This window comes from Xiphophorus maculatus, chromosome 22, assembly GCF_002775205.1.
Source record: "Xiphophorus maculatus strain JP 163 A chromosome 22, X_maculatus-5.0-male, whole genome shotgun sequence".
NCBI classification, from domain to species: Eukaryota; Metazoa; Chordata; class Actinopteri; order Cyprinodontiformes; family Poeciliidae; genus Xiphophorus; species Xiphophorus maculatus.
In genome coordinates this window covers 11,176,082-11,234,129 of record NC_036464.1, presented here as the reverse complement: position 1 = coordinate 11,234,129, position 58,048 = coordinate 11,176,082, and the positions used below count along the sequence as shown (strand labels likewise).

At 38.1% G+C, this 58,048-nt stretch overlaps 3 protein-coding genes across 8 annotated transcripts; 1 reads left to right on the top strand and 2 right to left on the bottom strand.

Moving 5' to 3' along the window:
- Positions 1-4,598: 4,598 nt before the first annotated feature.
- Positions 4,599-11,850, bottom strand: kcnk1 (potassium two pore domain channel subfamily K member 1). The gene is made up of 3 exons (XM_005807632.2): positions 11,351-11,850; positions 8,294-8,689; positions 4,599-4,932 (listed from the first exon to the last, which is right to left on the bottom strand). Exons 1-3 carry the CDS (start codon positions 11,703-11,705, stop codon positions 4,676-4,678), a joined length of 1,008 nt encoding a protein of 335 aa, XP_005807689.1. The 5' UTR covers positions 11,706-11,850; the 3' UTR covers positions 4,599-4,675.
- Positions 11,851-16,755: 4,905 nt separating this feature from the next.
- On the top strand, positions 16,756-44,015 carry map3k4 (mitogen-activated protein kinase kinase kinase 4). 4 transcript variants are annotated; one of them, XM_023327303.1, is made up of 26 exons: positions 16,756-16,979; positions 26,212-26,399; positions 26,483-27,864; positions 30,041-30,454; positions 30,613-30,770; positions 31,915-32,031; positions 32,139-32,238; positions 32,360-32,443; positions 32,534-32,803; positions 32,892-33,041; positions 33,383-33,544; positions 33,654-33,787; positions 34,810-34,888; positions 34,988-35,066; positions 36,254-36,356; positions 36,620-36,739; positions 38,580-38,680; positions 38,769-38,849; positions 38,933-39,118; positions 39,202-39,272; positions 39,358-39,474; positions 39,557-39,716; positions 39,841-39,963; positions 41,581-41,687; positions 42,113-42,292; positions 43,149-44,015. In XM_023327303.1, the coding sequence occupies exons 1-26, from the start codon at positions 16,948-16,950 to the stop codon at positions 43,167-43,169; spliced, it is 4,719 nt and encodes a 1,572-aa protein (XP_023183071.1). In that variant the 5' UTR covers positions 16,756-16,947; the 3' UTR covers positions 43,170-44,015. The 4 variants fall into 4 exon arrangements, with proteins under 4 accessions (XP_023183071.1, XP_014327444.1, XP_023183072.1 ...); XM_014471958.2 differs by having other exon boundaries at positions 26,480-27,864; XM_023327305.1 differs by lacking the exon at positions 16,756-16,979 and adding an exon at positions 17,109-17,246 and having other exon boundaries at positions 26,480-27,864.
- A 3,212-nt stretch (positions 44,016-47,227) lies between these two features.
- agpat4 (1-acylglycerol-3-phosphate O-acyltransferase 4) lies at positions 47,228-54,152 on the bottom strand. Of its 3 annotated transcripts, none has more exons than XM_005807633.3 (9): positions 53,934-54,152; positions 52,165-52,346; positions 51,504-51,673; positions 51,254-51,415; positions 50,987-51,140; positions 50,722-50,824; positions 50,549-50,624; positions 48,981-49,179; positions 47,228-47,920 (listed from the first exon to the last, which is right to left on the bottom strand). In XM_005807633.3, the coding sequence occupies exons 2-9, from the start codon at positions 52,340-52,342 to the stop codon at positions 47,829-47,831; spliced, it is 1,134 nt and encodes a 377-aa protein (XP_005807690.1). In that variant the 5' UTR covers positions 52,343-52,346; positions 53,934-54,152; the 3' UTR covers positions 47,228-47,828. The 3 variants fall into 3 exon arrangements, with proteins under 3 accessions (XP_005807690.1, XP_023183074.1, XP_023183075.1); XM_023327306.1 differs by having other exon boundaries at positions 52,165-52,349; positions 53,934-54,151; XM_023327307.1 differs by having other exon boundaries at positions 52,165-52,246; positions 53,934-54,149.
- Positions 54,153-58,048: the final 3,896 nt, after the last annotated feature.

Here is a 58,048-nt window from a genome sequence, read left to right as displayed (position 1 = left end):
TGAATCAGTCTAGTCTGTAACATTTCAGACCAACAGCTTAGTCGTAACTGTGCAGATTGTGTTTGTGTTGGAATACTGTAAAACTGCAAGCATAAAAAGAAGTTTTGACTTCAACCGTGAGTATTTGAGCTATACAGATCATCGGGAAAATATTCATTCCCCTTGAACCTTTTCTCATTTTGTCAAATTATAACAACAAACTGCTATGTTCCTTACATACACACGGGAACATAATCACAGATTAGTTTGGAGTTGTACCTAGGAAAGCCTGTAAGTAATGAATATAGAAAATAGCAAGAAATTATTTTTGCTCTGATCATATTGTTATTTGTTGCTGGAAATAAACAAACATGGCAACCCTTGCACTGGTTCTGAACATTGTCCATTTGTACGTTAATGACCTGGCCAAGTTTCTGACAGTTATTTCCAATTACTGGTAGTTGTTGTTTCACTACATGCATCCAATAAAATTACTTGCTGCTAGCAAGCGCCTGAGCTGCTTCACCCCATAAAGCCTGACAATATGGATGTATGCTCAGTGGCTCTGCAGGGAGAAGTGCCTGCATGTCAGAGGTAATTACAGTTCTCTGCGATAAGAAATACAGCTGCTGAATAAAACAAAAGCGCTGCACTATTAAATTTACTTCCCTGAGTTTGACACTGTGTGCCCCTGGAGCTGCAAAATAACAATAAATTGTGTTTAGTTGAATGATGGGCATGACTTGAAATCCAAATCTATGATTTTTTTATATATTAAGTTTAATTGTGTTTCCGGTTTATGCTAGTTTGTCTTGATATTGTCCTATAGTGCCAATTTAGTTCTTCCTCGACTATTTTTGAACAGCCTTATCAAGAACTGTGTCTGATCTTCTTTTAATGCTGTAGGTAAAAAAAATATCCTCTAGTTAATTACTGACTGCGATGTTTGAGCTCTCCAACTTCAATTACCGCACAAAGATATTCTGAATCTAGACCTTCTTTTCGGAAATCAAAGAGATGAGAGGCTTAAGCAATTCATCTAAGTAGCATGGTATTTTCTCAGCAAGTCTCTGCAGATACTTTCATTATCATTATTCATGCGTTTTTCTTTCATTTCAGTTGGTGCTTGTGTGTAGATTAGATTGTGTTTTAGCCTTCTTCACCTTTCATACATTTTCTGGTAAATTCAGTTTATGTAATCTCACGTGTTTCTACGAGCTGACACTGCAATCAGACCACATTTCCACTGAGTTAACACATGATCAGCCAGTGTCTCCATCCTCTTACCATGTGGTAGAAGCCTGGGAGAGAAGACAAATAAATATTAGAGAATCTCAAGGCACTTGAATGTGTTGAAAAGTTAATTTATACCAGTAATTCAATTCTGAAAAATTAAACTCATAATTCACAAATTTGTTAGACACAGTGACATATTTTATCTATATTTGAGGTGTTTATTTCACTCTTTGTCAGTTTTGATGATTGTGACTTATATGTAGTGAAATCTCAAAAGTATATGTCAACCCCCCACCCCCACCCCCAAAAAAACAACTTTACATATGACTAATAAAAACTGACTTTTAGTTCTGTTTATGTGAAAGCATCACTGTGTAGCGTATAATAAAAGCACTTGATTTGGGGTTTATTTTCATTATCTGTTGGCTGTGCTACCCTCTCTTCTAAATTTTTCCCTCCCACTCAACTTTCCAATATTGTGCAAGCAGACAGAATTTAGTGATCATCCAGCTTATATTTTAATCATTCTTTGGTGTAATAATAATTTGTTATGGATGTCAATGGTGTTCTTCGTGATTGTGCAGTTCATAACATCATCAAAAATATGATTTGTCATATGTAAAGTTGTTCTCAGAAACTGAACATTTGGTTATATTAGCTGTAAGTGATTACCACTAAAATTCACCGAAGCACTTGAAGTATTATTCTGTATAATGAGTCTTTATATGTCTTGCACTTTTTAGACTTAATTACATTTTTGAAGGAAATACTAATTTATCGAGATTTACTGATTCAAGAAATACTCTGGTTATTTTAATCCAACATTTTATTTCAGACACATGAACAATTTTTTTTTACATTTTACAGTGTATTTTCTTATGCTGAAATGATTCTCTGGTACCCAGTGACAGTCTTGTTTTGAATGATTAATATTGTAACAGTAAAATACTTAACTGTGCATTTGAATATACAGTATCACTGACATCGACTGAAAAGATATGTACAATAGCTCATGATTGCAAATATTCCAAACATGTCAGTTTTGTCAGCATAAATAAAAACTCGGTGTTTCCATCTGGAATCACTCGCATGATGTTTAATCCCTGATAGAAACTTAAATCCCCCCCCCCCCCTTTTTTTGCCTTCTTGTCAAAGTATATGCCAACAACAACTTTGCAAGATCAAAGACATTAACAAACAATGAGCTATAAATGCAGCTACAAGCAGACATTATACAGTAAAAGAGACTAGAGTTACAAAATGTACGTTTTTTCTACTGAGCAGACAACCAATCTTTTCACAGTAGTTCACAAAGGCCCAGAATGGTAGGAGAAAAAAATTAAACCATCAGAAAAACATTAAATGGAATGAATGGAGTTCAGAAAAAGCCAGGCACATTTTCAAACTAACAGAAAACAAAACATATTGACTCAAAAAGTAGTTATTGCAAAGACAACTGAAACTTCATGGGAACATTTTCAACCTTAATATGATTTACAACAGAAAAGTTACCAGAGTCCCTCAGGTTGTTTCTTCTTTACCCGAAAAAGCAATGCAAGAAGTTCATCACTCCTCAAGCAAGAAAGTAAACTCCATGTGTTGCAAAAGCGTGCTTTTACACACCTGACAGCAAGCGCCGATACAGCATTACATCATAATGAGAATGTCGATTCCTACTGATGCAATCTGTGAGAAACAGTAACTAATCCGTATAGCAATTACAGTCATAAAGGCAATATTATTCCTTTAAACACTGCAGTCAAAACTCAGAAAGAAACTCAAATAATAACATTTTGAAGATTAAATTTAGAAAACATCTAAAAATAAATTCCACTTTCATCAAGCAATCTGAACTGACAATTCTTCACATAGAAAAAAAAAATACATTACATTCAAGAGCTTAAAACCAGGGAGTGATGTGAGATGAAACAAAACTGCTCACCAGGGCAAAAATAGCATTGAAACTCTGTAAATGCATTTTTCTCTGCTAATGTCAGGACAGGTGCATGAAGAGACTAACTCTGTCAACAAGCTAAAAATCTGAGGATGGATGACGAGGTGCCAGAATTGTTTTTGAGTCAAACAAAGGCCTTTGTTATGTGAAGCATTGAAGCAAAACTGCTGAGGCGAGTAATTAGAGCTGCTGCCCGCGACGGATTTCAAGTTTTCAAAGGTGCCATTTCTGGTACAGTATTTCTGCCTTTCAAAGCAATTTGTAAACGTTTCTCAAGTCATAGCAAAAAGCAAGCATTTCTACATTCAAATGTTACAAATACAGTAAAATCTACAGTTCAAATCCCTTTTATTAAACAGAATCTTTCAAAGTGTGTGAATTCTGTCTGAATCTTGCTCATGTGCAAACCCTAACTCCCTTCAGAATAAAAAAGCAACTCCCTCAGCAAGCTCGACGAACCTCGGTTTCCTTTTTTACTCACAGTCAAGCATGCATTAAAGCGTTCAGATGGATCAATGACTTGCACCACTTTACACACGAGCAACTTTGAGAACAGAGCTGCAATGAGGTTGCACAAATGTAAGCAAGTTTTTTCCCCTTACAATGACACGTGTAGTGCAACCAAAACACTTAACACCACTGTAAGGAAGACCCAGAAATGCCTCGAAATATGAACAATATTCTTACATAGCAGCTCCCTAAGTTACATTTTTAAACATATTCCGCTACCTTTTGATCAATAGTAAATTTATGGTAAATAAAACTGATAAACCAGACCTTATGTAAATCTTTCAATCAATGGTGCAACCCACATTTTCATTTTAAAAATCAATAATTAAATAAATACTGACATCAATAAAGGGTGTGTAAAGCTCTCTTTTCTAGCAGTTTACAATCAGAGAAATAAAAAAATGCCCCAAAATCAAAAAGAACCGAAACAGGCCACAATACAGCATCAGCATTTTTTTTTAGATATCAGGTAAAGTTCTGCTTTAACTTCATACCCTACATTTAAAACATTCTCCCAATTATACACAAAGACCTGTCTAAAAACTCTATTTAAAAGATACATACATACTTATGTCCTAATTTGTGGCGGAAGGTTTCCCGTCTTCAAGCTAGTCGTAAGAGACGAATTACTTCATCAAATATTCCTAAGTGTGCCATAAATAATGTAGCTTTTAAAGGCGCTTAGCTTTTGTGAGTCATAAATACAGCAGAGGACTTTACTTTTATCACTGACTTTGTATTTATAGCTGCTGTTAAAATATTAATTTCACTTTTATTATGTAGATAAACTCTCTGCTGCATAACACTATCTCTACTGTCAGTTTTGTGGTTTAGTAGTAGGTATTGTTTGCTTGATCTGTGCAGACCTAACTGATTTTAGCTTTGACTACAATTTGCCTAAAGCCGTGATTGGTTTTTACTCATGCTGTTTTCTACTATGAGTTAATCCCTTATTTTTTATTCCTCTGGTTATCCTTTTTGGTCTTTTTTTTTTTTTTACTGGATCATTGGGTCATCATTGGGAGAGACCAGAGTTGGGACACTGAGAAACGTCTTGGCTTTGTCCTCATTCTTGCCACTTGTGTTGTCAGACACGGTGGTGAAGGAGAGATGGTCGTGCTCCAAAATGGCGAGGCGGTCCTGGGGCTTCTCCTTCTTCAGGTAGAACATCTTCCTGAGCTGCTTCAGCTGCTGCAGCTCACAGAAGGTCTCCAACACCACCAGCATGACTATCAGACCCAGAATGAGGTAGACTGGGGAGAGAAACACAAGAAATAATTACAACAAGTAATTAGAGTAAGAAGCATCAAAGCAAGATCTGCGTGTTTCAACATTTCCAAAATCTGTTACTTTTTACACTACCACAAGAGGGCAGTAGTTAGCTATCCATGACATTAGGAAGCGAGGGTGTGCCTCTCTTGAAACTATGCCCTAAGTCTATTTTCAGGTGTGTTTAGACATTGAATACATCTGTATTAACATTACTAAAACTTAAAGTTTGAAAAATCTGTTGTTTCATCAACAATCAATTACCGGTATATTCTTGTGAGAGTTTCTTGTTGGCCTGATCTCTGTATCTCACTGAGAAGGCACTGACTGCTTGTCAGCACAGACAGTAACAAAACAAAATCGTTTTAATTCAAGGTCACATAATGCTTATGCAAATACTGGTGATGTCACTTCCTACACTCGTTTTGCATAAAGGAAGTTGTACAGCTGATGTTATTTTTTGCAAACAAGTGCGTTCTGTTGGAGACTTTTCCTCCTCCTACAGACTGACACATTGTTCCTGACTGACGTCACCTCTCTGGCTGCTGCGCGCCACACACCCACGTCACAAATGTCGGAGACTGTTCACTACAGCAGCTCTTGGCATTCGTACACACCCACAGCTTGTCAAGACTCTGTGCTCTCAAACTGAGTTTTATTCAAGACACTATTAGCCCCTAACAGGGCCGCCGACAGCAAGCTGTGCAAGTCACCCGGAAAATGCAGTCCATGCCTCAATGCCTCCAGGAGGCCATGGCCCAGTTTGAGCTCAGCACCATCTTGTTATGGTTTGAAACACACAGGGAAATGTCAGATGCTGCTTTCTCAGCAACTACTCGCCACTTTTAATGAGCTATGTACTGTATTTTGTTTAGAAATCTGCAGTTGTGTGGGTCCAGCAGGAGTTTTCATCAGCTGTCATGGAAAAATGTGAGAATAACCACACATTCCAGCTACTACACCTAAATTATTAATGTAAATTAAACTGTGGGGTTTTATTCAACCCCTAATTAGTAAAAGGTGCAACAAGCAAACATGCAAAAAAAAAAGTGCAGTAGCAATTAAATTTAGTTTTGCTCAATTGCAGGGTATTGTGATATTTATGCAAATATTTTAAATATCTAACTGCTCTTATTTGAAACAAAAAGTAGCAATTATTCCTACAGCTGCAAAAAATATAAATATTATAGAGACATGGTATCTAAAATACATTTAAGATCATTTTGATGTGGGATGCCAGTAAGCTTTAGCTTACTGTTCTCTTTACAGAGTAACAAGTTGATGTTAAGTGATTAATTTATCAGGTTTTTGGATGGTGTTTAAAACTGACCTCTTTTGCCCTGCCAAGCACAGTATTTAAAACAGTGATACACTAAGAGCTGGTTTCCATGACTGTGTTTTCAAGGACCAGAAATATTTCTGTTCGCTAATCAATGCATCTTCCGCAAAAGTAACTTCTTAGAACATTGGTTTATCTTAATATCAGTAACACATGGCTTGCATGAGACTGTGACAGCTCTACTTATCAACATTATTTAATTGTTATAATAATTGCTTTTAAGTACTTTTTTTATGTTCAATTGTATCAGTCTTTTTTTATGACATCTGAAAAACGTTGTAGCACTGACAGAACAAATAAGCATTTCAGGGATTACAGCAATTTACCTATTTCACCAACAGAAAACACACTCTTTGTAGGTGACAGTTTCAAGACTAATGAAAAGTCAGTTTGGTACCTCTCTTCTATACACACGCTTTAGTAATGAGAATTTGGTCCTGTATTAAATGTGAAATGTACTTTTTGTTTGCTCTGATTTGATTGTTTTTTTGATAACTCGTTTTGTACCGCTGTTTTTCGTACTTGCTGCATGTTTATGGTGATATAACAAAGAAAGAACGTCATTAATGCGGCTTTCACACACAGGTCAAGAAGATGACCTAGTTGATTGTTTTCCACGTATGCAGGTCGAAGCTCGCCATCATAAAATCTAGATGTCATAGAATAGATCAGAACTTTTCATCCTGCATGCCTAATCTGAGAAAATGAAAGTACTTCACTCTAGATATTTTACGTAAAATGACTCAATTTGAATGGGATTTTAGTGGATTTATATTCACCCAATGCAAGCAAAGAAGCAATCAGTAAATCACTGGAGGTAAAAGGTTTAACATTATGGGTTCTGAGGATTCTGGGATGCATTTATAGCATAACCAGACTTTGCATTTATTAATATTAATTCACCTTTCCACAATTTACCATTAAGATGAATTTATCTTACCAGTTCATAATTGAAAAGATGTTAAAAAAAACAAGGACTTCATTTTACTTTACCTGAACTTTAGAGCACAATTCCTAACTAAGTTCGACACAAACAGAACACTGAACATAACCAAAAGAATGCCATAGCCACAGTGAACCTGGCAGTGGGTGCATCATGATCTGGCATTTCTTTTCTCCATTTAGAGTTTGTATCAGCATGGATGAAAGCATGAACACTTCCAAATCACAACCAGTTTCAACCACAGACGTTCAGGTGTTTACCAAAAAGTTAAATGTTAAGGTAGATTACATTTTCCAGCATCTCTGTAAGTCCAAGTTAGGGAAAATAAATTGCAATTATATCATCATCACAACATCAGCGTGCAATATTCACATCGCAATGGACTGCTTGGAGTGCAATAGTTGTTGAGTAATATATTCCAACTATTCTGAACTTGCATTTTACATGCTAAAGTAATATTTAGCTGGTTGGACAGAGTCTCACATTGGACATTAATTGCATTACACAAAAGGCTAAAAGTCAGAGAAGGAATGAAAAGAATAAAATAAACAGATGTTGTATCAGATGTCATCATTGCAATATTTACTAATATTATCACCTTTGCAAGATTTTCTAATACCGTGCATCCTTACTCTAAGTATACATCAAAATAGTATCTTTTCCCATTTCTTTTTTGATCAGCTAAATTGATGGGCACCACACTAGGTTAGACATGCCCAAGGACTGGATTTTTCTATTTAAAAGGATCTTCTGAGTGATTTCTAATGCAATAATTATGTTTATTTTGTTGTAAAGTATGCTAATAACACAACAAAACTATCTTTTTTGTAAAAAATGAAATTCAAATTGCTTGTATAGTGCATCTTCTCTTCTATAAAAAGCCTTAGAGGTAAATCAAAGTATTTATGTGGTTTAAAAGTAATAGTAAAAAAACTAGTTATCAGTCAGATTAACATAATAATCAAGGCAGCATCATGACTCTACATTTTACCACTGATACAAATATAGAGGACTAAGAGTTTCTACCACCACCCTCAAATGGTAGCATCTCATCAGCACTCACCAGTGATGCCCACTTTATACAGCTCCCTGAACTTCTGATTGGCTGCTTCTCCTGGTACGTAGTCTCCGAGGCCAATGGTGCTGAGTGAAATAAAGCAGAAATAAAAGGACTCCAGGAAGTTCCAGTTCTCCTCCAGAGCAGAGAAGATGGCCGCCGGGATGAGGAAGAAGCACGAGACGGCCAACATGCCCAGTAGGGTGGCGTGAACGATGGCCACAAGCTGCTTGGACAGACCCCATCGTGTGTGGATGTACGTAACGGGCCTCCGAGTGCTGAAGACCATGATCCTTTGTACAACGGCAGTGAGGAAGAGGAGGGTAAACGGGATGCCAATCACGGAGTAAATAATGCAGAAGGCCTTGCCGCCATCTGATAGAGGTGCTGTGTGACCGTAACCTGTTGAAAAAACAAAGAAAATTAATCAGCATAAAAGTTTGCTTCAGCAATTTTAACACAAGACAGCACAGTTTATTTTCAGTGTGTAGTAATTGTGTGCTGATACATAGTTTTGGTAAAAAGTATTCAGTTCCTTCAAGATTTCTAGAAGCAATATAAAGAAGGGAGGGAGATAATACATTTACATATGTATTCAATGAGCACTTAATAAAATCAGCAATGCAACACCTCAGGTTTTCACAGGTGTGAGTCTGCAAGTTTCACAAACCCTTTCTATGACCAGTTCTCTAATTCTCAAAAAAAAGGAACAAACCTCAGACAGGTGGGATGGAAAGTTTCAGCAGCGGGGTTGGAATGAAGAACCACAGAAAATTTCAGTTACCTTAAAAACAATTCACTTCAGGTTTGACTTCTTCTTTACTTATGGTACTTTTCACAGTACAGTACTTATTTTCTAAGTCGAACTATTTGAAATCCTGCCTTGTAAAAAATGTTAACCTTTGCTCTGGTAGTCTATATTTCTGAGAGCTGTGGAAAAGGCTGCACTCTCCACCATCTTATTTAAACTTAAGGCCCTTTCATAGAACATCTGTTTACCTACTTTTTTTGTTTACCTGTAAGGATAGTATTAATAGTATTTCACATGTGAGAAGGAAACTCGTGTACTAAACCGAATCAAGTCTTCTTTTAGAACCCCGAGAGTGATTTGGGTGTTTTTTGAAAATCTCCCCGTGGGTTATCGTCTTCCTTTAAGAGAAGAATTACTTCCACTTACTTTTCTGGTTTCAAAGGTCAGACTGGCGCACAGCTGCACCAATGTTTATTCTTCTGTAAGATTATACCATATCCATAAAGGAACCAGAACCAGGACGTTACCAGGTAGTCATAACTGCTACACTTCAGAGAGATATATTGAGCCTGTTAGGACACATTTAATGGCACCCTTATAATTTGTATTGCATTGTGACTTTCTACTTTAACATTGGATTTTACTTTTCACTTGTTAAGAATATATTTCTCTAAGGCAGTTTTTTCCTCTTTATGTGCAACTCACTTTTTACAATTTTATTTGGATATTCATTGAACTTGGTCCAACTTTTTATCATAAGAATTCCAAAGTCCCTACTATTACAACGGAGAAAATGAAAGGATTTTATTTTTGCTGCCAGAAGAAATAGTTGTAATGCAAAACCAGCCCCTCCCCCTCATGTTGCTGTGCACTGCCTATCAACTGGATTTTTTCTGTTCTGATTCTAAATGAAAGGTAAAATTTCTGCCTAGAAATATTTCTACTATACCGAAAAGTACCCTCTCTCCCTTGTGCTCTTGGACGTTTATGAGTCAAATAAAAACAGGTAGTAGATAATACATATTATTTACATATGTATTCAGTGAGCAATGGGCACCTCAGGTATCCATGGGTGTGACTCTGCGAGTTTCACAAACCTTTTCTCTGACCAGTTTTTTAATTCTCAACAGAAATATTTCACCACAGGCAGGTCGGATAGGAGGTTTCAGCCACAGCATTGGAATGAAAGTACCAGGAGAAAGTGAACAGTTTTTATTCTGCCTGCCAGAAGCAATCAACTAATATGTTATTGTAGTAGTGGTAAGGCGTATTGCTGTTTTTGTTTGTTTGTTTTAAATAAAAGCAGTTGGAATATTACATATTTTTTGTTTTAAATGTGTGTGTAAATGGCATCTGACTGTTAAAATGTGATAGTTTTGCTCAAGGTTTTGCTGTGAATAGTGAAGGTCAACTAAAAAAATACCAAAAATACATGAGCAGTGACAGGTTTAAGTCGCACTGTTATTTGAGAAAATTAGTAGTTGCGGAATGAAGTTGAGGTTTAGACAGGATTAGGTTGATGTTCTTTTGAGATCAAATTTGAAGCCATGTTGTAATGTGGGTGCAAAAGTACGACATCGTAAGCTTTACATGCTTTTCTAAGGTGTAGCTTTTAAAATATCCTAACTTACTGAAGTGAGGTGCATTTTGTAATAAAACTGTAGTGCACACATTAAGTGCCAAACAGTAGCAAAGTGTCTGATTTCCAGTAACAAAAGCTAAAAATTATTTATCAATATAACAATGGAAGAATTTAGACTGAGTTCTGCATTAGACATAAGTCTATAAAATCGCAATGTTATGAACCCAGTTAACTATTACCACAGGAGATATCATTAGGATTGTATGTTGCAACCTCAGATAACTGCAGCCATGTGGTTCTAGCAGATTTCCCGAAATTCTTTGTCACTTAAGAGTATGGCAGAGTACATTTCCTGTTCTAAATTGGAGGACACGTCTTTAAAAATGTTATTAATCTACATTTAAAATGCAATTACCAAGTATTTGGTAAAGAAGATGACAAAAACAAATCTTAAAATTGTAATATAGGCCAGATTCTCTTATATTCGCGTTCTGTTTTGTGAAATAGATGCAAAAGATGACTGAAGATTAATAATTAATTGACATTGAATGCATTTTACTATAGGGCCTATTTATGAATTATTATTATTATTACCAACATGGCAACAGTTAGGGGTTCTGTATGATGTACTTGAAGTCAAACAGACATATTACGTGAGGATGACTCCGTAGATTCTGCTGCGCACCTGGAGGACAGCGACTACAGCAAGCATCATACAACAGTGACCTACCTGTGGTGGACAGCACCGTGCTGGCGAAAAACAGCGAAGAGGTGAAGTCCCAGTTCCAGTTAGCCGAGGCATTATTGAGAATAGAAACCCCATAATTACTGGCATCTAGGGCTTTCTTTAAAAACCGCTCCAGTCGCTCCTCGGACAGACACTCATTTTCCAAGAGGAACTGCTTTTTGACCGCCCTCAGCTCCTGACGCAGTTGGTCTTCGTACGGTAGTTCGACCGACGAGAAGACGACGGCGCCGAATATGAGATAAAGGAGATAACCCAATATTAAAGACACGAAATACCACGTCGATTTATGATTCTGTATCAAACGCACACACGAATTGCTGGCTAGAGACTGGAGCATTTTTACCCGGGTTCCTAAATCACCTCGGAAATAATTTATTACAACAAAGTAAGTCTACCCTACTGTACACACAGTGATGTTGTTAGGAGACAAAGCTCAAATGAATATCCTCTCCTCCCCTTCACGGAACCTGCTTTGGTTGTTGATACTTTTATGTACCATCGTAAATCTCATGCGTCTCTGTCGTCACCAGCGCCAGTTCTCACGTATATGTAGCACATGGAGAAAAGTTATAACGCAAACCGCTAGTTTGCCTCTAAAATTGATGTTGGCATTTCGCAACTTTTAAAGGCATGTTGTTAAATGCGCCAATGTCAATAGTTTGTCGTATTTCCGAGCTTCAATTTGGCCGTGAAGGCAGCAACACGTGTGAGACCCTTTGTGACGTCCGCGCTTTTCTTCCTCCTTTCTCGTCGAAGAAATAAACGTCAAAGCCACGCAAGTTACCATAAATGTCATTGTAGACTTAAAGATAATAACCAAACGAGGGTTCGCAGAATAAAAATACACGTGGGAAAAAGGAAACTGGGTATATAGATATACCGTTTAGAACACAGTAAAATACTTTGGTACAGTCTTATGGCCTAGTTGTGTGTCTATTATTATTATGGCCTGTAGGTACATTATATAAGGAAATAAATAGTCGACATTTGAACAGCAGGGGGAAACATTTTTCTATTCTGTTGTAAGTACTTCCTGTTGCCAAAACTGGTTTACAGAAATAGAAAGCATGCAAAATCGCACTGGATGCAGACATTAGAAAGAACATACAACCATTAAAAATAGATGAAGATTATAAGAGTCAGGAGGAAAAGGAAATGGAGTGTGTTGTAAATCTTTGTGATTCACATAACACCCTAATCTTCAGCTCTCTCCCCAGGACTCAATTTAATTTAAGAGACTAATATATTGTTGGCACCTACTTCAATTTAGCATGGTTCCCATTTATTAAAACCAATTATGCAACATATAGTTGCACTATGTTCCCTCTATTGTCTGCACCCAGTGCAATTTACTGAGTGTGAAAGAAGTCTTTACTCCAATTCACAGTTTGCAATTACTGGTACACTCACAAATAAAGACTTTTTAAAATACATGTTCTGATCTTATAAAACATAAACTGAAGTGCAATTATAACAGTTCCATTTAGACAAAAGGGGAAGACGTTTGCAAGCCTGAGAATACCATCCTATGAAGAACAGCGATCATGTTCTAGGGGTATCTTGCAGTAGGAGGGACTGGTGCAACAGGTTATTTCTATTAACCCTGATAGTATAATATTTTTGCCCTGGCCTCAACCAGAATTTATTTATTGCTAACTGCATTAGAACATATAGCTTTCATCTTGTATTTCTATTCCAGTTTATTAAAGGGAAGATAGTAGATGTCATGTGACAAGTCAAAACCTATATTACCATGCTGACTTCAAGGGTTTGAGCAGATACATAACCAGTTGTCCATAAACCTGTTCGGTCAGAGAATGAGTACAACAAAGTAAAGAATGCTAAAAGGCTCCAAAGATATTTCAGCCCTTAGCTGGGAATTTGTAGAGCTACCCAGTTTAACACAATAAAGTCCCAGCACACAAAATGAATGCAGTTAACAACAAGTCACCACATAGCAAATTGTTCTTTATTCCATTTATTGTCTATTAAATCATATTAGTTTTATCATTAGTAATCTATTTTACAAACTTAGATTTTGCTCCTTATGTTTTTTATGCTGTTTTAAGACAGCATAAAAACAAAGACAGTTTTTATACTGTCTTGTTTGTTTTCTTGTTTTGTCCATATTTTTCATCCCCATCTAAGACATTCTAATAATAGTAACATCAGTAACTGAGTTTAAAAAAATAGTCATTGATTTGATTGAGTTTTTTTTTTAAGATTTTCTGTCACAGACACTGCTATTAAGACTACTGCCACCTTGTTACTCTTACTTCTGACTTGCTTCTGCTACAGTGTGTTTCTCAGGTTTCCATTCTACTTTTTTCACTGACTAAGATCCCTTTTAGGTAAATTCCTAGCATTGCATAACACTTCACATTTCAATGTTATGTGGATACAGGTCAGTGATAACACTGAGTACCACTAACAAGTGACCAGAGGTGGGCATGTTAGCTATTCCAGCTTCAATAAGTCTTCACATTTGATTCTTGTAGTATTTCTGAATAATGTGCTGTTTTAGCAACAGCTTCTGCAGCTGATTTAACAGTGATAAGCATGATAACAAACTACATTTATACTCCTCCAAGCTTAATTCGCAAATCTTTTTGAATTTTATCAATTAAACCAGTAGAATAAATATTGTGCAATGCAAATCAGAACCAGACAGTTTTGTTCTCCTGCCGACATACCTTGACACATTCTATCGTAATATGCCTAAATTAAGCCGTTTTAGAAAGCATTGTCTGACTCCGCACTAACATTTTCTGCCATTTGTTTTTATGATATTAATTTTTAAAAAATGACATCAGTCAGTCATGGAATTTGGAGGCGCAGTTTGGATGTGCTTTCAATCAAATGCTGGCATGTCAGAGCATCGTTTTTACTATTTTCATCTTTTACTCTGTCCTCTGTCTTCTTTGTCATCTGAGCAATGTTTCATCTCCTAATATTTATTGAGGAATTGTCAGCTTATTTATTTGCTGTTCTCCTGGTTAAACCATAGCTGGTCTTGGTGGCCTGGTGCCTGTGTCCAGCAGTGAACAGGTGAGAAGCATTGTTTAACATAGTCGCCTATCTGTCACAGACACCTGCAGTCATGAGCACACTCACAACCTAAGAGTGTCTAATCAACCTAACATGCATGTTTTTGGAGCATGAACATGGTTCATTATGTTTCTTCCTGACACCACATTAAACATATGTGTATCAGTATTACTTTTACATATGCAGTAAACAGTTACAGACTACTTTTGCTGATTCACAAAGTCTGCTAACCCTGGCTGAACTTCAATATTTTTAAGGGAGGTAACCTGCTCATACTCTGCATGGTTTAGGCCTTTACCATATTGCAAGACAATGCAGAAAGTCTGGATTATTTATTTTTTTTGCAAGAATTATGCCTATTTCCACAAAACCTGTCAGTCCTGCCTGCAAGGGTGCTGGACTAAATGAGATACCTTAAGTGTCTATTCTCCCTTTAGCAGTGAAAGACAACTTAGTACCCAGCCTTTCATTTATCCGTACCATTATGCACCTGAATTTGTTAAAGTCTAACAATCTGCAGAGTATTAAGGTGTAAATTAGTTTATTATAATAGATAGCCGAAAGTTTGAAAAAAGTAGAGAGGTCGGGCAAATGGCTTTTTGAGATACTAATGTAATTAGTAACCACCTAAACACTATCTCTGTCGCATCTAAAGTGATGAGTTGCAGATTATTAACAATTAATTTTATGTAAAGTTTTGCAAATTAAAAACTGTCCTTTAATTTACATAAGGTTGCCCTAGAAACCATAAAAATGCAACATTTGTGTTTTTGAACATTTCACATGTATCTGGCAGGCTGCATTAAAAGTACAGGACTTGCCACAAATAGCTTTTTTTTTATACCAAAATGGGTGAGTTTAGTTCTTATTGCTCTTCAAAAAAACTCACAAATGTCATATTATGAAGCTTCATATTTGCATTAGTGTGTCCCATCTTTCTCCAGAGGAATATGTGCAGAGCTACAAGAACAACAGATTAGACTGCAGTTTAGAGTTTTGTCTGACTGCTTCTATTTCTTAACAGGGTTTAAATAAATAAATATATGCATTTATATATTTTTTGTTCAGAGTGTTCAGTGTCTTACCTGAACTTGTTATAATTTGTTTATAACTTGTCTTTGATACTGTAATTTTTTCCCAAGCATTTCCTCGAAGTGAGGAAATGAACTTTGGCCAGATTGTTTTTTTAAGCAAAGTTGAACACAATTCAACACATGAGATGTGAGTCACTAAAATTTAATAATCTGAAAGGTTAAAATGTAAGACATTTTGAGTAATTAAGCAAGGTTTGAATTTCACTTTGGACCTAAAGACTCTATTGTAGGTCTTAGCTGTATATTTATGGTAACAGTTCTGTTGGAAGTTGAACCTATGTTCCAGTCTCAAGTCTTTTGTGCTCTCTAACAAGTTGTCTTCCAGGATTGATCTGCATTTAGCATCATCATTTTGTCATCCACTATTTGTCCAGTCCAAAACCAAAAAGGCATCTCCACAGAATGATGCTGACACAACAAGTTTTGTAATGAGGATTATATATTCAGCATGTTTGTTTTTAGGCAACTAGCATTTTGCATTTAGGCCAAAGGTTTCAATATTTGTCCCCTCTGACCAGAACAACTTAGTTTTGTTTATTGTGCCCCCTACATGTCTTGCAGTAAACTGCAGAGGGGAATTTTTCTGTGTTTCTTTCCACAATTCTCCCACTTTTTATAAGGGCCAGATTAATCAAGTGCACAGTTATTGTTTTGTCAGAACATTATCACCCCCTTTCTAGGGAGAGGCATTTCCATTTTGGCTCTCCATAGAAATGGGACTTTTCATATGTCCCTGGTTCTTCATGATGCTTGTTGTTCAGAAAAGTTCTCTAACAAACATCTGAGTCCTGCACGGAACACATTCGTTGATATTGAGATTGAAATTACACTGGCGGATTACCAATTTACTGGATTTTGTACGGGTATCAAGGCATCCGCATGACATTTGTCTGATTTTTATTTTTTTCGATAACGTGTACTAAGTAATATATAATTTTCCTTAGAATTATGCGTTAATTTGTTTTTGTTATGTTTCAAAATGTGAAAAGTTCAGGAGCATTTCAATTTCGTTTATTCGTGTACCGCCAAATTCACAAAAAAATCTCAGCTCCAATTCATGTAGAGAAATTAGGAAATACTCAACAAATCATCCGAAGTATGACTACTCATCTTTACTGGTCAAGTAGTGACCAAACAACAACTGATTCACACTGACGATAATAACAAGTTCCCCTTCTCAGTTGATATGACAGCAGAAATGACCTATCCGGGTTGCCGTAGTCATGAAAGGCTGTGGCACTCCTCCTCAATGAACGTTGGAAAGATGGCGACAGCATACGCACAAGCGAGAGTCTACCGTGCCGGCGGATAGAAAGTGATTTAAAGAGACCAAAATCCACCTCCAGTGCAAAGATCGATCGGTGCAAAGTGTGTCAAATACCAATCAGAGATGGTGTGGCCCATGCACGGGTAGGAGCAAGAAGCCACTTGTTTGCTATGGAGCCTCCGGATCGCAACAAACCGAGCAGGTATGTTGGATTTGTTGAACAGACTCTTCACCAGCAGTAGCTCGCCTTGCCAAATAGGGATCCGCGTTTAAGCTCTATGGGAGCGCTCGCGTACACCACCAGAAATCGACTTCCTGTCAAATAGTGTGCAAGTTATTGCATTTGCAACAGTGGAGTTGTAAACTTTTTTTTAGGGGGTGGGGGCTTGCTACATTTATGCGGATTTCCGAACCTCTGCGGATAATTGGTGTCCACAGCGAAGAGGGGGATGCTCTGCGTGCGATGAAGGTAACACCGGGAGGGATTGTGAAGCGACATGTCAGGGAGCAGCTAGCTAACATCTTCATGTAGCCTGACAGTTTATTGTTCACCCGCTAGTTGATCTGCACACATAGACAGAACTCGGGTTGTAAGATTTGGTTAAAATATGTTCGTAATGTGGATTTTGAGGCGCTTTAGTTGTTACTCTAGCTTTCCAGACTTTGTAATTCATCATAACCGCGACCCACAAACTTTGCTGACTTCAGCTAGCATGTTGCTCCCACTGTTGTTGTTAATCCAGACTTTTCGCACCTTTCCTGCACGGTTTGTGCACATATACCTTTTGGACTGTGTCACATTTATTCGCATAGTTTATGCAATTGTTATTAATATTTGCAGATACAAATGTTGTTGTTTTTTTTGTTTCATTTTTTATCACCCTGCATGATTCCTATCAACATTTCTGCATGCTCGCAGGTGAACGAATTCAGTTATTTTTAAACGTTTGCCATGAATGCAAGTCTCCTTAAGCAAATGCTGCTGCGTGTTTTCCCCCGACAGATACTCAGGAATCCGCTGTTATGTCTTCCCCTCTCCTCCCTTCTCCTTACAAGCAGTCGCTTGTTTGCACAGAAAGCAACTTTGAGGATATTTGTCATGGAGAATCAAGCCTTGTCATTTGCCACAATCTCAGTTTTGAGTAAATAAACAGAGCATTTTTAGTGATCTATTTCACTAATGATTGAGCACAGGCCAGTTGTTATTGCCTCCTGCGGCCACTTAGTCGAAGTGAATACACAAACAGCTTCAGTGATTGCGCAATGCTGGCCATGTTGATGTTTTTGCTGTCCAGTACAGTTGCACGAATAATAATAGCTATAAGTATGACCCACTCTCAATGCATTTGCTTTTACGTCACAATCAGGTTTAGTTTGTGCACCATTTGATACCCCGTTCCCATTAGAGATCAGGATTTTTGACTCCTACTTCAGTTTTTGAGATCTGACACGGTGATTCTTTTTTTTTTCTCGCTTTTGTGCTATGTGCTTTGATAGCGGGAGCATGTTTTACTTACGCTAAAATGAATGAAAAACAAAATGCATTTCCATTCATGCACAGAAGGATATATCCTTAAACACGTTATTTTTCCATTAAAGTCTTAACAGCACAATAAAAAAAGAGATGCGCATATCAATGGGAAGAAAGGAAGATGCCATTTCACGTTTAAAGTAGTTTATTTGCTGGTCTCTGCAGTCAAAGTAAATCCAATTGGAGCTAACATTGCTTTCCTGCAGCTGCAACTTTGCATTGTCCTTTTTCTAATTACTTTGAAATTGAAACAAACAGTAGAGATGCACCAATCCACCAACCGGAGATTGAAAACGACTATTTTCCCTTGATTAATTCAGATTAGTGGTTGGGTCATCCTATACTGAACAATTATATATATTTTTTCATGTTTATTAAATGCTCAAATGATTATTAAAAGCAGCTCCCACTATTTTTGGTTATAAATGCCATAGACAAACATTAAACATGTTTTCTTCAATTCATGACTGGGAACAATGTTGTAATCTTTTCGTTTTAAGCCTTATTCAAAACTACCACTCTTATAAAATGACTTGCATTTTTTTGCTCTCATATGTTAGTCCTTAGAATACCAAATCAGAAGATTGGCATCTACACAGAGAAAGCTAATCAGTGCATCTCTAATCAAAGGGGATGACTTCAGTTAGTTTCACTGAAATTGTTTAGTTTTGATGCTTTCAATGACCACGAATAATAAAAATAAAAAATATCAGTGTTTTTAGCATTTGGCCTGACAATTAGAAGAAAATTGGCGGATTCAGAACCCCTGGACGATCGATTGGTGCATGTTTATCGTCCACTTTTATTGGAAAGTGTAGACCCACAGTCTTTGCAATGAACTAACACTCCTACTCTTTTGCATGGAGCGCAGAGTTCCGCAAATAAACTGCATTTTAAGGCTGAAATGGTGCCCCTGCATGCACTGACGCAAAACTAAATTTTATTTTGCGCCACTTGTCAAGCGTGGCAGCTCAGTTCAAACTCACAGCTATATTGAGAAAGATATGTGCTCACTTTGCAATTGAAGGCTATCTCTATCTCTGCAAGTACAGAGGTCCTTTGTCAATAATGCCTCATCCTCAGTACGTCTGAAGACATTGTGGCTCACAGGCATTCCAGAGATTTCAGGATGTGGTGCACTGTGTGCTGCAGTTTGCTGCCTGGAGTCCCAGAGCCTCTCTATTTGGGTAGAACTCAATGTCTACATTTGCTGTTGGTGCAGGCTGCAGAATGCAGATGGATGCCCTTCTAATGCTTCCTAACTGCATCTTATCTTTGCCCACACCTGCTTTTTTAGAGAAAAAAAACCTCATTTTCTCACCTTCTGTCTCTATAATCTGTCATTTCCTTTGTGACAATAGTATCTCTGTGTTTAAAAACTTGGTCAGCTGATACAGAGATGCAAATCATAGACACATCTTGGATTTTTCTTCTTGATTATTTTTTTTTGCAACACACATGCCTGCAAATGAAAGTGAAAGCTGTACATGCTGCCCATGATGGCACAGTCTCATAATGAGTTTAAAAGGTAGAGGAGACAGCTGCATTGTCTGATGCAAGTTGCAGAAGATGGATAGAAATCACTGACTAATTCTGTTAACAACACAGTTTGCAAAAAGTCTCCTTATTTATGCCATGGGACGTGGAGTTATTAGTCTTGGCCTCCACTGTGGCATTACAACAGTTTAGTTTCTACTTTAGTTGCTCTGTAATTTTACTATGCATTAGACATGATATGGTGCAGAAAAAAGAGATCTCTGCTGTTGCATGTAAACAGCATACTTTGCAGAGTTGCATGTTGGAGAGGCTGGGAGGTCCAATCCTGGCAGTGTCGCTCTGTTCCAGCAAATGGGTGTGGTCAAGTACGTTGTGCTCATTGTTTGTGAATTCTGACGAACTCTGATCCGAGGACTGATCCGTGCTTCTCTCTGCCCTCTAATCACAGTATGTACAAATGGGATCAGTGATTCATGCTGCAGAATGCATGAGGTACACCTCCATATGGAAGAGATTACGAGTGCACACACTTTTTCTTTCTTATTATTTTTTGGCACAACACCAGCAGTTAACCGGGGCTGAAAGCAGTAGCTAGTGGACGCATGCTTTTTTGCAGTGGGGGGTAATCAAAGTTTGTGCTCAGCCTGCAGAGCTTCAGCTATGCCTGCTTGACCTAATTAGAGCAACGTGTGCTCTTACAAAACTCCAGCCACCTTTTCCTCCTCTTCCTCTCCCTGAAAAAAAAAAAAATCCCCTTTAGTTTGGTCATTGTAAGCAAGTGTGCTCACTAACCAGCTGTGTGGCATTCAACTGTGGGCCTCTCGGGCCACGTGTCACATCAACACAATAGAGTCCCCCTGCTTCTACAATAGGGTGGATGGTTGGTGTCAAAGGTCAGCCCCCCGCCCCCGACTCTGGCAGCCTTCAGTATCGGCGCTTCTGTCGCTATTCAGAAGAGACTTTCGATTTTGTGCTGTTTATTATTCACTTAGTGCTTCTGCTCGGGGGCACGAGCATTCCTCTGGCCTTTATTGGACTCCCAATGAGGCATCAGATGAGCCATTGAGAGCAGCCAGACACCATCTGCAGTGATAATTCACTAGTGGCAGCCAGCAGGGAGCAGCTTGAGGACCATAGTGTGGTTGTGGTGAACTGCAGGACACAAAGGCCCTGGAACTTTCTCTGTGCAGTCTGTGCGTGGGTTTAGAGAAATATTTCTTTTAAAAAATATCTGAAAAATTTTTTCTCGTCCTTTGATGAAACTGCACACTGTGTGCTTGAAATGTCCCATGGTAACCTGACAAACAACCAGCCGTGATGGCGTCAATGGTTCTTATTTCATTCCTGAGTGATTTAGTCATGCTCTTCTGCGACAAGCATCTCTTTTTAAAACTTGGTTTAATTCTCTCTTGTATTCATGGGCTATTTTTATCTTCAGACTGAGCAGTGTTGAATATCTATTCAATGTTTACATTGCCTAATCATTATTGTGACATCACTGTGACAGACACAGCAAATGTTTACTTGCTCAACCGGTTTGTAAAATACGTAGTTGCAGTATTACAGGGCGACGGTTCTATCCAGGTTTTTGTCTAAGGTGATTGTTTTAAGTGGGATTTGCTCTGACACAAGATGGATTACTTGATCTACTTGTGTCTTTCCTTATGGCACATACATTTTGGGAGGCAGATGCTCAAGTGGAACAAAGGACACCTTGTGTTGCACATGAAACCAGAGTGTGAGATTTTTTTTCACATACAGCTTGAACATCATATGTATATATCCCTATTTCAAATCAAGACACCATCTGCTGTCTTGGGCCACACACAATACACTATGTATAAAAAAGACAGATTTCAGAAGGGCACTTTTTGTCCACTGGAAAAAAGGCTGGTGGCATAAAGGCATGTACAACATCTCAGATTTTGGAGAAGGTATATGCAGTTACAGCAAATATAAACTTCATGACTACCATATGGATGATAGTCCATATGACATATACATATGATTATATATGAATTATTTAGCTATGTATATATCTAGCTAAATAAAGCTAGTAAATATATTTCCAGAATATATTTGTATCTATATATTACATCATTTAATACTTGATAACTGCGAAAAAACAATTATAAGATAAACATTATATTAACATGGCAGAAAATATCATACTTGTGTTTTGTTCCTGTTCATTGACATTTCTTATTCAAAATTTAAAAAAATATGTTTAGTTTGGCATAACAGCTTGGGGCTTGAAAGTAGGTAAATCATGAGGAAAAATTGTATTTTATTACAAGAAAAAAAAATTGCTATGACATTGTGATTTCTTTTCCACTTTATAGGCTGTGACTGGACAGCTCTCAGTCCTGGGTCCAGAATGTATTCCATGTTTGCACAAATACAAACATTTTCAACAAAAAAGGACAAAACCTCTAGAATTACTATCCTGGTAGGATTTATCTCTTGACTACTAGTATTACTTTTAAAATCTTCAAACTTTTCCATCTGCGTTTAATCTCTTGATTGCCTCTAAGTTAGTTGGTACTTCTAGACTTGCACATAGAGATTTGGCAGCAGGTGTCCGTTTACCCTACATGTCAGTCTACAGCTGCCTGCAGACTCATTGTGTGTTTGTCTGACATATTCTGTTTTGGGGCAGATGGGCAATAGAATCTGGATGTTCTCTCTTCGCCTCCTCAAAAAGCTTCAGCGACTGATATCCGTATTACCCCCCTCGCCTCCCTTTAACTAACACTCTCCCCAGGGAAAGGGATCCAGCCCTTCCCCTTTATGTTTCCACCACACAGATGTTAACAGGCACGTGTTGGGGAATGCTTCTCGGTTAGATGATTAATGACGGGAGTCATGGGGATTGGCATAGATGTAACCCATTTTCATTCAACTCTTCATCTGTGTCTTTCTTATAGTTCTTTTTAGGAGGGGGAATGGTCAAGCTCTCCGGCCTTTCTTTCTAATCCTATTAAAAACGCTTAAGAAAAACATTGGGGGACAAAGCTCTTGACATTGCAATCTGGGAAAGCGTGCCCTTTGTTCTTGGTTCCCAAAAGGAAGCCATACAAGCCATGTTTCTTGACTTATTTCTGCAGACAGCTCTTTGTATTTCATAAAACTGAATATTTTATGTTGAGTAGATTCACACCCATCTCAATATTTGTGATTAGCTTCTCAATTTTTTAAATTTTGACTTGTGAAGAGTAAAACATCATTAAAATAGAAAGTTGATAAAGCTGGAGCACTGAAAAAGTCTTTCCTAACCTTTCTGTTGTGAGAAGTCATTGATTATACTGGGATCAGAGGCAGGGGCACTGCCAGGAATCTTGGGCCCCTTGACAAAAAATTAAATTGGGCCCCTCTTTGCAGCTGCTGTTACAATTTCTTGAGTCTATCTAACCCATCAAAAGCATCACAATTTTAAAGGCTTGCAACCGCCTTGCTTTCTTTGGTCCAATACTGATACTAGCACAATATTTACTGCTAGTGAATTTTAAACGCAACAGTCTGCATACTGTATGCAAATAGGTTGCTTAAATTTTTTATTGCTATTAGTTTTAGCTTACTGAAATGTCTCTCCCCACCAGCAACAGTCATAGCCAACTTGCAAAATATACATGAAGCAATCTAGACTTCTCAAAAATCCTATGTAGTTGCATTTTGTTCAAGCTGGAGTATATAACTTAAATAAAAAAATATGTTTTTTTTCATATTTGTTAAAGCTGTCACCATGTTGTGAAAGTTTGCTATCAAACAGATAATCTGTGAAAAGATCAATCTCCTCCTCCTCCTCCCTGAACTGTTATTGCTGGGTTGCAGGGAGTGGATTATGCTGGTATTAGTGGATGGAGCTGCTGCTGACTGACTCACCTGACTGTTAAGTGTGATAAAAGCCTCAGTTTTTTCTATTTCTGTAAACCCCCCCCCAAAAAAAACAAATAAACTAAAAGAAAACTATTTTGTGGGGAGCCCCTTGTCAGCAAGGGACTCTTGGAATGGGCTCTTTGCATGTACAGTGCTGACGTCAATCAATCAATCAAATTTTATTTGTATAGCACATTTCAGCAGCAAGCCATTTCAAAGTGCTTTACATCACATCAAACACAGAAACACAATGCAACATAGAATCAACAATCAAAACATGACATGAAGTCAAGTTCCATCATTAAATTTGTAATTGATTACGTTTCAAATACAATCCTAAACAGGTGGGTTTTTAGTCGAGATTTAAAGGAAGTTAGTGTGACTAGCTGAAACACTATCCGCATGAGTGAAATGCGGCTCTCTTGCTTCCACTTTGAGTTACTATGACAGCTAGAAAAGTCAGTCGTATTTCAGAAGCAAATAAAGCAATACCATGAACATTGTCTTTCAAGTATAATGGGCTTTTAAGTTTTTATGGATTTCCAAACAATCCTGAATTAAGAAGAAGAAGAGGCTTGTAAATATTCTTAGACTTAGACTGACTTTATTGTCATTTTGCATGCACAGGGTGTATACAGAACGAAATTTCGTTGCATACGGCTCAGGACAGTGTTTTGAGGTTCCAATGATTGTGAGGTTACTCACAATCATGTGAGGTTCGTCGAGATAAGTTAAAGCTAACGTCACACAGCAAAGTTTGCAGCCGCAAAGTTTGCAGCCTTCATTCACTCCGGATCAGCTTCTTCAGACTAAAACTACGGGGGGTAGTTTTAGTTTTATGGATGGTAAATAAAGGAGTCGTCCTGTGTTATTTATTTCCATGGACCAACTTCTGTATTCAGCCTGAAAGAGCAATTGTATGGGAAGGAGTGAGCGGACCACAGCCAGACAGCCGAGCAACTGATCCACCTGTAAACACTGCTGTAAACACCATCCTGCTTCACAAATAGCAAAAGTAATAAAACTAAATAACACTGAGACCTTAAGGAACACGGTGATATTTTCCTAAAAACAACAACTTTGAACTTGAACAGTCAGCTGAACTAGAACTCTGACACCAGAGCTGCTCTACTGTTAAGCTATGGGCTTGTTGTGCTTCCTCATGCTTCAGAAGCAAAAAGCCCGAACTGTAATCTCCCCCATTACTTGGTCTCTGTTTGACACTAACGACAATAAACACACATGATATACTTGAAAATAAATACAAAATAAGGTGAAAACATTGTTCATTAGAATGATTGAAAATGATTAGATACTTAAATAGCACATTTTTATGAGAAAAATGTCTGAGAATATTGCCTACTAGCATAAGCTAAAGTTAATGTTAGCCACAAAGTTTAAGGAACATAAAACTTACCTTCGTGTATAACGAGTCGTACATCTTAAAACCGTTCTCCAGCTTACTTGTTGGGGCTTTGGATCGATGTACATAATTAATTGTAACCTTGGGCAAACCCTGCAAGCAGCTAATGTAAAATGCCATTTTCAATAGACCGGAAGCGAACGAGCCGCTTTTCCCTGAACGCGGAAGCTGATCTGCAAAGAGTCCATTGTCATAACATTGTCCGGAGTACCCAGAGAGAACCCGCTCATGCACAGGGAGAACATGCGAACTCCATGCAGAAAGACCCCAGGCTGGAATCGAACCCAGGACCTTCTTGATGCAAGGCAACAGTGCTACCAACTGCACCACTGTGCAGCCCCTACAAAATAGAATATCTGAGTTTATTTAGTTCATCACAACCAGAATCTCGAGGTTCTCTGTTGCTGAGTGTTGCTGCAAATCAGTGGAGAAATAACCACAGCTGTTGCGCTATATATATATATATATATATATATATATATATATATATATATATATATATATATATATATATATATATATATATGTATATATATAATGTTCTGACCAACCAACCACCACCAGACAGGCTCACTCAAGCTGAAATCCATCCAGTCTTTCTTGGTGCTCATCTATTAAGTCACGTCACATTTAGTTAAACTTCATCACAATTCACCATTTCAAGTTTATACATTTTTAAAACAGTGTTGTTCCCAGAATTGACTGAATGTCGTTGGAAAACTTGCTGACATAGCAGACAGAGTTAATGATGATGATAATACTCAGCTGCTTGAGCTGCCATTTTCACCATAGGTTATTATCCTATCTGAACATCTTCAGACTGCTATACATTTAGAAAGTTGCCAGACTCTACTTTTGGTTGCTGCAGAGATCCAGTGTAGTTATTATTGAGCCAACATGTCTGCCTTGATTTAGAGGAGGTTTACTGTGCATGGTGCAACCTACTGAAGACAGTTTGCTCTTTTTGGTGCCTAAGGTTTTGCTTTTGATTTGACTGGTGAACACTTACTTTAGCATCTCTTCCAATTTATTTTTGATTCTGTAAATATAAAACTCCAACTCATGCCCAGATAATTTGTATTTCCGTCTTTCATATGATCCTCATAGGCAGGCCAAGCCGACGGAAGATGTGTCCCAACAGAACTCTGAGCTTGATGACTCCTCTGACTTTCATAGCGAGGAAGACGAAAGTCTTTATGGCACATCTCCTCCTTATACCCAACGTCAGATGAAACGCATGTTTGGCAAACAAAGGAGTGGCCAGTCCAGAGGTGCTGGACGATCTCCAAACAAAGGCAAGTTTATAAGCTGTTATTGTCAAAGATTATGGAAAATTCCTTCACTGTCCTGACTTTGGTTTTTGCTTGAAATCCAGTAGATCTTAGCCCATCTGTCCAGACTGAGAGTTCCAAGCCAGTCGAGACTACTGAGGAGGTCAGCTTTAAGCAGGGCAGAAAGCAGAGGGCCACACTTCGCTCTACAGAAAGAGACCACAAGAGGACATTTGAAGATTCTTTCATGCTAGATCCACTCGGAAAGACGGGCCATTTCAGCATGGATCCACGGAAACATTACTTGAGCCTAGGCTGCAGCAGTTGTAAGCTGCCTGTTACTATGCCTCATATACGGACCCACCGGCAAACATCCAGGACGGACTGTCCTGCTGACCGCCTCAAGTTCTTTGAAACTCTGCGCCTGCTGCTCAAGCTCACATCTATGTCCTCTAAGAGGAAGGAGAAGGAGCAAAGGGGTTTGGAGAACATGGCTTTCATGGGGCACAACAATGAGGTCATTTGGTTGGAGCTGCAGGCATGGCATGAAAGGCGTTCCACCAGCGATCAGGATCTTTTTCTCTTCACTGAACGCAAAGCTATCCCAGAAATCATCAACAAAGTGCTGCACTTTAAGGTCAACTATGACAGCCTGAAAGGAGCTCAATGTTTGGAGTCGCAAACAATCCAGAAACTCTGTTTGACTGAGGAGAAATCATTTGCTGTAGCGGAGACCAACCACTGTGGAGTAGACACCTGGGGCTTCAGTGCTTGCCCCTCGTCCACAATGAACGCCGCTGAGCCTCTCGGCTCCGGTGTCGACTGCAGGGAGCACCTTCAACGCCAGCGGCTGGCCTTTGAGCAGGTCAAGAAGGTTATGGAACTCTTGGAGTCTGTTGAAGCTTTGTACCCCTCGTTGCAGGCTCTTCAGAAGGACTATGAAAAATACGCAGCTCGAGATTTCCAAGGCAGAGTGCAGGCGCTCTGTCTCTGGCTCAACATCACCCAAGACCTCAACCAGAAGCTGCGAGTTATGGCCACAGTGTTGGGCCTCCATGATCTGTCGCGTATCGGGTGGCCCGTCTTCGAGATACCCTCACCTCGCTGCTCCCGTGGAAATGAAGAAGAGAACGAGGAAGATGAGGAGAACGACTCAACGGCCACTTTTACTCCCGAAAGTGACGTTGAGGATGGAGATCCTGACGTGGAAGTTGGAAATCTTGCAGATGAAGAACTGTCTCCCATATTGACGCCTAAATTTTCCCGCCTCTTGTCAGAAGAGGAGTTCCTCCCGGCCGCCATTTCTGGAAGTGCAGAAGCGGCTGCAGGAGGTGATGTGTTTTGCCCCACAGCTATTTACAGGCCATTTGTGGATAAAGCTCTGAAACAGATGGGACTGCGTAAACTGATACTTCGGCTGCACAAACTGATGGATCGCTCTCTCCAGAGGGCAAGAGCGGCGCTGCTTCGACACACTCCTGCACTGGAGGTAAGACTATCAAACGACTTTCACTTCACAGAACTGTTGTATAGCTATTTACATTTCTACATCAAACCCATTAATTTTCTGTTGACGGTTACTCAAGAAAATGGACACACCCTAGTTAAAAGGCCAGGTTTTTGTGATGTGAAAAACATTTTCCACTTTTATTGCTAACTATATAGCCTGTATAATTCAAAATAAACATAAGTAATAAAATATAAGAAAAAAACAAAACAAAAAAACACACAAAAAAAACTCTGCACTAAATCTCTGTGTGCACTTGTACCCAAGAAGACTAAGTGGTGAGAAAGGATCAAAAGGTGCATTTTTCTGTATACCCGTGAAACACTTCTTCTTACTCTGTCTGTTGCTCAGGACAGCAGCATTTCATCAAAGTCTAGCTACCAGCATGTGTCTGATTAGCATTTGCCTTGCTTTCCAAATTAGTACATAGTTTTCTGTGAATGAAAAGACCTGCATTTTTCTTAAACACATTCAAAGCCAGTAAAATGTTTTCATTAGGAGATGGTCCTAAAGACAAATGCTTAGGAGCTGCTGGCCACATGATGCCACTGTTAAACTGGTGACAGATGATTATTTTATTGTTCTTCTAACCAAACAAAATACACTAACTTGTGCAGATCTGTTATCCTCTACTTCAGGGGTGTCAAACTTCAGTCCTCAAGGGCCGCTGTCCTGCAGTTTTTAGATGTGTCACAGGTACAAAACACTGGAATGAAATGATTTAATTACCTCTGCCTTGTGTCAATCAGTTCTCCAGAGCCTTGCTAATGACCTAATTATTTTATTCAGGTGTGGTGCAGCAGAGGCACTGCTAAAGGTTGCAGGACACCGGCCCTTGAGGACTGGAGTTTGACACCTGTGCTCTACTTCCTTTGGCAGCCTTTTGATCTTGTCCCTAGTGGTGGAGAAATTAATTGTCAGGACTGGTCTGCTTTAAAAGTTTACCAAGCTGAGATCAGAAGTATTTGTAACAAGTTAATTTCTTGATTTTGTGAGCTAGTCTGACTTTGAAGAGGATAAAATACTAAATTCATTCATTTAGATGTAAATCAATGTTTAGTGTTTTGTTTGATGTTCTTTCTACATTTAAACAAAACTCATTGAAAATAGAGACTGGTCATTTAGTTTGTAAGTTAGTAAACTTACAAACTCACAGAGTCAGTTTATTTTAAACTGACTCTGTGAGGTGTTAAGGTCACATACATCTATGATGTTCCAATCTTATTCTTTTGAAAAGCTTTGAGCAATACCCATAAAACAATACAAACATACATAGATTAATTTATAATATGATTTTCAGACCTTTTCACAAATAAGTTCAGTTTCAAAAATTAATCTCTGTGGCCAAATTTATTAATGGATAGCAGAGCTTTCATGTATTTTGTCTGAAATTTTATAGCTGTCCAAATATCACATTTAAGCTGTTCTTTGCAGTTGTGATTGCAGTGACAATTGCAATTCAATATCTTTCTCAGCTCTAAACAATATCCATAATATTGTGCCTGATTAATTATTATCTTGGTTAAAAATAAAACATTTTCACAAACCGCACTTCTTGGAAAGCTGATGAACCTTTTGTGTTCACTTTTGGAAATGATACAATCTGAATTAGCCTCTTCAGCTACATGCAGTTTTCTCAGCAAATAAGTGGATGAGCAAAGTAACGGACATGCTCAACTGCCAAGAGAAACGTAGATTATCTATTTTGTTTATCAGTGTTTTTCACAAGTATTTTAGAAATTCCGTTTGCAGTCTGAAGTTGTCGAGGAATAAAAGCAGCCTCGGAGCTATTTTATATTGTTATCATGTTAGCAGTTTAGTGAAACATAAATTAGAGAAGTTCCCACCAATGAGTAAAGTAAAAGTGATCTCAGCTCAGGGTTTACAACACACGATGCTTTAATGAGATGAGCACAAATGGAGGGAAGGGGAACAAAACATGAGTTATGATCTTAATTAGAGCAAAGTATCACCTTATCTAAAAGCTGAAGGTTAAGATGTAAGGCAGCAGGAGACATGTTCTTTGTTTCCTTTGAATGTTTAGCCGCAAGAACTAAACATTCTTCTTTGGTTTATCAGACCAAAGAGCCATATTGTATGAACATGTTGTGGAGGTGAGGTTTTAAGTAAGTCTTTTCTGTGTGCCTTCCACATGCAGTTTGCAGACCTCCCAGACCCCATGCAGTACAGCGATTACCTGCCAGAGCTTTCCCGCCACATGTCGTGCTCCAGTCAAACTGATCCGGAGCTCGGAGCTGACCAGGTGTCCTGGGAGGACCTGCGGGACATGGATCTCCCATCCTTCCGACCGGCGTTCCTCGTGCTGTGCAGAGTCCTCCTCAATGTTATTCACGAATGCCTTAAACTGCGACTGGAACAGAGACCCGCTGGAGACCCCTCACTACTCAGCATCAAGCAGCTGGTGCGAGAGTGCAAAGAGGTTCTAAAAGGAGGCCTGCTGATGAAGCAGTATTATCAGTTTATGCTGCACGGCGTTGTAAATGATGGTCAAGGCCTGCAAACGAATGCCAATATAGACGACTTTGAAGAAGATCTGCACAAGATGTTGGTGGTATGTATTTCTTCAAAATTTCCCTTCCTCTGATGTAAGGTTTAGAGGAGAATTTACCATAAATGTGTAATTCCTGTTTAAAAAAACATTGAAAACTCAGTCGTTAGGTGTGCATAAGTATGAACCATGTGGCTGTGTGCCATCTGTTGTTTCTGCAGGTTTATTTTGAATATATGCGCAGTTGGATCAGGATGCTGCAGCAGCTGCCTCAGGCCTCTCACAGCTTAAAGAACCTGTTAGAGGAGGAATGGCAATTCACAAAGGCCATCACTCCTTACATCCGAGGAGGCGAGGCGCAGTCCGGAGAACTTTTCTGGTGAGTTCAGGTTAAATGTGCTCAGGTTTCAGCGTGATCAGTCATTCTACGGCACCAGAATATGCGTCAACATTCGAAACTGTATAATACACATTCCATTTGCTTGCTATTGGAAACAAGAGTATATCCAGTTGCTCTGCTAAGCTCGGTGATGTTTTATTCAAACAGCGACAGTAATGAGTACCAACTTTACTGTCCTTCACGAGGGTTTTCATGCAGTATTTTCATTTGAGAGGTTTTCTGTCTACTGGTTTCTTCAAATGAAATCAGAAGCAGCAGAATAGGATACAAATGAATAAATAAAAAAAATGTTTCTTTGATAGCATCAAGTCAACAGAGAAGTAGTAGCACATATTCACTAAGCATATTGTCAAACTAGTGATTAAATGTGTTCGAAATTAGAAATAATTGAAGTAGCAAGATCGTTTTTCTTAGATAAATAACTCCTTTTTTTTATCGACACCCCCTGCTGGTAATTAGAGAGAATGTTTCTTCCATTTCACTTTAAGATTGTCAGCACTTTTTTTTAGCTCAGTTTGTGGTTGTTTTTTGTGTGTTTCATATTGATGTAGAAAACCAATATTAATTATATCTTTAGAAAATGGCACTGAAATGAAACAAAATCACAATATTTGAGTCTTTAAAAGAATGGCAATTTGAAATTAAAAATAAGTATAAACCATTTAAATTAAAAACGAACGACTGCTTGTTTTAGTCACAGCAGTTCCATTTGTGCGCTAACATTTTTCCATGTTTTTGACAGTTTCCAAATGCAATATTTGCTGCATTTTATTAGGATTTTAGCTGAAACACAACACAATGTAATGCTTCACTCTGAAGTCTTCCACAATATCTTCTGCACAGATGTAGGGAAACGCCTACTATAAATGCAGCAAAAATATTTTTAGATACTAGAGTGCCTAAAAATAAAATGAGAAGAAAAGGTCTAATTTTTCTCCCTTTTCTCGATTATGCATTTTATTGGAAAATAAAACACATTGTTTGTGGCAGTAAAAAAACTGTATGGAAAAATTGGGAGGGTAGGAATACAACTATATCAGAAAACGCAATTGACATCAAATAAAGAGTTGTTTGGAGGAGCCCATCAACCCATATAATAATAGGACTGTTATTGTCTTTGCAGCAACATTGCTGGGATGCTGCTGGAATCTACTGGAGAGTTTCTTGATGCTGGTTTGCAGAAAAGTGGCAATGAATTCTGGGAAAGTGCAGATGACAGCACGGCCTCTGATGAGATCAGGTTGAGGGGGATCACAATCATATTTAAAAGGATTTTTGAAAGATGACATTTTCTTTAGTTTATTTTTCACCCTTTGCTTCTGTTTTCTTTTTTTTTTTTTTTGTCAGGCGCTCGGTTATTGAAACCAGCCGTTCTTTAAAAGAGTTGTTCCATGAGGCCCGAGAACGGGCGTCCAAGGCCCTGGGTTTTGCCAAAATGCTCCGCAAGGTGAGAATCACCAGAAATAAAGTCTTTTACGTAAATCTAGCTTCTTAGTTTGTGTGTGCTTGCTTATTTTCTGTATTTGACTAAAGAACTTGAACACTTTTTTTTTCTCCATACTGTACAGGATTTGGAAGTTGCTGCAGATTTTAGCATCACCAGTGGGGTGCCTTGTCTTCTCGAGGCACTAAAAAAGAAAAACTATGTCAAGGTGGGCTTGATCTTTTTGGTTTTTGCTCATTTTTCACATATCAGTTTATTCGCTTTGTCCTCAACTCTTATCTCTTTGTTTCCATCTCAGATTCAGATTCCAGGCTTGGAAGAGCTCCAGGTTTTCGTGCCTTGTGGCTTGAAGGATCAGCGGCCTCTCATCCTGCAGCTTCTGAATGCCGCCGCTGGCAAGGACTGTTCCAAAGAGCCCGACGAGATGGCTGAGGATGATGCTTACCTGCTCATGAGCAAACACGGAGCGGGGGACTCCACTACAGATCCTGAGTGGGCGCGGTGGGATGGCAAACTCCTCAAACTGGTCCCACAAATGGAAGCCATTGACACTCTAAGAGCTATGAAGGTATTGAAGAAATTCTGACTAGATATCTGTGTGGGTGTTTGCGCGTTTTTGTTTACATGATTTCCTCCTGTTTTTACTGTGTTTTCAGGTTGAGAACTTGCTCTTGATTGTGATGCAGTCAGCTCACCTGGTGGCCCAGCGGAAGGCTTTCCAGCAGTCCATGGAGGATGTGCTGACCCTTAGCCGGGAGCAAACCTCCAGCCAGCCTCTTATTGCCAGCGCTTTGGAAGATCTCAAGGTATTGCATATCCTCTGTGTAGTTGCAGAGACAGCTGTGCATCAATGTCCTACTTTCATTTCATACTGTAGCTGTTTTGATTTACCCCAAATTTCCATTCTGTATTGCTATAATATAGCAATACATATTATATTGCTATAATATAGCAATATAGAATGAGACTATGAGTACCAGTTTCACCCAGGCTTATTTATGGAGGTATTGCCTCCATTCACATCTGCAGCAGTCAGTGTCATAACCCAGGATGTTCTAATCAATCTATTTCCTAGTTTCAGTTGTTTTGAATACTTGTGTAATTAAAACAATAAAGAAGTGATCTTCATCTTAAACCCTCCTTGCAGAACAAAGCCCTGCAGCTATGCATCAAAATAAGCACAGCCATCGACCGAGTGGAGTACATGTTCACCACAGAGATTGAGGCCGAGGTGGAGGAATCTGAGTCAGCCACTCTGCATCAGTACTACAGGGAAGCAATGATACAGGGCTACAATTTTGCCTTTGAGGTGAGAACAAAGACCACTCTTGTCAGTTGACATGCTTAGAAAAAGCCTAAACGTCCAACTTTTTACTTTGTTTTTTTTATTATTATTCACTTACATCTTTTAAAAACAGTACCACAAGGAGGTCGTCCGTCTGATGTCAGGAGAGTTCCGACAGAGGATTGGAGAGCGGTACATAGCTTTTGCACGCAAATGGATGAACTATGTCCTGACCAAATGTGAGAGTGGGAGAGGCACCAAGCCCAGGTGAGACTCTATGATAGTGACCCAGATATGTTGATCTTAAGTATTTATGAGCAGGATTCAAATGTTCATAGGAATCAAAGCACTTTCTCTGCATCTAGAAAATCCCTCTCAAGGAGCGAGATAATACATCTTTCTCTTCATCTCTTTAAAATTACTTCAGGATCAAAAACACTCATGAGTTAAACTATATGAGAGTTCAAAGTGTGCTGCTTTTGTTTTTTTTTTGTTTGGTTTTGTTTTTTAGTTTATTTATTTTTCCTCCAAGCTGGGTCCCCTGCTAACCAAGGCCCAGAGGATCCAGGTGTTTTTGGTAGGAGCTGAGTTCTGGCTCGTGTTTTGTTTACTCACTTTGATATGAAAGCTTTTAAAAACACAGAGCTTTACCTTTAATATAAAAAATAAAAAGCTCTGGGATAACACAAACTTACTGTTTATTTTGATATTACTTGTCACTTGTTAGTTTGTGCTGCAAAAACTTACATTCACAGTGTTAATTAGCAACCATGAAGACTATTACAGCTAAACATTTTTTTAATAATGTCAGATATTATTAATAAATCCTCCTTTGAACACTTCATGAACTTCCTGTTTTCTGTTGCTACTGGTAACGAACAGACGTCAGTTGGTTCTGATTGTGCTTCCAGTGCTGCAGCTTATTAATCCTGTTTTTGTTGAAAACATTAATAAATCAATCTGGCAATATTAGAGCATCTTGAAGGGAGACTCATGGACATAATGTGATATTATGAAGCTAAACCTGCTAATTTTACTGAAACCTCTTACCAAAAAAATAAACAAACATCAAAGAACTGCTTTTTAGTTCATCCTCTTAAATAGTTTTATTTCCTACTTCAAGTGGATTTATTTTATATTTTCTAGCTTTGCCTACAATTAAAAACATGCAGAACCCACATCAATCATTTTACATATTTGTGACATAATTAATAGAGCAATTTTTCATCTACAGATCAAACAAAAAAAAGTGTTATTGCAAATCTTCAAACGTGCTCTTTCTTCTACAGGTGGGCGACTCAGGGTTTTGACTTTCTTCAGGCGATTGAACCTGGTTTCATATCAGCATTACCAGAGGATGACTTCCTGGTGAGATTACCCGATTCTCTTCTTCGCCTTTGTGTTTATATTTGTGCTGAAGTTGTGCTTAGATTGGACAGTTGTATTAATTAAAAGATCTTTCTGCAGAGCTTGCAAGCTTTGATGAATGAATGTATTGGACACGTGATTGGAAAACCTCACAGCCCCGTTACTGGCCTGTACTTTGGTAAGATGCTTCCTTGTGATATAAGATGTTGGTTTAAGATAGATTTTTAATTTCTTTTATACGGCGGCAAGTTTGTTGTCGTAGGAAGATAAATAACAGAAGTTTTGTTTGTTTAGTTACAGTAATTGTAACTAAACTATATAGCAACAGCGTGTTTTCTGCCCTCTAGGCTACTTTACTGAGTGAGTTTTCTAACCTTTCCTGTTATTTTTAGCTGACTGTTTCCTCGGCTCAGCATCTCATTGACGTCCCACATTGGCTCTCTTTCCAGATGCTGTTACAATCTGAATTGTGCAGTCACTTGTTTTATGAATTTTGGGTGACTTCATATTTTTCTGTCAACACTCTGCAGTAGATGTTGAAATGCCACTTTTCTTTTTGAGGTTTACAAAGTCAGAATCATCATCATTGTCATATTTTTATGTCATTTCTGTTGCAAAGTAAAATAACCGACTGAATAATAATAGCTACCAAGAATAGTAATAGTATAATTGTTTTTAAACAAATGAGATGAAGAATACCCTTAGTATTAATATTTCTGTATATATAAAAAAGGGATTTATTTTCAAAAGATATTTAGGTCCTTAAGTTTAAACTTTGTCATTACATTCAGTAACCTGCTCTGCTCTATGATGTACGATTGAGTAAACATACTTTAGCTATTTAAAACGTCATGTTTGTCATTTTGTTTTTTTTACTTCCGGGCAGCTAACAATTTGATTGCATATGTAGCATTTATGCTGTTGGCTACAAAGGTGCATCTGTATTTTGCTAGTGTTGGCTAAGTTTAGAAAAAGAAAGCAGTCCTATGAATAACTCTGGACTCATAAAAATTTGACATTGTAGCATGTTTTTCTAAGATTTTTTATTTTTTTTTGGCCGCTGCTGGTTTTCCTCACATCCCACTGTTTTTTGGTAAATCTTTGGCTGCATCTTTAAGTTAAATCCCACAGATGTCATTGATCAAACCTGTTAAATTTTGATTGAAATACATGTGAAGTGTCACATAAAGGCTTCAGACATAATGTAGGAACAACTTGATGCTGAAAACATGACCACGCTCATCCTTGGATAAAAAAAGAAGGAAGGCTAATTCTAGCTTATAAACATTGTTACTCAATCTATAAAGAGTTCAAGATTTTCTTTTTGTAGGAGATGTGATGTTTAATATGATTTTCCCCCCCCAGCACCCAGGAATAGTCCTCGGCCTGTAAAGGTTCCTGCTCCAGTCCGCTGCCACAGCGACCCACCAAACCCCAACTTGTTTATCCCCAGTGCTGAAAATTTAAAGTAGGTCACCACAGTTTAGGTTGTTATAATTTGGTTTTTGGTGTGCATGGCTCTGCTTCTTAACTTCTTATAGCTGAGCAGCTCTTTGCATTTTCTAGACACCGTCTGCTTTTTCTTTCTTTTTTCCATACATTTAAAGTGTGAGCGAGTGAGTGTGTCTGCTCCGCAACCAGTCACACACATGTACATCAGCAAACATCCTAAAACAAACTGCGTACCCCTCCCAAGGCAGCGCTCCTCAGTTTGTGTTTTTCGCCACACAGCTCTCGAAGCCTTCCCTGTGATCTGCGGAACCAGCTGGTTCCCAACGGCCCTCGGCCCATCCCTCAGGGCTCAGGGGAGCACAGCCCCATGAGACCCAGCAGCAGCCCCAGCGATGTCAGGTAGCCTTGCCCCCTGAATGTGCCCCGTGACGCAGTGTCAAACCGACACCGTTGTACAGGTTCTCCACACTGATGGAGGAATTGTCTCATGTTTTGATTTTGATTCTAAGGATGGATCCATGGCACTTTTTTTGTGTGATAAAAAAGGCTACCACGTCACACAGACTTTGTGGCCAATATCCAATATTTGTACAGCCTTGACCTCAAATTACAAAAAAAAAAAAAAGTAATTTTTTTTTTCTCCCTCTTGCCACAAGCGGGCATTAATTAATTTATTCCAGGAGCAGAGGCGACTTGATGCTGCTTCTCCGCAAGGCATTCTTGCAAAACAGGTTTCATTAATATCGAAAAACAAAACATGTTTTTAATTTGACTTTAGCATCCGCTATAAATTAGCAATTTTCATAGAAAACATTACCAGAAAATGGCTGTCTATGTGTGTCACCCTTAGGAAATGTCGAGTACCTAAGATTCCCAAAAAAGTGTGAACACTTTGAGTCCAGCATGTTCCATGACTGAGGTTGAACAGAGAAGCTTTGCTGTAATGTGTTCAGCCTCCTCTTATCTGCTGAAATATCTCAATCTCTCTCTGGCAGCCCAGATGAACCACAGATGTCTCTGCATGAATTAGTTTTCCTCTTAAATAGCTCTTTAAACCTTCCTGATACTACAGTGCATTTGCAACCTGCTCATGTTTTCTTATGATGCGTTCAACTATTGAGGAAACAAATCATGTTTTGGAATGATTTGACAGCTGCTGAGTCATCATTGGCAGCAGAGCTAAAAATCGATCAAATAAAGTCACCAGACCTCGACTGCATCTCTACCATTTACTCGTATATCTTTATTGGTTGATTATTAGCTTTCATTGCCAAACTTCTATTAATCCTCTTTGCTAAACCAATCTGAAGTGGCAAATGTATTGATTTTTAATTTCCTTTTTTTATTTAAAAGTAACATCAAGTATTTTGATTTCTAGAGAAGTCTTGGTTCAGGTGTAAGGGTTTTAAAAGTTATTAATGCCGAGGCATTTTCTTTTTTGGTTTTGTCACTGATTTTACAACTACACATGCATGGAACTTAATGAAGTTCTCAAATAATTTCATAAAATCTAAGAATATAATGTTTTTCCACCTTTTGCAGCCATTAAAGTTTATCCAAAGCTTTGCAAATACCCCAAAAATTGATTAGACAAATCCTGATCACTGGTCATATGAAGACTGGTTGTTGTGCATGGAATGAAAATGAATAATATCTTACTGCAGTAAGTAAGATAATATTCTGCTTTATAGTGACTTCTGCTTCAATTTGGTTATGACTTATTGGTGAGTGGGATAATACCTACAAATTTTGTTCCCGCTGTCTAACCTTGTGACTGTCTCTAATGCATGCTCGGCTGCTTGTGGGTTTTGTTTTTCTGTTTTTCATTTATCTAAAAATGAAAAATGCCAAAGCTTATAAAAATTCTGCTTAATACGTAAAACATGGATTAATCATAATCGATGATGTCATTGAGTTTCACAATTACATGTTTTCCTGACATTATGCATGAGAAATTATGACAAAGGATCAAATACTATCTTCGTCAAGTTAACCATGGCTTTAAAATGGTAAATAGCCTATTTTAAAAGATGAATGGGTTTTGCAGGTTTTCATAAGGTGCAGATTTTCACAGTTATTGAATTCAAAGAAGCCCCCTAATGCATTATATTGTTACTAATTATAAAGTCGTTTTTATTTTTATTTTTTTGTGAGAAACCCTTTCACTGAAATTTGCTGTTCTGGGCAGTAGTGTGTGTTTGGAGAGAAGGGTTGCTAACTTTTCCTTCATTGTTCTCAGGGTATCCAGTTTCCATGAGAATGATCGTCTTTCAACAGTTGCAGCAGAATTAAATTTCAAATCACTGAGCCGCCACTCGAGCCCCACTGAGGACAAGGAAGGTGGGAGATCACACTGATCTGCAGGACAGATATTCACCTGCTTGCCTAAACTTATGCAACTTAAAAAAAAATGTCTCGATTGTTTCAGAACCTTCATATCCAAAGGCTGATCCAAACAGCTCCGCACGCAGAAGCTGGGAGCTCCGTACCCTCATCAGCCAATCCAAAGGTGAGCTTGCTTCATTCAGAGCAGTTTGACTCGTTAGCTCAGACATAATGGACATTTTGCTGACTCTCCTTTTGTGGTGGCAGACACGACAGCCCGGCAGAGCCCAATGGAGGCCGTCCGTCGCTCCATTCGATTATTCGAAGACGAGCGCTATGCCGTGATGAAGCGGCGGAACATAATTGGTCAAGTGTGTCACACACCAAAGTCTGACGGCATGCATGTTGGGCTCAGGAAGGTGACTTTCAAGTGGCAGAGAGGCAACAAGATAGGTATGGCTGTGTTTGACTGCTGTTTTGGTTATGATATAGTACATCTGCAGACAATAATGTCATAATTTTGTATGTAACAACAGGTGAAGGTCAGTATGGAAAAGTGTACACCTGCATCAATGTGGACACTGGAGAGCTAATGGCTATGAAGGAGGTATGTGGCACAGAAAATCTTCAGTATGTTAAAGAACACAGAAACAGAGCTACAGATAAAGTGTATTTTCTTTTTTTATATATAGATACGGTTCCAGCCAAATGATCACAAAACCATCAAAGAGACTGCTGATGAGCTGAAAATATTTGAAGGCATCAAACACCCAAACCTTGTGCGATACTTTGGAGTGGAGCTCCATCGAGTAAGAGCCTTCCACATGCTCAAGGCAGTGTGTGTTGCAGACTGAAGCGTGTTGGTGTGAGCGCGTGTTTGCTTTCCTGTAGGAGGAGATGTACATCTTCATGGAGTACTGTGATGAAGGAACTCTGGAGGAAGTTTCCAGACTGGGGCTTCAGGAACACGTGATCAGGCTTTACAGTAAACAGATCACTACAGCCATAAATGTTCTCCATGAGCATGGCATTGTTCACCGTGACATCAAAGGTCAGCTTTGGATTTATGTAAATGCTTATTCTGCATGTGATATGTTTCAAAGAAAAAGTGGAACATTTTCTCACCAGTCACCATATTATTAATTTGGGTTTTGTATTTTTTTTGTTTGTGACAGGAGCAAATATCTTTCTTACATCGTCGGGCTTGATTAAGCTGGGTGACTTCGGCTGCTCAGTCAAGTTGAGGAACAACACTCACACCATGCCAGGGGAGGTGAACAGCACACTGGGAACAGCTGGTAAGAAATAGCATCTCACCTCAGAGTTCCTGCACCCCTGTTGAATTGGTCCAGATATTATGTGGCAGACCAACAGTAGCTTTTTAGAAGTTATAAATCTTAGCAAACAAATTTCACAACTGAGATTCCTCAAGGCTCCATCCTAGGCCCACTTTTTTTCAATATCTGTAGATGTCCGGTAGCACAAATTATAGAGCACTACAGCCTTTCTTAGCATATGCAGCTCTGGAAAAAATTGAGACCTCTGAACTGAACCCCATTATAAACCTCATTGTTATTCCACCAAATATTGATTTCTGAACTCTTCCTGAGTTAAAACATTACTGTTGTTGTTTCTAAATGAATATGAACTTGTTTTCTTTGCATTATTTTAGGTCTGAAAGCACTGCATCTCTTTCGTTATTTTGACCATTTCTCATTTTCTGCAAATAAATAAAAAAAATTTGCTTGGAATTTTGGAGACATGTTCATAGAATAAAAAAAAAGATGCTCATCTTATTCAAACATAAACCTATAAAGAGTAAAATCAGAGAACTGATCATTTTGCAGTGGTCTCTTTTTTTCCAGAGCTATATATGCTGAGGGCACATAACTTTATTCATGTTATTTATTTTGTGTCACTTGAAATTGTCATTTCTAATATTCAGACAGGTCAGAATTTCCCCCAGCCTAATGCAGTCATTGTTTTTTGAACAATGCAAGGGTAACCATCTAGAATCGGCGAGGCTTAAAAACCACAGAGCGTGCAAGAAACCTCGGTGTCATCATGATGATAAATGTTAACATCCACCTTAAATCTATGACTACTGCCATCTTAAAAGTTTTGTCAGAATGACAAAACAGGACACAGAAGAACTGATGTATGCATTTCTTTTCAGTAGTTTGGATTATTGTGATGCTTTCTATAAAATAGAGAAGTCAGCTGCAGTTGACCATAGAACATATTGCACTGGATCCACCATTTCTAAAAAAAGATTTAAAATATCAGTATTGGTCTCTACTGCTATGAATAGCAATAGAGAGCTATTCTCTATTATTTCCATGTATTTAGCCTTTGGGCCTAAATACATTTCAGAGGTGCTTTCAGGTATGAAGCATCGAGACTCCTGAGGCATTTCAAGACCTGATCACACAGTGTTTCCAGGATAGAAACGCTGTTAGTTTCTGTGCTCCTCATCTCTGTAAGAAGCTCCTTGAAAATCTGAGATTTGTAGAAACGGTCTCCTTTTTGATCAAGACTAAAACACATTGTTTTACTACAACTTAATAAGTGTCAAAGATTACTTCTTCATTTGTATCATGTCTAAGCTATTAAACTTTACACATTACTCTGTACACAACCTTTTTTTAAAAAAAATCTGAAGCACACAAATAAAAAAAATCTTGAAGACCTTTTGAAAGATAAAGTATCATACAAGAGCAATTGAAGATCAAAAGATAAAACATCATTATCTGGAAGCCAAAATATCAAAGTTAAATGTTGCCTCTAGATTGCAACACTGTGTTGTATGAATCTATTTAATAATAGTAAGCTGCCATTTGTACCAAATTATCCAACATCATTGCATTAATGCAGTCTTAGTTTATATTGTCGCTTTGTGTGTTCAAATTTTCTAGCCTATATGGCACCTGAAGTTATCACAAGAGCAAAGGGGGAAGGTCACGGGCGAGCAGCAGATATCTGGAGCCTGGGCTGCGTCCTGATTGAGATGGTGACTGGAAAGGTAAGCAATAAAAGATATTTCCATTTCATTACACATGAAGTATCATAGCTTTGTTTGTTTTATATAAAACAAGACTAACCATAGATCTGATGCAGTTCTCACATACTCTTGTAGCTCTCTGTACTTTTTTGTAATAAATTAGTAAAGGTACATTTTTCAATGTTTTAAAAAGTTTCCTTTTCACTGGAAGTTTGACACTGTGCCAAACCTCCAGTGAAAACTGATTGTGGTTAAGGCTGCTTTCTACATAATAGAAACTGTCCAAAAAAAAAGAAGTTATTTTCAGTTGCAGGCCTAAACGTGTTGTGTTTTTACTTCCTCTTTTCTTCCCACCAGAGTAAGTTCACCTGAACAACAAAGCAAAACTTTAAAAAAAAATACCACACAGAAATGACTTACTTTGTGATGTTTATCTGCATCTGCAGAGGCCCTGGCATGAGTACGAGCACAACTTTCAGATTATGTACAAAGTGGGCATGGGCCACAAACCACCAATCCCTGAGAAGCTCAGCACGGAGGGAAAGGACTTCCTGGGTCACTGCTTAGAGAGCGAACCTAAATGCCGCTGGACAGCCAGCATGCTTCTTGACCACCCGTTTGTCAAGGTAAAATAGATTACCTTTCAATTTCAAAGCTCCCTTTATAACCTTCGAGTTTTATAAAAAATAAATAAAACTCATAAAGAGTAAATACGGAAAGTATTGTCTATTTCAAATGTTTATTTCTGATGGCATTGGCTTATAGCTCACAAAAACCCAAATTTCAGTTTAAGATAAAATATTACATCACACCAATAATCCAGAAATGGCAGTCTATTGAAAAGTATTTTCATGTACTGCTAAAAATAAAGTCTCAGTACTTGGTCTGGCCTTGTTTTTCCTAAAATACTGTAGTCATGACGACTTGATCAACCTTGGGAGTCTGCTGAGATGTTATAATGTCCAAGTTGCTTAAATAGCAGTCTTCTGCTAGTCTGCCTTTTTAGTTCTCTTGTCTGTCATCTTGCTCTTGTCGATACTCCATAAATTCCCCATGTGGTTTATACCATTATCGAACACAGCAGTGGTACAGGGTCATGAATCTGGTATCTGTATTTCTGGCAGAACGTTTGTCTGCAGAGACACATAAAGTGCTCGAACATACCTGATAAATAGCTATGCTAACTTGGCTAAATGTAAGCAATGCTGAAATTTTAGCTTACGGTACTTTTTATAATAATATGGCCATAAAATTCATGTATTAATATATACTTTTTAAAAATATTCCTTACCTGACATTTGAAGAGAATTTTTATGATTTCATTAGCTGCTAACCATAATCGTCAAATTTAAGAAAAATAACCACTTTGAAAAAATCTCTGTGTGTAATAGATGTGTAAGATTTTATTTGTTTGAAAAGCTAATAAAAAGACTCACCTGTCTTCAGCCAGCCCTCACAACATCTCCTGTTTATCCGTTTCAGGTTTGCACAGATGAGGAGTAAACGGCACCTTCTCTTTGGCTTTTCACGTTTACAAACTAAATCACTACTGTACATGCTGTTGGCAAAAGAAAAACAAACTGTGGACACAAGAGGGAGTTATGGCTCAAGGCACATCGAGTTAAACTGAGGAACTAACACATTATCATTTCAGAGGACAACTGGATCTATGAATTAAATAATTGTGTTTTTATGTAGCCATGGTTTGTGGTGGTACTGTACATACTGTAAGAATAGGATTGGCCTTAATTCATGTATAAAATGTTGTAAAGTTAAAGTAATTGCCACATATATTTCACTGGCGAAGACACCTATAAAAAGGCAATGAGGAATACTTTTTTTTTTAAAATTGGACGGAGGACGGGGCGTATCTATAGCACTTTTAAACTGTTTATCCAAGGGGAAAGCTAAGTAGAAAAGGAGGGATCCTGAGTGAGTCACTATAAAAGTAAAAATGTGGCTACCCTCTGTGAATGAAAGAAGGCAATAGTTTTCCTTTATTAAATGAATGCCATCCAAATATTTAAATATTTTTATTTCTTATTCTGAATGTTTGGGCAATAAGAAGGATTATTTAGTGTGTTTTCTTTGCCTTTTGCTGAGGAGAAATTGTCAAGTTGGAGCAATGTTCAAGTCTACTGGTCACTGGTGATGAGTTGCCCGTGTGACTGTGGCGTAGCCAACTCAAAGGAGAAAACAGGACCGGCTATTCCTCCCTGCTGCTGAACACAACACACACGCACACATGCGCATACACACACATTGACATACTCCAGAACTTGTGGTCCTCTGCTGCTCCTACAGTGTTTGCTATGTAAAAACAATATTAATAAACCAATTATTATTGTTTTTGTTTTTAGTAATTTTTCATCTCTCAGAATTGAAGTCATTGTGACTAGAAATTATCATATATGGTTGTTCTAAAATACAAAGTTAAACTTCTCCACCAAGCTTACATTTTTTTGACAGTTCAATGAATCAACCATCTAAACAGACTCAAATCCTGAAAAACACTCTTTGAGTTGTGCAAACATTGGAAAGGAATTTGTAAACTGTTAAGTCAAATTGACTTTCCTTGGAAATCAGCTAGTTACAAAACTATAAATTCATTTGTCTTGTAAGGACCTGAGTGGTTTCATAGAAAACACTAGTGAACAAACAAAAAAACACTCCTGCAGGACAGGGACCAACATTGTGAAAAGGTTTAAGTCATTGTTGGGCTGTAAAGTAATATCTAATGCCTTGAAAACCTTACAAAGCACTGTTCAATCTACATGTGAAAATGAGAAGAGCTTGGCACAACTGCAAACCTGCAGTGACAAACACCTGATCCTACAGGCTTTGGCAAGAACAGGATTAATTAGAAAGGAGGCTCATGGTAATGCATTTCAAAGATTCTGTAGACAGCACGACGACTGATTATAAATCTGGAATTAATAGAAGACTAGGAACAAAATAATCCATTAGAAGTACGTACTATATACTACAAACTGCATCACATGGAAAAACAATTTTTTTGTCAGATGAGACCAAAATTGGAACTTTCTACCCTATGTGCAAGATGTGTGACTGAAAACTAACACTGCACACCACCTTAAATATAATATTTATACCATGAGACAAGGCATTAGCAGAATCATTGTGGGCCGAATTGATCTAGTATAAAAGCGATGTCTATTGCCCCCGTCTCCTCTTTGGAGACATCCTTGCATTAAACCTCAGTTCTTTTTCTTTTCCAATCATGTAATTGTAATCTTGTGCTTGGGGCCACTGTTTTCTGTCTGCCCTGACTTTCTAAAAGGCTTCACCTGATGGACAGATGGCCTTTCATGTGACGATGGAAAATTTTAGTGTAAAAAAAAAAAAAAAAACTCCCTCGTGATTGTTTTGACAACTGCTAGCTACCATGGTGCAATGACTCCAAAACAAGCCTAAATCATCCCCCACACCTCTTCCTGATGTCGGTGCGTGAAGTGTTAGTACTGATATATTTTAGTTTAGCTCTGTGTATTATGACCAAACAGCTGAACACAATCACTTCAAATGCCTTGTGGTTTATTCAGTTTATGCAGCTTTATAACTCTAAGCTGTGCCGCTATACTCTATTTCGAGCATAAAGACTATCTCTTAGCAACTCATCCAGAAAAAACAATACATGTTCAGTCTTTATCTGAACTTTAACATCTTAACTGATAGTGACAGAGCCTTGGATCTGATCAAATAGATCTCACGTAAATGTGGCTTCTTAATGTTTTGGTTACTACGAAATAGTAAAAATGGAATCAGTTATTTGAACCTTGCCTTACATTTTAGCTCAGTTTTTTATATTTATATGTATAAAAACTGATTATGAATCGCATGTCTCAATGACGTTAGGATCTGAGCAATTCCAGGCAATGTTCCAAAATTTTACTGCTCTATGGTCTTTGAACGCCTTTATTATCACTTTTCCCTCATAAAACAGTCCCAGATCATCTTATTGCATCTGAATTGTTGGAAGAAGTTGCTTTTTAAGGAAGTTTTTTTTGTGTGTGTTCGTCGGATAGATTCTATTAGGATGCTTCACATTTGGCACAACAGGTTTTGAGGTCAAACCTACTTTTTCCACTTCAGGCAAATGATTTTCTCAGATGCTCCTAAGAATTGAAAGAATGACTCATCAGAAGAAGAAAAAGACCTTTGCACTTTCTGATCGAAGGTTGAATAAACTCTGCATTGGTAGCAATGCAATTCTGCAGCAAAGTCAACAAGAAATGGTTCTGTGTCGATTGGGCTGTAGTGAATATTCGGAACCCTTCTTCTCTGTAATTTGACCTCACTTCCAATTTTTCTTAGATTTTTAGGCCACTTTGATGAAAAGCAATAACACCATCATCACAATCTGATATTTTCAAGTCCATCTGACTCTCTTAGAGTAACCCAGCTGTTGAATATACTGATTCAACAGCTGTTTCAAATATTACCTGAAATTAAAGATCCGAACCACCGCTCTATAGCAAGTCCAGCGGAATTTAGGGCAATTTGACCAACTCCAGCTTCAAGAGGACAAATGAGTGTTTTGGGACCTGTAGTTAAATATTAACAGTCAGTAATACAGATATCCGCACCTCTCACCCACAAGCATCACCTGAGTTACAGGAAAAGATTTTTCCACTACTGAAGTAGGAGGCACTTAAACTGAGAGCTCACCAGTTGCTGGAGGGCTTTCATGTTACAAAAACCTGTAAGACAGCCACTTCCTTATAACAAACGCCTGACTAAGAGAAGTGATACCAGGATTCACTCCCACAACAAACATTCAGCTCTTGCTTAGTGTTTTTCTAAGGCTTGTCATCAGCTCTTCCCACCAGGACTTAATAACAGTGTTTCAGAAATAAAAACTCTGGTGATGATGACTGTTCAGTTGTAACGATCTCCAGACATGCCACTGCCCTTGCACTTGGGAGTAAGGTTCAACAATGGCAACAAAATAAAAGAAATAATAAAAAAAACACCTTACCCTCCCTAAACCACAGACTGCATTTGACTCAACTCGACTCTTGTGCAATCCTGGACGCTTTTGTAAGCTCTAAGCAAACTGTCTAGTGTTTTAACCATAAACAAACCAATGCTAATGTGAGGCTTATTTTAGCATACAACAACTGCATTCAACAATCACAATGAGTAAACGTGGGTGTTTTATGTTTTCTCGGTATAAACACTGCAGTTAATGAAAACCAAACTTACAGCTGAATCAAGCCAATCGTACGAGAAAACCTGTTAGACATCACACAGCAGGCAGTGGTTCACTTTCTGGCAGGATGGCAACTCCAAACATGCAGCCAGACCGGTAATAAACTAGCTTTGATCAGGGAAGTCAAAAGAGCAGCTCAACAGTGATTTTATGGCTCCCGAAAACAGTTCAAGAATGAAATCAATTTGACCTGCCAGTACATGCATTTTAGTTACATTTTCACCAAGAAAAATAACAGATCAAAGCATATTCGTGTTTTAGAATGTCCCAATCAAAGTACACCTTTCGTGTGCGGTCTACTGCATAAAATTCTAATAAAACGCACAAATTGTAGTTTCAACAAAAATGAAGTCTTTATTAATATTTTTGAAATTCAATACGTCTTAAAATAAGGTCGAGCTGAAAAAGCTATAAGAGCATCTACTGCATTTGCATGTTGAGTTTGATTCTCATTTTTATTGTTTAGGTTCAAGTGTCAACTCAAAGCCTTTGGGGAGCATTGATGCTGTTGGCTGATTTTACTGGAGCAAGAACAAAAAAATGAAGAGAAAAAGGCCCACTGATGCTGAACAAAACCTCCACAAGAAACATTTAACATGTAACATTGCATCACTATCTCAAAGTACAAATGCCATTTGATGTACACTTCAGTCGAAGAGGTAGTCTACATTTGACTTATTGCAATTTCAAATTTCAGTGAAGATATCTCCTTGGTACTGTTAAAATATTCCCACTCATAAATTAACCCACACCATGTTTCCACTTCTGCAACTTCCATTTTAGCTTCTTTAGCACAGCCTTAAGCCTGGCCATGAAACAGGCCTATACTTGTTATACCAGTCAAGCTGCTGTTCACCTAGCATTTATGCGTCTGGCAGCTTCCAAGTCTGTGAATCTCCACAAAGCAGCCCGGAAGACAGCAGAAATCCTTAATTGTTGTTTAGAGGAGCAGCCTTAATCCCATAGTTTGAGCTTTTGTCAATCTCAGTCTGGCCAATCATCCAGCGCATTCCCATTGACACTGTAAGAAAAAAAAGAGCTTATTTATAATGCTACTGCATCAGGTCAGTGTCAACAGATTTTGTAAAGAATATTTTTATTTCCACAGAAAATGCATTTTTAATGAATATTTCCAAAACTCTCCCTTGACAAGAGATTTAGATGGCTTAATTTGTTCCTATAAAGTATTAAATTAGTTGTCACTTGTGTTAACACTGACATTTTTGTTTTAACAAGTCACATCATCAAATGTTTAATATCGAGTTGACATCTGAACGTTTGTTATTTTAATTTCAGTAACACTGGGAAGAGCATTCCTTTTACTGTGAAAATGTTGCAGCAACATCCTTCTCATGAGCTCATGGTGTTACAGAAATATTTTTTGGTTTACTCCTTAATCAGATGGATGACTATTTTACTTTGTGAAATAAACACATGCCTGAATGTTGTTAAGAACATGCTCCGCATACAGAGACATCAATATTTACAAAAAATGGGAACTTACACTGGGGGATGTCAAATCTGCTGCTAGCAAAATGTTTGAACAGAAAAGAGCTGGTTAATTTGAGAGATTCTTTACTACAACTAAATTCTGAAAACGTGTACAACTTAATAAATTAGAAAATCTATATATTTTTTAAAAATGTGAAATTCATATGTTATTTGGATTAAATACACAGAGTGAAATATATACCAAGTTATTTAAGTAAGTATGGCTGACATCAAATGAAAAAGCAGATTAAGCTTCCTAGAAAATTAGAAAATACTACTTAAGTTTAACAAAAACACCTTAATTACACAAAGGCTATGTTATACACTATGCAATTGTGAGGAGAACTGACTGCTACAATTGGTCACCAGACAGGCAAAAACTGAATGCTAAAGAAGCTGGCTCATTGCAGGGTGTTGAATCTTAATATATCAATGGATAGTTGAGTGGAAGGAAAATGTGTTGTAGAAAAAGTTGTACAAGAAACAGGAAGTCTTGAGAGAATGTTTTTTTTTTTTACTGAATGACTAAACCAAATGTTTGTCGATAACCTAATCTATTGAGATTACGTCTGGAAAGGTCTGAAACCAACCTGCAGAGCACACAACCACAGCTGCGACGATGGTGAGCACTGATCCAGAGCTGAGCATTTGGGCGATTAGGAGACCTAGAGGGTAAAGGACCACGCAGGACCAGAAGAGCCAGTTGATCAGGGACCATGGCCGACGTGGAGGGCTCATGATGGGGCCAGGGAAATGCCCCGTCTGTGCGTACTGCTCCTGAAAGCCATCCTGTTCACACAGAAACACAGCTCGACATGAGCCATCTTGGTAGAATAAATAGCTGTTGTTTTTACAGCCATGTTGCATGTTCATGGGTTTGTCTTAGCACAAACCCTGCCCAACTGTTTTGGTCGTAAGCTGTTTTGGCCTGAATGCCAATGAGAGACAGCCAAACTGTAGATTTTGAGTTGCGTTACAGACCATCATGTTACAGCAGAAGTTTTTGTTGTCATCATCCGCTTTCTTACAATTAAGCATTTGTTTCCCCGATTCAAAGTTTTTATCTGAACCCATTCTACATTTTTGTGGTGGAAAACTTGATTTGAAATTGTTTGCTCTTAGTCTGCAACATGCTCCTGTGAGTATTCAGGGGTCAAAAAAAGGTCTTTGCTTTTATGGCCTTCCTGTGAAAAGATTTGAGAGATTTCGACTGAACCTTAATGACTCATATTGACCACCCTTTCTAAAAAGCTTTCCAGATGGAGAGGAAAAAAATCCCAGGGGGAAAAAGCTTTTTTTATTATTTTTTATAACTACTACTATTTTAGATACATCAACTCTCTTTTTCCACAATGATTGTCTTTTTTATTAGTTATTGTTTAATGAGTTGGTCTAATACAGGCAGTATGACTTTATTGCATGTGGAATCATTACACAAACAAGCACTTCTATTTTTAAATAAAGAAGTCTACCTTCTTAAATTCAAATGCATAACCTGTGATTTTTTTTGTGCATAATCTATAAGATTCTGTATTGAATTGCCTTTCCTTTTGTCTGACTTTGAATCAACTGTGAACAGAACTAGAGGAAAAGATCACTTCTTTTCTTTTAGAGCCTCACATCGGGCAATACAGCAGAATCACAGATGCCTCGTAGTTTCTTATATCAACTGAAATGTCAACCTGGTCCCCTTTTGTTTAAATATCGATATCAATACTTAATATCTTATTATTGTTTACTGGAATCTTATGTGATGGACGCTCATTTACAAGATGTGCAAGATGTACCAAGATGTGTAGGGATTTCCCAAAAAACTAGCATTCTGGAAAACGTAGGTGCATTTATGTCTTAATTGAAGTAAAATATTCCAATTGAATAAAGAAAAGAAATTGCTACTTTGATGATAATTTGATCAATAATATTCTGATTGAATGACATTTGAGTCAAGCCTTTGTTTAGGATCAAAAACAATAATGACAACAACAGCATAAAAGCACTAAACAGGACAGGCTGACCTTTAAGCTTCTTAGATAATACTGTAAACATATCTGATTCATTGGTTTATAGGCATATACTATGTATCTGAATATTACTTTCCAACTAAAGCTACATGTATTTTAACCTACTTATGTCTTCTTTTTAAATCCCTAGCACTCACCTTTTCTTGGTAAAGTTTGTGTAGCCAGGCGGCACACTCCGCCTCATCTTCTGGAACGGACTCTAAAGGAATTCTCCTACATTAGACAGGAAGGAGACAGGCCACCAATCACCCAAACAGGAATCATAAAGGTATAATCTTGCCCTGCACAGGCATACATCATTTTGACCTACCTGACATATAAATCTGCATGATATTTCTTTCCATTAATAATCCCAAGAAGAGTTGGTACTTCATTGTTCCTGAAGTTTAGTGTTGAATCGTAAATAGCTGCAGCTGCACCAGGGAAGCACAAAGCAGCAGTTCACTAGACGAGGTGACTCATTTGCACATTTATCTGGCTTTTCCCACATTCAAACAAGGCTTGCAGTATGGCCATTTCTGACGCCATGCAAAAAAAAAAAAAAAAAAAAAAGAAAACTGCTGCCAGATACTCACCAGTCCCCCTGAGGTTTTGGACAGTTACATAAAATCCTTTGGTTCTGGGAAGAAGATGGTACTTGAGTTTAGGTAAACCTTTGCTTTCAGCTATTTGCATGCTGAACTGGTGTTTCTTTGGGGTAAAACGTGTTCCTTCACAGAAAAGCAGGAACTTGTGGGAGAAAAAAAAATGTTTTCAGGCATTTCCCAAACATTTCCTGATTGAAAGATATTAATGTGTCATCTTGAGCTGGGAAAAAACATCCCCCCCAGGCTGAAACCCACCCAGTAGTTTTCAGGGTAATCCCGCAGTTTCTGAAGGCTCTGAGCCACAGTTGTCCGGTCCTCCTCCCACTTCCTTTTGCAGAAAACTATCTCGAGGAAATACCACATCCAGCCAATCACTGGAACATAGGCCAGCTCCCTTTTGGCCAAAACCTTTGAACTCTGGAAGTTTACAGCATAATATTTTTGTTTAAGGTTGAACACAGAACTTTAAACAAACTTTTTGGTTCTCAGCAGAATTTCGCCTTACCCCAAGAACTCCAAATCTCTCACAGAAGGTCCAGCCACAAAGAAAGTCTATCTCAAAAGTGTGGTTTAGGACCACAATAGCATTCTCTTTTCCATAGAGTGGGTAGCGCTTTGGATCGGTGTAAAGTGTGCATTCTGTCCCAGACCACCACTCTAGGGCAGCTACCATCTCTAAAGATTATAGAGACACAGTCACACAAACAGGCAAAAATAGGTGTACAATTTAACAAGACATATGATGGAGGGGGTTAAATATTAATCATTTTAATTAAATGTAATGTTTAATTATGCATTCTGCAGAAACATTTTGATGAGGAAGCTGATTTAATTAATTGTTGGCTACTTTCATTCATCTTGTGCATCTTGAATTTCATTTAAATATGTTTTCACAATAAGGTTCTGCACAGAAATATTTATGCAAATCTTCCCGGACAGGACTTATGTATATTGTTATAACTTTAATGATTTCATTCCAACATTGTCTTGTCAGTGTACTTGCTTCTTAAAGCTACCTTAAACTTTTACAATAACGTTCGTGCAGCATTGCATTTTTTACCTCACTTGTTGCAACATCAGCTTCTTCCTCCAGAAGCAAAGCAAACAAAGAAACAACAGAAAACACATTACAGTATCATCTTTGTTGCAGGGAGGTCAGTACTTACGACTTGCGATGCAGTAGGCCAGTCTGATGTTTATCTTGCGGGCCAGCTGCTTACTGACCAGCCACAGAGGTAAGGTGCAGATCTGTATCAGATTGACAATAAGTCCGCTCACCAGGAACACATAGCACATGATCAGGTGGCACAAAAATTGGGATTTTAAAAATTGCAGCAGCCCCATCCTTCTGCTAAAGAGAAAAAGTTTAAAACAAAAATAATTATGTAGCAACATATTTCCTTTTTTTTTTTAATCATAAAAGACTATCAGCTGGTTCTCTAGGCCATCGCTGCACATAATGCTTTGCAAAAGTATCAGAACCACAGATTTCAATGTATTTCATTTCAATTTTATGTGACAAACTCAAGATAATTCATTCTTCTGAGGTGCAAATACTTTTTTCTTTAAAATTTCCTTACAATTTATTTTCTTTACTTCGTAAAATAATACAGTGAAAATAACTGCTTTCAGAAATTAACAAAGCAATATCCAGAGCTAAATCTATGTAAATCAAAGCAGCAGCCAATAGATTTGTGGAACTGTGGATAAGCTGCAAAGTTCTTGAAGCTCAAGTGGGAGAATCTGATCACGATCAGATCTTCTTTATTTGTGCATTCAATGTGTCTGACCATTTTAGAAGAAGAAGCAATAAAACGAAGCCTGTGTTAAACAAAAGCCATAAGAAGTTCTGTTTGCAGGGGACATGGCAGACATGCAGAATAAGGAGCTCAGGTCAGATGAGACCAAAAGTTATCATTTTGGATACTCGCAGAAATGCTGTGTGGTGAAAAACCAACATTGCACACCACAGTGACCATTGTCACCACCATCCTTAGACATGGTGGTGGCAGCATTATGTTGTGAGGATGTTCTTCTTTATGGAGAAACAAATCTGACCAGATAGGAAGACGGATGGAAAAAATAAAGGGCAATCCAGGAGTAAAACTTGTTAGATGCTGCAAAAGACTTGAGGCTGGTGAGGAGCTTCAGCTTCCAGCAGCATAATGACCCACAACATACAGCAACAGCAACCATAGAATAATTTAGATCAAAGCATATTTTGTCGGTTAAAATCGCCCAGTCAAACTCTGGACCTAAATCCAATTGGACTTCTACAACTAATTTGACAGAGCTTGAGCTATTTGTGACCTTGCAATTGCAACTGCAGGGAAAGATGGTTTTATAACGCACTCACTCATTTAATGACGACACACTTCTCAAAGTTGCATTAAAAAAATATTGTGAAACGTCATGCATCCTTTCTCCTCCACTTTAGCAGTACACTACTGTGTGTTGGTCTATCACAACAATAAGATACACTGAAGTTTGTAGGCGCAATGTGACAAAACGCGAAAAAGTTCAATAAGTGTGAACACTATTGCAAAGCGCTGTCTGCCGTTTTATTTCATAAAAAGTTTCTTTCAGCTTTGTTTAATGAATGAAGCATTTCAACTGAGCCGTGACCTAACAGCCAATTACAGATCAAACATTTGCTCGGAAGAGAACACATGACTTGGAATGGAATGAGAAATTGTAACCGTGAACGCAACTAACAACTTTTGTGCGGCTTTGTAATTTCCTTAAGGGAAAATTGTTTAAACACTTGCTGTTATTGTTGCCTGGACAGAGACCCAAGTTTAACATCTGTTTCGGATATGGTTTACAAAACAACCTCTGTTTATACGAGCATTCCAATATTCAATATCTCAGTCTGGGAAGAAAGAAAAAAAAAAAAAAAAAAACTTATTTATAAATTGTCCTGAATGAATCTCACCTTCAGGTGAAACAAACAAATGCCCCTCTATCCCTCCAGTAATCCTGCCTCGGAGACCTTCCACTCCCAAAAACAATACAAAAGAATCATTGAAGATTTATGCCACCGGGATTTTTCAGCTTTTCCTCTTCAGACTTATGTCATGATTACTTCACCGTGATGTGGGTTCATCACCCCACTGACTGGTGACTGTTAACACTTCCCAACATGTGCCGCCACACCCATTGAAAAGCCACGCCTGAATTGAAAATATAAAGACGTCCGTGTCCGCGTGCGCGGACGTCGTTACTTTCCAGATCGCTTGGATCAAACAAAGATTGTCTATTTCTGTAACTGAAGCGTATTTACTCCGGAAATCCGAAGTCGCCATAATAACAACTATTGTAAAGAAAACAAAAATGACCCCTGTTTTTACATTTGACCCACCAACTGATTTTAATTATTACATTGTTAGGTAATTTTTAGTGTATAGCGTTTGATTAACATTATAGTTCCATGTTTTTATGCAAAGTTCGCAATGTTTTCCGTTGCTGATGTATGTTTATTTGTCCGGAAAAAAAATAACAGAGTGAGACTTCTGCAAATTTTCTTCTTCTTTGCTTTGGCTCTATTTGGTCACAGGAAAGGCACGAGTCGAAGTGCAGGATATGCGCTGTTTTTTTGTGTGTTTTTTTTCTTTTCTTGAGTTTTGATTTTTATTAAACGAAATTGTTAAGGAAATTATGATCGGTAAACGTCTGCTGAAATATTCAAATAGCTTAGAATAGTTATGAAAATAACTTGGCAACATTTTACGTAAAGTTTACAAACTGAAGATTTTGCTAAAAAAAAAAAGAGAGAAAAGTTTATGAAATGAAAAGTAAATTAGATACTCATCATTCACAGAAAAGAAAGGCAATGTGATGCATCTTAATAACTAAAATTAAAATCATCCTATGTATTTTCCACTTTCAGACACTAGGGGGAAATAAAGATGCATTAAACCCATTTCCACCAACGCACGCAAATTTTGTCTGCAAAAGATATGACTCATTTGGATGCTATCTTCATTCCAAATCAAACAATATTTTGTAGGTTTTCTTTGTAACGCGAACCCGCCCGAGTGGATTGTAATGCGTCTTGTATTTCATTTTGAGGGGAGGCTCACTGGGAAGTATTTCTAAACTCTCTTTTTAAAGATCCCACATTGCCAACTAATGACTGCAGTGGTCCGAACGTACCGTGAAGTGGTTCAGGAAACTCTCCGTGTTCAAACAGCAAACCCAAAGCATGAAGGGGCTCAAAGGAATAACGTTTAAGCAGTGCAAAACGTTTAGTTACTGGCGTGATCGAGTGCAGCAGTTTCACACAGTGTCAAGTGAGGAACATAATTAAAAACTGCCTCAGTTATCTGAAACTCCTTTTACTTCATGATGTGGCCAAAGACAACATTAAAGGCTGACTTCTATGACACAGTAAACACCCTTTATTACAATTACTCATAACGGACTTTTTATTTCAGTTGTTTATGGACAAACCTCTATTTCTAAATTATAGTGCTTGTGATGGGGCTTACGTTTACATATCACATTTAAATATTTCTGGAAAATCCAAGAAAATGAGGTCACAATTTGAGAAGTTTCCACTCTGACATGATTTGTGTCTTAATGAAGTGGATTCTAAAAAACATCCATGTCTGTTTGTCTCACATCATGGGAGAATCAAAACAAATATCAAAGACCTCAACAAAATATTTAAAAAGAGCTGTGAGACTACAGGTTCAGTTTATCCCTCGGATGCATTTCTAAACCGTCTGGCGGGACCGCAGTCACTGGTACAAACAACAGCACGCAAGTGTGAACACCTTGGGAAATGGAAGGGACGTTCTATTTCCTGGAGCCAAAGTGCAAAGTAATTCCAGAAATGAGTCATTTGAGGATTCTGGAGGAAATAGTTTTTAAACATACAGTAAAATAGCCAAATCCTTTTCTTCCAAGTTAAAAAAAAAAAGAAAAATTGCATGCAGACAAATACATTTTTGTTTCAAAAAAATACCTCCCACTGAGCTGGAACAAAATTTTTAACAAAATGTTGTAGCCATTTATTGCAGACATCATGATGTGGAGTGCTGTTGCAGGAGGATTTATTGAGGATATGTCAGTCAGAAAAAATATTTCGACCACCTGCCTTGTGGTGGTAATTACTTGCAGCCTAACAAATCCCTAACCATTAAGGCATTGCCTTCTCTCTGGCCCTGAAGATGTGTGTTGTGATATCTGGCACCAAGATGTTAGCAGGAGTCTTGTAAGATGGGATGTGGGCCTTTATGAACTAGACTTGTTTGTTCAACACATCCGAAAGAAGGTGGAATGGATTGACGTGGACAGATTTAGCAACCCAAGCTCAAAGCTGTTTCTAAACCATTTCTGAAACATTTCGCCTTGTGGCAGTGTGGATGATCACCTAGTAGGAAACAAATTTTCCATGAAATGGTGAACAATAATGGCTATATAGGCAGTAAATGTCCAAGTATTGTTCACTTCTGTAGTTGGGCCCAAGTTGTTCCAGCAAGCATTGCTCACATCGTCACGCTACCCCGCCTGTGTCCCATAGTGCACCTTAGTGTCGTGTGTTATGTCAATGCCAAATTTATTTATATAGCACTTTTAAAAACAGATTGCAACTGCACCACACTGCTGTACAAGGCAAATAAAAACTATAAAATCACTGAATGAAGTAACGAAAATAAAATAAAGCTAAAACATCACATCACAAAAGTTCAGTATCAAACCTCAACTGAATGCCAGTGAATAAAAAATAAGTTTTATGAAGCGATTTGAAACAACCCAGTCTGTGGGCAGATCTAATCTGGAAAGGTACGAAGCGCAGGTTTGAAGCACACAGCCACTCTGTTAATGAGAGGGGAAATGTGATTCATCAAACCAAACCACCTTCTTCCATTTCTCCATGGTCCAGTTGTGAAGCTCACACACTCATTGTTAGTTCTTTCAGCATGGACATCCTGACTGGTCTGCAGCTTTCTAATGCCATATCTAACTGCTAGCTTTCTAACTGCAGTGCGCTGTGTATTCTGGCATCTTTCTGTATAAACCTTCTTTCCAAGAGTAGAAAAATCCACACAGCGCAGCGTTGCACTTTTGTGCTGAGTTATGAGGTTTTTATTTGAATTCTATTATTATTGTGTCTAAATTTCATTATGCTACACTGTGCAGTGACAATAAAGGAATTCAATTTTACATTGTCTTCAGACCATTGTTGACAGCACAGACCACTGCAGACTGGAATCACCTCACAAGAGGTGCGGCTGTGAAGACGCTCTCACACATTAAGTAATCATCGTTTGTCTCTCATCAATCTCATCCAAATCCTTACACCTGCCCATTTTACCTGCTGCACACTTACTCTGGGAACATAACGTTACCTTGCTGCCTCATATATCCTACACACAAAGAGTTTTGTTTTGGTTCTGGTCTGCTCTGCATCCCCAAAACCAGAACCAAATGTGGAAAGCAGCAGTCAGCTTCTATGCACCACAAATCTGGAGCAAACGTCCATAAAACTGCAAAACAGCTGAAACACTGAGTGTCTTTAAATCCAGATGAAAAACCCACTTGCTTGGAGTTGCTTTTGAAACATAATCAATGAAACATTAATCAACAACTTGATGTTGATGTAACTGACTATAGCGAAATGTAATGTTTCAATTGCAATGTTTCAAGCCTTACAGCACACCTTTAGAAAGTCGATGGTTAGATTTTGATTGTAGCACACCTCTTAAAGTTACAGATGAGCATGTCTTATAACAACCAGACAGGGACTAGCAATGTCTTCTACCTGTACTGTGAGAGAAGGCTCCAAGCTACTCTTAATAACTCACAAACATACAGAACTTGTTTTTAATCAAAGCACTGTAGGATATTTTCCAATGTCAAAGACCTAATATTTGGTGTTATTTAACTTTTTTCTTTGCTTGGATTATGTTAAGTTTTTGAGTCGAGAGTTTTTGAAAGCAAAGGTTTGCTGCAAAGTATGTATGGCTGTGCATTTACGTTTACAGAAGACTGTAAAGATCCTTGTATGAATTTTATACCCTCACAAAAAGCTGAGCTTTCCAC

Bases quoted from the DNA above. Each gene is read 5' to 3' on its own strand.
- kcnk1 (XM_005807632.2), bottom strand. From the start codon at position 11,705: ATGCTCCAGTCTCTAGCCAGCAATTCGTGTGTGCGTTTGATACAGAAT. The intron at 8,690-11,350 runs GTAGGTCACTGT...TTTTTTCAACAG, and splicing joins CACGGTGCTGTCCACCACAG to GTTACGGTCACACAGCACCT. The intron at 4,933-8,293 runs GTGAGTGCTGAT...TTCTCTCCCCAG, and splicing joins GTATAAAGTGGGCATCACTG to TCTACCTCATTCTGGGTCTG.
- map3k4 (XM_014471958.2), top strand. From the start codon at position 16,948: ATGGAGCCTCCGGATCGCAACAAACCGAGCAG. The intron at 27,865-30,040 runs GTAAGACTATCA...TTCCACATGCAG, and splicing joins GACACACTCCTGCACTGGAG to TTTGCAGACCTCCCAGACCC. The intron at 30,771-31,914 runs GTGAGTTCAGGT...TTGTCTTTGCAG, and splicing joins CAGTCCGGAGAACTTTTCTG to CAACATTGCTGGGATGCTGC.
- agpat4 (XM_005807633.3), bottom strand. From the start codon at position 52,342: ATGGGGCTGCTGCAATTTTTAAAATCCCAATTTTTGTGCCACCTGATC. The intron at 50,825-50,986 runs GTGAGTATCTGG...TCCCTGGTGCAG, and splicing joins CCAAAACCTCAGGGGGACTG to CTGCAGCTATTTACGATTCA. The intron at 49,180-50,548 runs GTGAGTGCTAGG...CTGTGTGAACAG, and splicing joins ACAAACTTTACCAAGAAAAG to GATGGCTTTCAGGAGCAGTA.